The following is a 72,089-nucleotide window of genomic DNA, read 5'->3' on the forward strand; positions in this document are numbered from 1 at the left end:
TTTCTAAACTTGCCAAAATTGATCTCGTTTGTAACAAAATCCTTTCAAAGAAAGAGCTACATATTGCAAGTCAATTGGGATAAAGCAACATGATTATTGATGTCATTAGATATGTCTTCTACCTTACCCATGACCCACAAATTCTACGAAATGTCATCCTCCTTCTTACCTTAGCCTTTGCTTGTATGTCAGGCCACTAAGTAGCATGGCTATGTACTTGGGGGGGGGAAGGAATTCAATTCCTCTAAAATGGAATGCCTACTCCAATTTGATGTTGCATTCACTACTTATAGCAAGCTGTTCCCAATGATTGATTTAGGCCTAGCTGATGATGAGGTGATATAAGTTGCTTCCAAATGGTATCCCATTTTGCAAAGAGGGTGAACACCGCTTCCACAAAATCCTTTTGGTTCATAATGAATATGGTAAGACCCTCCCTCATAAGCAATTGTAGTCATGTCAATTGATTCTCTCTTATGCTTTTGTGACCAAAATCAACAATCGGTCAGTACTACTTGATCAACTTGAGTGATATTGCAATTCCTCAAATCCCTTATTATAGAAGTGGTTTTCTCATGGACTTAACATTGGTTATAATGGCAATCATCTTATGACAACAGTTGAGCAGTGACGTACAGTCAGTACACTTCAATCTGACCTAACTTACTATGAGAAATGCTCTATCATCCTAGCTCAAAATCTGGACATTGATTGAGAGAATTTTGATTGAAGAGGAATTAAATATAGCCAATCACTTTACAGGATTTTCTTGCTAAATGATTTGACTACTTACCTTTGTGAATTGCTTACCAAACCAACTGACTTGGATGCTTCTATTGAATTGGAGTACAACCTGTATTTCTACAGTTAGTGGATTCCTAAAATTGCAAAATATTAATGCTTCTCTGTTAAATAATCCTAGTTAACTCGTATATTCTTTATTACTCAATATGTTGCACTAACAAGAGTTGAAATCCCTTGAACCAAAGCCACTCTAACTTTTGGAACAATGCTACATCTTATGTGAGGGTTAGATCCAAGGTACACGCACTAACTTTTGTGGTATAGATGAGCAATAACATTCTCATTAATTTTTTCTATATTTTGCCTTTGATATTGTAAAGGTTTCACCAAGTAAATGCAGAAAATGTCATGTGACAAAGCAATGCAATGAAAACTCAAGGATACATGCCAATGAATAATATCATAACACATCACCAAGGCACATAATGGATGCCACCTCATGTAGAGCTTGACATCTCAACACTCCCCCTCAAGCTCAACATGAGCTCATGAACTCCAAGCATAGTCCCAAAGCATTAAATCTTTTCAACTCCTAAGGTCTTAGTAAAAATGTTAGTAGCTTGATCCTCAGTGTGCTGATATAAACCAAGTCAATATCATGTGCGAGAACCTACTCCTAAATGAAATGGTAATGGACCTCTATGTGTTTGGTCCATGCATGATACAATAGGTTCCTAGTCCAATTGAATGCTACTAAGATTATCAATGTATACAATAACCTTCTTTTTCACCTACGTCCCTAAATCACCAAGTAGCTTACATAACCAAGCTATGTCACATATTGCAAGTGTAGCACCTATATACTCTATCTCTATACTAGACAAGGTAACTAGCATTTGTTTCTTGCTACTCCAAGTAATAGCACTAGTCCAAAGGAAAACATAAAACCACTAGTAGATCTCTTGTCTGAAATACAACTAGCCCAATCTACCTGTGTAACTATGTAAGTCTGATGGTACACCTATACCATAGAGTAAGGCATACTCCAATGTGGACTTGACGTAGCACAATGCGTGTTGCACTACATCCAAATGTGGCTTTCGTAGAAGCTACAAAAAGTGACTCTCCAAACCAACTGTGTAGTTTAGGTCTGGCCTCGTAATCATCAAATAGATAAGGCTACCCACAATCTTCCAATACATAGTGGCATCCTCAATCAAGTCATCCTCATGTGCACCAAGCTAAGCATCAACATCCAATAGGCTTGCAATCAGCCATACCATACTTCTTCAATATATCCAATGCATAGTGTCTTTGTGACAACCATATATTCTCTGGAGTCTTGATTATCTATATGTAGAGAAAATAGCATAGCTCTCCCAAATCCTTCATCTTAAATTCAGTATAGACCCTTCACATTGTCAATCTCTGCCTCATTATCACCCACAATGATCAAATCATCCACATATACATAGTAATGACCATGATACCTACATCACTCGCATACGTAGATGAGTGATCAACCTGTGATGCTCTGCGAAATCCAATGCTAACAAGGTATTCTGCAATCCTATCATACCATGCCCTAGGTGTTTGTTTCAGCCTATACAAGACCTTACAAAGCCTGCACACATAAACTGGATGATTTTCATTCACATAACCGAGTGATTTCTCCACATAAACTTCCTCTTGCAACTCCCTCTACTAGAAGGCATTCTTAACATCCATTTAATGCATGATCCAACCTTTTGATATAGCCACTACTATGACAACCCTTACAATGGTCATTTTAGCCATTAGAATAAAAGTCTCCTCATAATAAATACCATGAGTTTGCACATACCCTTTGGCAACCAGTTATGCCTTATAGTGCTCAATAGATCCATCTTAACCTTGTAAACCCATTTGTAGCCAATAGCTTTCTTGCCTTTAGGTAAAGGTACCAACCCCCATGTGTCAATATCCATAAGTTCAATAATTTCTTTATCCATAGCACAATCCCAATACTCATTACCCATTGCATCCCCAAAGTAATTGGGTTCCACATCCTGTACAACCTTAACCATGTATGCATAGTCATAAGCTACATAGCCATTATATGTCAATCACTGCATTGGCTTTCTTACTCTAGTTGACCTACGTGGACGTGGATCACTACCATGTGATTTAGCATTCTCTTGTGCCTTTCTCACACTAGGCGTTTTAATAGACGAAATCCCAAATTCCTCATCTGAGCTCTGTTCAGATCCATTTGAATCAGCATCAACATAAGAGAAACTTGATGATACATCTATCATAATAGGTGAGTCTCCAACTTTCTCTTTACCTTTTCTTGACATTTGTGATGCACTTGATGGAGTAACATGTGACCTCAATTTTCCACTCTAAGGTGTATCAACAAAATGATGACTAGGAGACTCTTGTGGTCCACTCAATGTCTATGAATGATGGCCTATTTTCTACACATCCACACTCTTATGCTCATCAATCCAAACTACATTCTGCATATTACTATATCTTCTACTCATTTTATCAAAAATAACATTCTAGCAACTCTCAACTCATGTGTAACAAGGTCATAACATCTATATCCCTTTTGCACAAGAGAATATCCAACAAATGTACATTTTTTTCTTTGGGATCCAATTTACTATGCAACACTCATCAGGGACATGCACATAATCAATACATCTAAATACTTTTGAATGGGACAGATTTGGCTTTCTACTCGTAAAATTCTCTTTGGCTATCATACCATGTACAGCAATTGTTGTGGGTATCCTATTCATAATGCATACATCAGTAGCAAACGACTGCTTCATCCCATTGGTAATGAGGAAAGGTTTTTTTTACATCAATACACAAGCCACCTCTACACTATTTTTTTCGCTCCAGCAACTCCATTTTAATGCAAAGTATATCTATATCTATACTACCTCTATATATCATTTTTTTAGAAAAAAATAAAAAAATTTGTTGAATAGATATTCTTCCCCTCCATCCGACCTTAGGTATTTAATATGCAACCTTGTCTCCTTCTCAACCAAAGCCTTAAAGCTTTTAAAGTGAGTAAACACCTCAGTTTTCTCATGCATAAGGTAACCCATACTTTACAAGTATGATCATCAATTAAAGGAAACATAATACTTGCAACCACTCAAAGTTGTAGCATTTGTAGGATCCCACATATCAGAATGTATCAATTCAAGTGGCTTCTTGTCTACATGCTTTTCATGTGGAAATGCATGCTTTGCTTGCTTTTCAAAGTGGCATGCTTCACATATTTTATGCATCCCATCAACTTTAAAATTAGGCAATCCATCCACATTTTATTTTGGTTGCATGTCTTTTAGCCACTACACATTCACATGACCAATTCTCTTATACCAAATTTCACTACCAACCACAACACCTGAACCTTGTACAAACATGGCAGCATCCATTTCAAGCAGACTTACATCAAGAGTAAAGAATCTGTCAGCATGTTTCTCTTTTGCAATCAACGTGCAATCATTTTTTAGATCTTCTATATATAACAACCATCAAATGGGAATTGAACTTGCAATCCATGTTCTATACCATCTAGCCAACAGAAACTAATTTTTTTATAATATTTGGTACATGATGCAGCACATTAGCCAACTACTTAGTTTTGCCATCTTGTATGCTTACAGGAATATTTCTAGCATGAGTAATGTGATGAGTTGTATCATCCCCTGTCTTCACATAGCCTGGAGACTCTAGACTATGCAACTCTCTAAACCACTCTCCATGAGAAGTCATGTGGTTAGAAAAACTTGAGTCTACATACCATACATCATTCTTTGACAAACCATTAGCAGTCATAGTATTCATAAAGTGTTGTATAACAAACAATTGTTCACTTCTATCATCATTGTTGCTACTATTAGATGCATAATTGCCTTATTGCTTTTATTCATTTCTAAGTTCAATCTTCCTTTTGAAGTAGTTTTTAGGGATATAGCCTTTTTTACCATAATGCTAGCAATTCTTGCTATCACCAAAATTATGTTGCCTATTAGAATCTACAACTTGGTATCTTTGACTCCCCTTTCCTAAACTATCCTATACATGACTTTACTCTATGTCTACTCCCAATCTTTCTTAGCATTTACCTATTCTAGAATAACATTTTGTGTAGGAACTTCATGTGCTACTCCCATGTCTCCTTTAATGTAATTCCAAACACCTTTGCCTTTTACAAAATTTGTCGTCTTGAACTTTCATGCATAATAACTGTTGTTATCAAGCTTCTGGCTAGCAATCTAGTTGAAGTTGTCAGACATTATGTCCAAACAAAAATCCTTGCAAAAAACTACAATGCACAAGCAGGCTAATACCAGATGCCCCACAACTAAACACACATCCTTTTGCACTAAGTACACAATAATATTTACCATTTTTCAATCTATATGCGGATACCTTTTGTTTCTGCAACCCAAAAAACACCTAAAACCTTACAGATTCGAAATCTGTAACTTGTGCACATATAAACACCTAACATAGATGAAACTACAATATACCCAAAACTGGATGTTGGGATTACTTGTAGGTCTAGAACGGAGATCGAGATGGCCTCAAATGCCAAAAATCACAAAAGCAAGTCCAAAGCTTATCCATAGTATGTACATTGTTCTTTTAGCTCACTAAGTTTCGCTGCAGTCAGAGACTGTAACCCTGCGAGTCTCAAGAGCCTCCTATGACTATGACCTAAGGAAAATTGAGCAATATGGAAGAGCTTCTTGCCCATTTCTTGCTTGCTTACTTTTGTACTCCAACGCCTTCACTGCAGCCTTCAATCGAGCTCCACACAATCGTGGGATGACTTTGATACCATGAAAACTGGCAAGGGGGAAGAGAGATGAAGAGACTAAGAGCATACACACAAAAGCAATGGAGACTTGAGCACACAGAGAGATAGAGCTAAAATGTTCATCTTCTTCTTTCTTCTTCTTCTTCTTCCACACAAAAGAACTAAGTCTACAACATGATAAAAGACTAATATGAAAGTACCACAATGTATGTACATGTGGTCACTAAGTATGAACCTACTAAGGAAAGAAGAGGTGGCACAATGAATATGACATAACCAAGGATGGACTACGAGGGTGTAGTCCAACTATAGAATCACATGTGTATCCTCATGGTGGTCACCTAACACACCAGTGAAGAATAATATCCTACCACATCACCAATGCACCTAATGGATGCCAATTTATGTAGAGCTCGACATCTCTAGGAGACAAATGGTTAGTTAGAGTGGAGTGTTGAGAGACAAGGTGAGAGGTTGTCGCCAAAGGGAGTTCTAACTTGTAAAACAATAAAAGTCCATCCAATGTCTCGTATGTTATGCATTTAGCCCAACAAATAGTATCAAAGAATTGTATGATATAGAATATATCTAATTGTTGCAAGACAAAACATCATAGGTGACCTCACACCCAACACACATAACATTAGGCCCGCACATGATAGTAACACCACCTCACACCCACAACATCCAACCCTCACAAAAAAATGTGACACAATCATCCACTATATGGCCATCAAGAGAATGGTAGCCAATCCACTCAAAAGGCATAAATTAATATGATAAAAAGAAAATATATATAAAGTAGAAAATTAAAAGCATTGAATTTTTGAAAAATAAGGCCTCAAGTCTAATATTTTAACAAAACTAAACTAGACATTTGAAAATAAAAGCTAATACTTAATACCACAACATCTAAGAATGGATGATAACTTGTAACATGATGATGTTCAATCATCAGCTACAAAGGAAAATTGTAATCTTTATACATGTAAAAGATTCATGTAAGTAGTATTTGCATTTGGATCAACTTGTCCATCCACAAGCCTTCTTTCGACTTCTAATGGAGTATGTGCAACCTTGCACAGATTATTCTGAGAATGTAATTGCTTTCATACATGGATGTATGATCGCAAGAAGTCACATGAGATTCAAATACTATAAGAAGGAATTGTTACCACATGGTTCACACAATAATTTGATAACATTGAGTTAAATTGGTCTAACATTAAATGTTGATTCTATATTTTGTATAATAAATGTAACTAAACCTACATTATAATAATTAAGTCATTTTACAAATTTAGAAAATGAAATCATACCTCCATTTAAAAGGAATCAATCATACAAAGTCAAATGCTATGATATTGAACTTTATTTGGCCACACTTATAGCATGATAATGCACATTGCATCTAAGGCCAGGGTCCTAGAACCTTGCACGAATAAATTTAAATTATAAAATCTATAGAAAATTAATATTTTAAATAAAGATATACTTGATTTTAATGCCACATAAAACAATAAGAGAAGCCAACACATATGGACATAGATATACAAAATACTCAACCATTTGAAAAATAACCCCAAAGAGATGCTCAAGGATATGTGAGATGCTTTAGTTGTTATGTTTGAACATGTAGCTAAGTATTGTAGGAAATTTTTCAAAAAAAGGCTAATTGGATTACAAAATATACAAGCATAATATAGTTGCCAATCTTGGAGCAATACCAAAAAAAGGAACACAAAAAAGTGTTTAGTAGAGAAGTCCACCTATCACTTTAAACCTCATGAACATTCAAAAAAAAAAAGAGGTGTCTTATTTGTTTATGAAAATTAGGAAGTAAAGAGCATAAATCAACCATGATTAATAGGTCCATGAATTACTTTTTCCTCTATTAATCAAAGGCTAGTTCAAATATTAAAATTAGAATTTTTAAAAACACCACAAACATCAATCTTAGCTGAGGATAATAAGCATTTTTTATATGTTAATCTATCTATTTATTACTTACGTGTGTATATATGCTCAGATACATACATTTATTTATATATTTATTTATACATACATACAAACGTACGTGTGTGTGTGTGTGTGTGTGTGTGTGTGTGTGTGTGTGTGTGTGTGTGTGTGTGTGTGTGTGTGTGTGTGTGTGTGTGTGTGTGTGTGTGTGTGTGTGTGTGTGTGTGTGTGTGTGTGTGTGTGTGTGTGTGTGTGTGTGTGTGTGTGTGTGTGTGTGTGTGTGTGTGTGTGTGTGTGTGTGTGTGTGTGTGTGTGAACTAAAGTAGCTACAATAAAATTTGATGTACAAGGCACTAGCTATTTTGATCAATGTTATGTACTCCCTCATCAACTCTTTCCACTAGCTATTTTCATGATTGGTATATACTTCTAACTTTGGATTTTGATTAGGTAGATAAACACAAAGTAAAAATTCAATTCAATTATAAAAAGCTTCAACTTCCTAGCAAAAAGTGCATAGAAATGCACAAACAACGAACATTAAGGGTCTTAGTTGTTCCTAGTTCATGCAAAATCTTCTTGCAAAACAAGGTAAAAGATATAATTTGGTCTACTTAAGCAATACCACAAACTTCATCTACCTCTCCTTCCATGAGTTTTGTCCCAATGGATATCATATAAACACATCAAATCATGCACCAATTAGGATGGCACAATGGAGATTATGTCCTCCTGCTGCCAATGAGATAATAGAACAAACTATTCAAGAGATGCTAAAAAGGGGGTTAATATAGTCGTCTCAAAGCCCTTAAGCTAGAGAACCGCACTTAGTTCAAAAAGATTCATGTGAGCATCATCTTTGTGTTTACTATTGTCCATTAAATAAAACAACTCAAAGCAACATTTATCACATTCCTACAATAAATGCATTGATAGATAAATTAAGACAACCAAAACATTTAATGTCCCTAGCTTTAACTTCAAGATCTTAGCAAATTTTGATCAGTAAATAAGTCAACAAAAAACATATTTCCACACATCAAAATGATTATATGAACTTACTATAATGGCATTTAAACTTTCTGATATTCCAAGTTTGTTCCAACATTTTACCAATAAATTTTTAACTCAATTGATTGCTAGAAAAGTTTTAATCATTTACTTAGATGACATATACAAAACTTGGGAAGTAGCATTTACAAGTGATAAAAAAGGTATCATGAATTTCATAAAAAACTATACTAAAACAACAACTTATAAAATGTAAATGGGGACAAACACACTTTGAATCTCTAGGTTTCATAATATCTACTAAAGGAAATCAAATTGGACCAAAGAAACTAGCAACAATAAAACAATCTCCAAAACCTAAAAATCTCAAACAATTACAATGTTTTTAGATATGTCAAATTTTTCAAATTGTCTTTTACCCAAACTATCTGAGATAATAGCTCCAGTTCAAAAATTGCTAAAGAAAAAGACAAAAACATGAATGGACTATCAGATGCCAAAAAACTTTGATAGATTTAGTCTCAAAATTAGATATATTATGCTATTGTATTTCTCAAAAAAAAAACATTTTTACAAACACTTATAATTGAAGCATAAATGTCTTATTGTTACAATAAGAAGAACATAACGAATGGAGATTAATTTTGCTTCTAGGAGTCCAAATCTTTTTGAAACAAAATGTAATTACTCAATAGCAAAAAAGGGCTCCTAGCCATAGTTAAGTGTTTAGAAAAACTTCACCCTTATGTACATGGGTCACATCTGACCAGATATATGCATCATTAGCCTTTAATAGGATTAATCAAGAAATATTATCCACCTTACCAATCGCTTAGATGGATACTTGTGATTGGTAATTAGCCTTTAATAGGATTAATCAAGAAATATTATCCACCTTACCAATTGCTTAGATGGGTACTTATGATTGGTAAGGTGGATAATATCCAGAGCTTGCAGATGATCGAGGAATGCCTCGATGCGAAAACAAACTTTGGGAAACATCCACGGGAATTGACCCAGGGAGACGTCCGTGAAGTTTATCATTCCATGATCGGATCTTTACGAGTAAATAAAGACGTTTTCCATGAAGGCCACAATACATTATCACAACATGATATAGAAGTAAGTGGGTAAGAGATTATCAATAGTAAGCATGGCTCAACTACACAATCAAATGACTCAAGGGTCCAAGCCATAAAACCTAGCCTTCTAACTCTCCTAAGAGGTCATCTTAATTGTCAACCTTCCTTCAGAGAACCAACGTTGGAATGAAAAACCAAATGGTCATACAAATCATTTTGGATCCTAGGTTTAGGCAAAATACCCCACACATTATGCATTTGTGGACATACTTGTTTAGTTATAATTTTTATCAAGAGTGCAAGAGAAGCTTGGCTATGCTTGATGTAGCTTAATCCTCTCTAGTCTTACATGGAAAGAGATATAGATGGCATTGAGTTTCTCTTCTCCATCTCCACTACCCCTATACAAGCGTCCACCATTGTCAAGCTTTGGCACATACTTATTTTGTTTCTTCCAATGATGGTACTTACTATGCCAATTATTAGCATCCTCCTCAATATGGCATTATAATTCACAAGCAACCAAAGATCTCTGGTTGAGCAAGCCTTGTTGCTTCTTAACATCTTATTATGGGATTCATTACATTAGATGAGCAAACAAGGACTCACATGGATTGTTGACGCAACCAAGGTGAGCCTCACAAAGACTTGATTGGTATGAGTGATGAACATTATTCATGATCCCTATGGGCTATTGATTTGATTATGGTTGGATAAGATCATATGTCCCATTCATCAAGATTCAATTGTAATTATTCGCTTATTATACATTATAAGATAAGGCTCATCTAGAGCTTGACAATATTGGGCTAGCTCATCATGACATTTTTAAGTCAACATTACAAATATACCTTATAAATTCCCTTGACTCAAAGCATCATTAAAACAAAACCTTTGTCATTTTCTGTGTCACCTTAGAGGGCCATATGGAATTCGGGTGCACCATCCTTCTTCCTATTCAAAAAGTGAAGAATTTTTTCAACTTTTGGACCATGCTCACACCTACATAATGGGATGGTCCATGTACAACAATTAAGTTGATTCTCAATCATTTATGTAGAATGTCCTATATTGGCTAAATGAGTCATGGATCTTCTTGGGAATCCCTTTCTTTTTTCATTGTCTTGTCTTCTCTTAGATCCACGTGACACATTTTACTTTTCAAGTTGCTTGCACCCATTATATTATTATCATTGGAGGAAGAGAAACAACTCTTCATTATTGAGTGTAACTAAACTTCACTTTATTTATGGCTTTTCTTTTTTATCCTAATCATCACAATCCACACTTTAGAGTTACATTTGATCATGCTCCTTTTAGACTCGAGGTTGTACATCATGAAGGTCCAAAAGGTTACACATTTGACCCTATGAATGATCCGTTATTGTAGTTGCATTCGTGCATATCATTGGTATTGTATTTTAATGTCTCTTTTTACTGAACGGTTAATTGGTGTAGGTAGCATAGTCAATGACAACATTAAATTCCAATTCTATAGTGTCAACTTTAGAATTAACCTTCATAAAGTCAAACATTACTTGCACCTTTATTTGGTCAACTTGTGGCTAGTAATAGAAAACTTAGTTTCCAAATTAGAGCAAGTCAAAAGTAGATGTGGATCCCAAAAACTCCAATTCAAACATGCCTCAAGGGTATCCATTCATGAAATATCACTAGACTCAAAGATCCTTGCCAGGTGATCGATAAAAACACGTTCTCTAGTTGTAGCCAAAAAAGGCTATTTAGATTGAGCCCTCTATTTTAATACCTAAAAAGCTATTTAGATTGAGCCCTCTATTTTAATACCCAAAACTAATTATTACTAGCCATTGAAGACCCTTGCACAATCACCAAAATACATTATCAAAATGTGAAGCAGCCTTTAAGAAAGTCGTACTGAAGATAATGGTACATGAGACATAAAAGCACAAGCTCCCACCATTTAGAGAAAGCTCTTAAGCTTTTTTGTAAACCCATCAATGTCAAAAAGTATTAAGGAATCAAGCAAACTTGTGCCAACATGTTAACAAACCTCTACGCCAATCATTTGCTTTGAGAAGTAACCTTAAGCAACATACGACAAAGACCAATCTTCCAAGCACTAATAGCCTTATTCCCACATCCTATACCCTTAGTAAAAAATATGTTACAGTACATTCATAAACTTATCAACATATTTATAAAATAATTCAATTAGTGTTGAGACCATACCCTTTTTATGAGCAAGGAAGTATTACACCAAACCAACCTTCTCAATGACAATGTCCAATAGTTAATCGCGAACTAAAATGCATCTTGCAATAAACATCTACAACTCTCCCTCCCTAGTCAATAACTTTAACAAGTTATTGAGGATATCCCTAAGTATATTTGATAGGCTCATTAAACATACATTTCCATATTGTCTTGCTTACTGTTCGTATAATGTTTATTCCATGACACATTTATTGGACTAATTTTTACAATCAAGTGATAAAAATACCCCCTCCTTGAAAGTTTAGGGCTAATCCACTTATTTTGATAGTTGAGGAAAAGTTAAGTGAAAGCTATGATAAGGATAGTTCATCGAGAAATAACAACATTTAGCAAGATCTAAGAGAGGCATTCCCGACAAGCAATAGCATCAATGGCAACATCAATACAAGGAAGATCTATCATATCTTGTAGACTTGATAGATCAAGTAACAATTGATTTATAATTATATGGATCATAACTTCATAGATTTTGACTATTCTTAACTTTCTATTGACATGATAAAACCAAATACTTTTAACAATTAAAAATTGAGGATAAATTATTGTGACACCACTTATTCTTTCTATAGTTCATTGCTTGCCAAATCTAATTTGCCAAAAGAGGAAACACTTCTAAAATACTACTACTGATTCCTTTAAAGCTACAATGGCAATGCAACCTTATTAACCCTTGCAAGGAGTATGAGATGACGTGATAAAATGTGATTCATATTTCTTTCAAATAAGCATGATTGCAAATAGCATGTTGAGAGAGTGCGAGACAATATATATATTAAACACCCAATGCTTTACTCAAATATGTACCCATTTCATTAAAGAGGGGCATCTACTACTATTACTATTAGAAGCTCTATGTGTCTGTGTGTGGTGGTGACGATCTGGTCCCACAGGTCCGCACACGAAACCCGCACAAGTAACATGGCCCACGGGCACCCAACACCGCGTTGCGTCCTAGAACACACAGCAAAAGCCAACTAGCAAGACATGTCAAGTTGACACACCGTTGTGTCACAGCATGACCCCATCACGTCGCGTCACATCGCGGGCCGTTACGCCCTTGATATCCCTCCCACGTCGCGTCTCGCTCACAACACGCATAACGCGTTTTCCAACTCGCACAAGGGTAACTTGGCACTTGGAGTCGCCAGATCGCGCCACGAAAGAGTTCCGGGCTCACAAGGATCCACAATCAACCATCTTAGAACACGGCACCACAGGGGCGACACGGTTCACAACCCACCTTACCTCATAAGAAGTCATGGCGACTCAAACTCAAAACAGGGGGCCCAGCTGCCTTGCTCAAAATGAGAACCCTACACACCGGGAGGCTAAAACAATGGTTGCTCCATGAGGCACTGCCTACATGGAGGAGGTGGGGAGACATGGGGCGACGGGGCGCAAGGCCATGTGTTGGACATGCAACACCCCCTACAAAATGCACTTCACACTCCATCTCACCCATGCAAACCTGCCTCTGGCTTGCTTGCCCACCCCCCTACATACTCAAACCCGCCCGTGCAATCTCGACATGAAGCACCCATTACTTTTTAAAAGCTAATATGAGCTCCCTTAAATGCTACAAAAGCAATGGAAACCTTGTTGCAACCCTAGTAATTTGTGTGAGAAAAAATTACTCCTTTACACGAAAAGGTCATGTCTAGACTCCCTTAAATGCTACAAAACCAACAAGACCTTGTTACAACTCTAGCAAGTTGTGCGAGACAAACATCAAAGAATGATTGATGTTTAATTCAAAGACATGATATTAAATGGTATGTCCCAATAGGGTTTATTTCAAGATAGCATTCTTCATAATCAACAACCAATGGTTCGTTCAATAATTAATTTTTTTCATCATCCTACAAAAAGAACTTCAAGCAAAGATACTTATAAAAGCTACATGTTACTACAATAACTTCTTCTACTCTTTGTATTAGCATGTATTCATGATGAGACCAATCAATCTTTGTACTAGCCTACACATCTAGATGCTCAATTATAGAATTCAAGCCTTCCTTGTATGTTGGATAGAGAAGATCAACCCCCAGCTCTTCCTTCAGACGTCTGTTCATGACCCTTTTCTCAAGAAAATGCAGAGGCTCCGTCATGTCGCCTGAAGTCACGGCATCGACTCGTTCCATTAATGCAGTCGCCTTTGAAGGCCATTTCTGTAGAATCAACGCCTTTGCATACGAAAATACCTCGCTTCGCGGTGCCGGTTCATCATCAACCACGTTGTATATCCTTCTGAAAGGACAGGCCAGTGAAGCATCGCATCAATCAGAATGACAGCCAGCCCCAGATGCGAATAGGATGTCTCATACCCGACCACTTAGTCTATAGTCGTCCTTACCCAGCACGAGGTGACTCGATGCTTGCCAGTACCGCACGGCATATATCAGCAACATGGATGCGCGAGGTGAACAGACGCCTTTGCCGTGCACGTTGCTTTGGAGAGACTTCATCCGACCGCAGCAGGGTGTTGATAGCACTGTTGCAAAGGAAAGAATGCAGCTCTCACCCATTTAGTGTGGAATGTTGAATGCGAAACATTAACATAGGGCAACTTGTTCCCCCAAGTAAGAAGAACTAAGATGCAGAGTATCAGTAAGTAACACCTCCGCCCAGGTCCATAAATTCCGCCAAGCCGAAAAATTTGCACACACACATGGCAATCCAGCCCCAATTGCAGCCATGCTTTCTCTGCTTCTAGCCTTGCCACTGCTTGATTATTGGTAGGCTTTGGTAAAGAGCTATTCACAACAAGAAAAATGATGAGTGAAACATGGGACATGTCGGCAATATGATAGAAGCCTCCTTGCCACGCTTTGGTAATAATGAAATGAGCATTGGACCATTCAACATGTCTGCAATATAATGAAAGTGGAAAGCACACAAAAGACAGCTCTGGACAGACAGGGGAAGAAGCAGAGCTGTTCAGGGCGTTTACTGGAGAAAAACTCTTACACTCGCTTTTCGACCTCACAATAATTACAGTAGTATGGAAAAAACAAACTTCACAATGGCGTATAAAAGACGACTGTGAACTCACTTCTCATCCACCCACTCACCTTGATAATTACCATAAACACCTGCAAGGATACCATATTGCATACATTAACCAGGACACAAAGAGAGATGTAGAGCTTGGAAATCTCAAGATGAAAAGAAATTGAACTTTAATACCAGTTGAAGACAGATATCCTATCCAATTTAAATTCATGCAAGAAGCCATACGTATCAGCTCTTCCCTGTACATGGACAGGACCTGCACCTCATCACCAAAATCACCAATATTCTTTACTTTGAATGTAACAACCTTCTGCGGGACAAAATAAAATGATACAAACTGGATCTTTATCAAAATCGGCGACAGGAGGAATAGTCACGATCAGGTGAGATGCATTGCTCATCGCCCACATGCCTTCTGGTCTGGAAACAACAAACAGACCAACCATGAAATTCTGTAACTCACGGTTGCAACCATGTGTGTGCCGTTCTTTATGGCCAACACCATCTGAAAAACAGTGTCATCTAAGTATGATTACTCAAAACAGTGCAAAAACAAGCTCAACTAGTTTCTTTCACTTTCACATTCAAGCTCAAACATTGGCAGCAATCACAAAAGCTACTTGCTGTACTTGAAAACAACTTGAAACACAGCATAAATATGTTTGCAATGCCATTACTGAGATGATGAACTACTATTGCCACCATTTTCATCTGTCAGTTGATGTCATGCTGAGACTGTTACCTGCAATGAAAGTAGTAACTTTTAAGCTACTCAGAATCAACCTCAAACTTGAATGAAAGTAGTAACATGGAGGTCACATCTCCACATGAGACCTCCATGTCTGAACACACTTTAGTGTGTGTTACGAGTGTGTTAGCATGCGTGTTTAGGTGTGAACATCTTTTAGACCATCCAGCATTCAATAAAGGGTCAAAAGGGTTCGGGAGTGCGCCCAGGCCAATATATTGAGGGCCGAACTTTGCACTATCATCTCACTCAATCCAATATCCATAATTTGCTTTGTGCCCACCTTTTCTATGCAAGAGGCAACAGACACTAGATTGACTCGCAGATACACAGCACTAGGTGGTCTGGAGAGGATGTGCTCACAAGTGCAGTTCCACAAACCCTACACCAAGCTATGGCTCTTCGATACACTGGTCACATCCACACTACTCTATGGAGTACATATATGGGGGCGCAGTCTTGACCACCATAGCAGATCAGGGCGCACTTATGATAGATGGAGGTCGATGGAGAAACCCCTAGTGTCCATGATATCCAAGATGATCAGATGTAAGGCCTCAGTTCCACATGAGATCATTAGAGCTGAGCTAGCAGCTACACCGATTGTGGTAGAGCCCTCACCCAATCGGTCGCATACATCCATAGCCTATGGGACTTATCCAGACACAAATATGCACGGTGGCTCTCGAGTCCTCCAAGCAGCTTGCCAAAGAGGGTGATACTCATGTTGGTATGCACAGATGTCAGCCTGGTTTGAGTTACATGGCTTTAGCATGGACAAGTTATCCCCCTTCCAGTACTCCCTTGATGCACTATCTCTTGATTTGGGCAGGTTAGAGATTCGCAAGATCAACAGGATGGATCTTACCCAGTTGGATATCAGGCAGACATGGTTGATACCAAGGCAAGGGGTAGGGACAAAGATGGCTTTCTACCGCAAGCATTTCCTTCGTACTACAAATGGTGGATTTATTGTTCACCCAAGATACATGGAGACCCACCTTTCCCATGGGATCAAATGTACTATTGGCCAGTTGTGCACCTCCTCACATCAGCTAGAGATTGAGACTAGCAGATATAGATCCATTCCACCAGAGGAGCACATATGCTAGATGTGTCAGTTAGAGATAGAGACAGGAGTATTATATCTACCATTGCCCAACGTATTATGAGATCCGTGGCCGTTTCCACTGTTTTTTTAGAGACGGATTTTGGACCACTATCCAGAGTCATGGATTTTACAAATCAGCAGTACCTTGGCGTCTCTTTCTCCTTAAGATACGACGGCTTCGTGACATGCGCCTCAAGAGTACAACTGCTCCAAGACATCAAGGCCTGCCACAGTCCACACACAAACAAGGAGTATTGATTGGTCGGGCTGTTCAGCTTAGCCTATCCAAACATCCTAGGCCTTGACACAGACACCAGCGACACCTTCATACGCGGATACAAGGGATTATTGCTTGGGTTGCCAGGCCCTCCATCCAAATTGAAAGGTATAGGCTTAGCTTCAAGCTAAAATTTGTCCCATAATGGTTGCTTCCATGTAGCATAAGCATTACTTCCAATAGAGAGCTCCAATGATTCAAGAGAATCCAATGCTTGAAGAAATATCCATAATGCTTGTAGGAGAAGATGCTTTGAACCTTGAAGAATCCAAATTCTTGATAGAATCAAGAATTGATGAAGATACCATATACTCAAGCATTCAAGAGAGTGAAAATGCTCTCGATCTTGATGAAATGCCCCAATGTAGACCGATTATTGATGAAGTGGCTTCAATCAAACCTTCTTGGAGTTGTAGAGCACAAAAGCCCCATGGCTTGAACCTTGTAAGGCCAAAATTTTTGAAGAATTGAGTGGCTGCCCCTGTTTGCCCCAATTCTAGAGAGCAAGAATGCTTCAAATCTCCTCAAAGAGCTCCAATGTCGGTTCTATTTCAAGCATAGAAGCTTGCTTTCATCTCTAGGAAGCCATGAATCTTGAAATCCCCATCAATACTTCAAGAAATTCTTGAAATCTTCATGCTGTCCATTTCCACTTGCACTTTATAACCATATAGAACTTCGAAAGGAGACATTCCAATACTCATATGATAAGTATTGTTATAGCAAAACTCCGCAAGGTGAAGCCAATGGTCCCAAACATTTTGTGTGTCATGGCAAAAGTGCTGCAAGTATACCTCTAACCATTTGTTAACTCTTTCTGTTTGCCTATCGGTTTGCAGATGGTATGCTGTACTAGGAGTCAATAGAGTCCCCATTGAAGAGAATAAACTCCTCCAAAAGCTGTCCATAAACTTAGTGTCTCGATCGAACACAATCTTCATTGGCATTCCATGAAGCTTGAAGATAGATTTCATAAATTGTTCAGACACTTGCTTTGCTGTAAATTGAGCTTGGTAGGGATGAAATGCACTGATTTAGTCAGCCGGTCTACCACCATATAAATGTTATTCCACCCATGCTTTGTTATAGGTAATCCCACAATAAAATCAATGGTAATATCAGTCCACTTACCATGAGGAATAGGAAGTGGCTGAAGTAAGCCGCCAGGTAGAAGAGAAGAGTCCTTGTTTTGTTGGCATGGAAGACATTGCATTACAAAATCCTTAACATCCCTCCAAATACCCTTCCAATAGAAGCTCTTATGGATATTATCAAAGGTTTTGAACAGCCCATAGTGTCCCGCTAAAGGCGAAGAGTTCATCTCATACAAAATACAGTCTTTGAAAGAAGATTGTGGTGTCAAGTAGACTCTACCATAATACCATAGAAGACCGTTATGCCATTTGAAATTGGAATACTCTTCTCCTTTGCCTTGCTGAAATTCCTTCATTATCTTTGATGCTTCCTCATCAAGCAAATACTCTTCTTGAATATCATTGATCCAATCCTTATGCACAATTGAAATTGTAGAGATGGAATATGCCCACATTCTTGATAAAGCATCCGCTATATTGTTGTCTTTTCCAACCATATAGAATATTTCAAAATCATAGCTTTGAAAAGTAGCTAGCCACCTCCGTTGTTTAGGAAACAAATTTTGTTGGGAAAGGAAATAATTCAGCACACGGTGGTCACTTTTAACCTTGAAATGACTGCCATACATATAATGATGCCACTTTTTAATAGCATGCAAAATTGCCAACATCTCTTGTTCATAGACATGTAGTTGACGCTCCTTATCATCAAGCTTGCGACTTTCATATGCTATAACTCCATGGTCTTGATAGAGAACAGTCCCAACTCCTCTTCCACTAGCATCCGCGCATATAGTGAATTCCTTAGAGAAATCCAGGCAAACAAGAATAGGTGTTGAAATTAAGAGAGATTTCAGCTTGTTGAAACTCTTGTCGGCTATGGAGTCCCAAAAGAAAGACTCTTTCTTCAGCCTATCGGTTAAAGGAGCCGCCACATAAGCATAACTTTTTATGAATCTTCTATAAAATGATGATAATCCAAGGAATCCCCGCAAAGATGTAGAAGAAGTCGGTGTAGACTATTCTTTGATACACTTCACTTCATTAGAATCCACTCTTATCCCTTTTTCTCCCACAATGTGACCTAGATATTCCACTTCTTCTTCCATGAAAGAACACTTTCACATTTTGGGAAAGAGTGTGTGTCTTCTTAATATGTCAAAGACCTCTCGTACATGCATCAAATGCTCCTCCTTGGACTTGTTATAAATGAGAATGTCATCAAAAAATACAAGGACTGTTTAGTGTAAAAGAGGCTGCAATATTTTGTTCATGAGAGCTTGAAAAGTGACGGGGGCATTTGAGAGCCCAAATGGCATGACCAAGAAGTGGTATAACCCTCTTTCGGTCCTAATGGCTATTTTATACTCATCTCCTTCCTTCATTCGAATTTGGTGATAGCCTGAACAAAGATCAATCTTGGTGAAGACCTTTGCATCCTTAAGTTCATCCAAGAGATCGTCAATACGTGGAATCGGGTATCTATTATTCACCGTGGACTTGTTCAACTCTCTATAATCAATACACATGCGGAAAGATCCATCCTTCTTCTTTACCAAGAGCACAGGAGAGGCAAACAGAGATTGACTTGGCTGAATTAGACCCATTTGCAGCAACTCTTTGACTTATCGTTCCACCTCTTCCCTTTCAAACTTTGACAAGCGATAGGGAGATTTGTTGATGGGCTTGATATTACGCAACAAGTCGATAAGATGGTCAATCTCTCGCTTTGGAGGCAAAGATGATGGTGGCTGAAATAAATCTTTATACTTCTCCAATAGCTCTTCCAACCTTGGATCCTTTTTCTTTGAAGAAGAAGATGGCTGATTTGGTGGCTGATCTTCATCTACTTTCGCAAGCAAAAGAGTGAAGATACATGATCGTACATTGATTTCTTTTCTTAACTTCTTCATGGATATGAGTTCCAACTGTTTTTTACCAATGCCCTTCAATTCTATATGCTATCCATTCCATTTGAACTCCATTTGTATGTTCTCCAAGTCCAATGAAAATTTTTCAATGGACTTTAACCAATCGCAGCCAATGACAATATCAATAGGTTCCATTTCCAAAGTAATCAAGTTCACTTGTATGGTACATGAAAGAGATCGAGGAATAGGACTTTGTAAGCACACTTCATTGCTTGACTCATAAGCTCCATTCACAACTTGGATCTTCAATGGCATTTGCAATTGTTGAGATAACAATTTCAGCCCATGTAAAGATTTGGTATTTATGAAGCTATGGGTGCTACCCGTGTCTATCAAGAGATGAACCACTTTGCCATTGATCAGCCCTTCAAGTCGAAGGGTATTTTCTCCCTTACAACCGGTCCATGCATCATGAGAAATGGGACATAAAGAACCACCCAGATCAAAAGGAGAGTTGTCCACAATGTCATAAAACTCATCATTGGTTCCATCATCCTCATCATGTATGTCTTCAACCATAGGATTTGCATCCACTTGAAACACATTTGCCTCTTGATTCTCTTGTCCTTCATCTCCATCCAGTTCATCAATGATGACAAAATTGAGCTTGCTATTTTTAAATTTACATTTCAGCCTATGGTCTTGTGTCCACTTCTCTCCACACTTAAAAGCATAAACCTTTGGCCCGCATATCCTGAATTTGATCATTAGAAAGGACCTTGCTGTAAGTGCTGTTTTGAGATCCCTTTTGTGTATTTTCAGCCCTTGTAAAATTTTATTGTGCTTCAGCCATATTTCTGAAATTTTGCCCTTGTTTTTATGCCTAATTTCCACCTTGTTTTGAGGTATAAACAGTAGGAAAGATTGATACTTTGCTGTTATAACTGTGGGACTGTTATATCCCCTGTTTCCTTGCCTAAAAGTATCCTTTGGCTGGCTGAAATAAGCTCCAAACTTAGAGGACTGATTTGATAAAGAATACCCTGCACCTTCAGGCTGAAAACCCATTGAATCTTTCCTATATTTCTATCCATACCTTTCAGCATATTGAATAGCATCATAAATGCTCTTGGGCTGCATTGCACCTACTTCCGAAGAAAGGGTCGGATCTAAACCAAAGATACGTCTGTTTAATTTTGCCATATCATCAATTCCATCAATGTACATAGAGAGGTTGAGGAACATATTGGAGTAGTCACGTACGGGCATGCCTCTTTGTTGAAGATCATATCTTCATTGCAACTTTTTCTTTTCCATTGGAAAAACAAACACCTCAAACATTGCCTTTTTAAAATCTTCCCATGAAGCAAAAGTATGACCAACTCTTTGCATGTATCTCCACCATGTATGAGCGTACCCTTCAAGATGGAACGCCGCAAAGTAGATCTTAGCTTCATCATGGCGAGGAAAAAGAGTGAAGTACATCTCTAGTTTGTTTACCCATTCTTCTAACTCCGTTGGAGATGCATTATTCCCCTTGAAGTTGGAAATGGTGATTTTCTCTTTGTACTCCCTCTCATTATATATTGGCTGAAAATTGTTAGAATGCTGTCCAAAAGATGGTTGTCTCCAAGATTCTCTATGCATTGAATCCCTTCCAAAGGAATTTGACCTAGAAGCATTACCGCCTTGATTTTGTTGATTAAATCCAAATGAATGATGCTGTCCACTAGTGGGCTGACCATAGATTGTGTTCTCTTTGTTAGTAATGTCTTGAAATGACCTTCTTTCTTCAAATCTTCCATGGAACTCTTCATTCTCCATTTCTCTTAAGTCTTCATCCCCTACATAGGTTGCCTCATGTCTTGGATTAAAATGTGGACGGGCATAATACTTTGATGGCTGACCATAGGTATTCTTCAATGTAGAAGGCTCTCCTCTCTCAAAAGTGGACATGATTGGTTGATCAATCCCTTTCCCTTTCACATTAGATGATTGGGCTGAAGTATTTTCACCATGAGTAGTGGGTCTATTTGGAGAAGAGGGTGTATTTTGAACCTTGATGGCTGATAATACCTCATCAAACCCATTTTTCATAGTCTTTGCTACTATATTTTCAAACCCATATTGCATGAACTTGACCAATTGTTGAATACTCTCATTCATTGCATTGGTTGTCTTTTCTATATTCCCCATTGACTTAGAAAGTTGTTCAAATCCATCATGCATTCCAATACTCATCATATGTAACTCACTTGAAAGTGTAGGATCCCCAAAAGGTTCATGGAATGCTTGGTTCTCTTCATTTCCAAGTTGCACACTATGGGCATTACCAACACTTGCACCATCATCATGTTGGTCTTGATTTCGGGTTTCATTAGTGTTATTTTGTTCATTGGCATACTCTCTAATGTATTCTTGAATTGTCTCCATCACTTGGTCTTTCCTTAGCATTTATGTGGCGGTAGACGGGTTGACTAAATCAGCTCATTTCATCCCTACCAAAGCTCAATTTACAGCAAAGAAAGTGGCTGAACAATTTATGGAATTTATATTCAAGCTTCATGGAATACCAATGAAGATTGTGTCCGATCGAGACACTAAGTTTATAGGCAGCTTTTGGAGGAGTTTATTCTCTTCAATGGAGACTCTATTGACTCCTAGTATAGCATACCATCCGCAAACCGATGGGCAAACAGAAAGTGTTAACAAATGGTTAAGAGGTATACTCGCGGCACTTTTGCCATAACACACAAAATACTTGGGACCATTAGCTTCACCTTGCAGAGTTTTGCTATAACAATACTCATCATATGAGTATTGGAATGTCTCCTTTTGAATATCTATATGGTTACAAAGTGCAAGTACCCTCCGTCTTATTCCATGAAGATGTGAATCCACAAGCTCATGAGGAGTTAGAAAAGATAGAGGCCCTTATAAAGCAATGCAAGGACAGCATTCGAAAAGCTCAAGAGACCATGAAAGCCTATGCGGATGAGAAAAGAAGACGTGGAGTCTGGGAAAGATGATTGGGTATTCTTGAAGGTTCCCAAGTCACGATATGCTTCTCTCAAAGGAGGGCACAATAAACTTGCTCATAGATTTTATGGTCCTTACCGCATTGTCAAACAAGTTGGGTATCTTGCTTATCAGCTCGATTTACCTTCAAGCACAAGAATTCATAATGTTTTTCATGTGTCTAAGCTTAAAACTTATGTTGGTCCTCAAATCCAAGTTTTTGAAGAACTCCCTCCCTTGGATGATAATGGTTTGATCATCTATGAGCCTAAAAAGATTATTGGTAAAAGGGAGAAGGTTCTAAGGAACCGAATTCTTGTGGAATACCTTATCAAATGGAAAGGTTTGCCTATCGAAGAATCTTCCTGGCAACAAGCATCATACTTGGAGCAATTTCCATGGCTTTTATCAAGAGGACAGTTCTTGAATACAACAGTAAACAGCTTGCTGTAATAATTTCCTGTCGGAAAGTTAATTGCCTTATCTTCATCAAAATTTGCTTTTGAAGGCATGGCTGGACACTACATGTTGTCCTCTACATTTCTATATATAGCACATGGAAATCGAACATTTCTAGCTCAAGATATGGCCAATTTTGTATACAGCTTGTTTTAGACAACTTACAACAGTGTGTTCCATTTACATGGTCATTTCTTCATCAACTTCTTGATTCTTCATCAACATAAGAGCTCTCCTTCAGCATGATTCCATATGCTTCAAGTTATCCTTGTAATCATCCTTATAATTTGTTCCTAATTCAGCTTTGAAAACAAAGCTCTTCTAGGCCGAGATGGCTTGTACTAAAGCATAAAATACCTTAGTCTAGGATATGCTAGGGTTTGGTATAAAAGGTGAAGAAGTAACATGTGAAGGATCTTTTTGCCATTTCAAGAATACAAGATTGAGGGATCCTTCCTCCCACCTATCATAGGGGTGTGTACCTATGTCCACCATAGCAAGAGGTGAGTATCTTATTGCAACATTCATCTTTGATTCTCAGCCATTCATGGCAATACATTTTCATGCCTAGCCACCTTGGCTATGGTTTCTTTGGTATATTTGGTGTATTCTTGTATTTTCCAATTAATTTGTTTGCTGTGAGAATTGCCTCTTTTACAATATCACCTATTGCTGCCATAACATCTGCATCATTACATAAGGCTGCAACAAGTATCTCTCCAATGTCAAAGAGCTGTTCAATGACCACACTAGATGCAACATTTGCCTTTGCTACTTCTTTTGAGGGAGAGCTATCATCGTCTTTCTTGTCATCCTTCCTTTTCTTTCCTTGTTGTTTCTTTCTTTCTTGCTCTTTCTTATAGTAGCGACAATCAAGCTTCTAAAGCCCTTTACCTCCACATTGATAGCAAGTGACATCCTGTTGTTTGCCCTTACTTTTACTCCTACTTTTGCCTTTATTTCTTGCATTACCCCTCTTTTCTGACCTGCCTCTAAGATGATAAGTTGAGCCATTGTTTTCTCCACTGGACTTTCTTCTAATCTCCTCATTGAGAATAGAGCCTCTAACACCATCGAAGATTAAAGCAAGGTTGTTACTCAATGAAACAACCAAAGATTCCCAACTATCAAGCAAAGTCATCAACAAGAAAATGGCCTTCAATTTATCATTGAAGGGTTGCAAACCACAATCTTGCAACCAGCTCAAAATCCCTCTAAAAGCACTTTAATGCTCCAATGCTATCTTAGACTCATCCAACTCCATGTTTACAAGCTTGTGCATGAGATGCACTTGATTTACTGGAGTTGTATTTCCATAAGTGTCCATCAACTTTTTCCATATGGCATAAGTTGTATCAAGATGCTCAATGTCCGTAAGTACATCATTAGATACAGCCATTTTAATGTATGCAATGGCCGCCTTGTTGAGTCTAGCCCAATCCTCATCTATCATAGCTACAGGCTTGACTTCCAAAAGAGCATCATCACAATCCTTGAGAAACAAAATGCCCTGCATCCTATCGTTCCACAAGTCGAAACCAATGCCATCAAATCTTTTGATTTCAAGAAGGGATTTAGTGTCATTGCTGCTTGAAGCATTTGCAGCCATTTTTCAGAAATGTGCCCAAAGAACAATACCGCAATTTATAACAGCAAACAATGAACTCAATATTCAGTTAATATCAGCCCAAATTTTCAATCAATGAGAGCAAAGTTTAGTCCAAGTCCATGTACAGCAGTAGAACTAATGACTTTCAACAGTATAACTGAATTTCAGCATATACTCAAAGCATACATCACTCCCAGGTAACTCCCAGTTCAGCAATATCACCAAAAGTACATCTGCAATAATCCTAGATCTACAAATGATCGCTACAACTGCTGCAAAATGATTGTTCAGCAACACATCAACTCAATGGGAGCTGCCCAACACATGTACTGCATACATATGTGACCAAGTACTTATGATACACAAAAGAAACCAAGATTCTCTGCAATTTCTTCAATATTTCACAAGTGGGAGATGAATCTCACTGCTTACAGCACCAAGATTGCATCAACAATGTTTCCAATGTAGATTTCGGACAACTTTTTTGCCAAATTTCTCAAATTTCAGCAAAAGCCTCAAAATCTTACTAACAAATCTGCACCGATTGCATTAATGCATGAACCCGAGACCATAAAACGGACAAGATTAGCAAAATTCGCCAAAATTTCTTGCAAAAGCCCCAAAAATTCTTAGGTCAATTGTGCACCAATGTCAACAAATTTGACTCTATTAAGCAAAATTTCATTGATATGAGAAAAGCCCCAAAATTTTTGGAGCCAATGTGTGCAATTTCTGCAATTTTCTGGTCAGATTGCCCTGTTATGTATGACCAGCGTCAAATTTGGAAAAACCCCCAAATTTCTGGGCATAAGGATGCACTAGTCTAAAGACCGTGCTTGCACACGCAAACCACGGCTTAAAATAGGCCACTTCACAACCCAAAAAAAAAAAGAATTACTCGTTGGTCATCGCCCGTCTGCCCACGTTGACCTGACACGTGCCGTCGAACACCTATGCCTAGCCCTGTCGACCCACATCACATGTCTGTGCCGGCCACCTGTTGGTCCCCTTTGATGTTGGCCCATCAAATCTGGTTGCCTGCTCGCGCGCCTGATGCACGCAACCTGTGCTAGTCACTTTTTACCTCAACTCGACCTACTGCACACTATCTTGATTTGCCTCGCATGTCAAATGCTGTCGTCAAATGCTATCTATCGAGACTGGATCCTATCCCGCAACGCGAGACTGGAATGAGCAGTGATAGAGCTGAGAGCTGAGAGAATCAAGTAAGAGTGTATCAATGTGTTGCACGATACACAAAGAATAAAAATGTATTTATATGTTAGGGTACAAGTAAAGGGTGTGTTCACACCCGTAAGTTTATACACATGAGATAAATGGGAGTTTACACCCAAAGGGCCTTTACACCCAACAGAAGTCAAAGAATAGCAATACAGCTTCAGAGTAAATACGACAGTAGAGACAGACGGGACTTCTCGAGATGCCCGGCAGTGCAGGACTTCGAGACGAATGCCCAGAATTTTCCAGTGGCCAAATTCGAGGCCGGAAGCGGGAGATAGGCCGGACGGGAGGCCAAGGGCCAAAATGGCCAAGTGGAAATGGACTTGGGAGGGGCCAAAGGGTGTGCCTTTTGGGGCTCCCAATTTTTTATTTTTGTTTTGGGGGGGGGGGGGGGGGGGGGGGGGGGGGGGGGTTTCGGTGGCTGCAACAGGAAAAAAACGCCATGAATGGCAATGAATTCTTGATGGGGGGTTGGAGAGCTTCAATGCACCAACTGATTGCATACTTGATCTCCCTCCTGTCTACGCTCCCTATCGCCGGTAAACGCAAAACTCAAAACTCAAACACAAACATAAGAAGAGAGAGAGAGAATACAACTCTGAAGTGAATGAATGCTGTAAATGAATATAAGAGTGTACAATGTGGTCAAGGGCAGAGCAATGTCGGAGAGTGATGTCCACCGGAGACAAATCCCAAGTGCTAAAACCACCAGTCGGAGCTGTAGGAGTGCTGAATAGTGAATGGAGTAGGCTGGTCACCAAAACGCAGCATTTTGGAGGCTGGAAATTGGTAAACGCAGCAGCGTACCACTGATCGGAAGCTAGAAACTGTGCACAGGTGCTGTAAACAGTAGGGCGACAACTGGAGAAGGTGTGTCGGAGAGTGTTAGGGCCTGCAATGCTGAAAGCGCGGGCTGACTGACCCTGGCGATGATGGGCGGCAAGCTGGAACAGCAGTCTAGGACAATTTGGAGCAGTCACCAACAGCTAGGAGCTGTCGCCTACAACAATGGACAGGCTGAAGATAATGTGGCTGCAGTCGATGATGGCTGGACAGTAGATTGAGATAGGCTCCAGGCTGGAAACTCGGCACCAACAGCACTAGAGGATGTGTGGGCTGGTGTAACCTGCAAACAAGGATAAGGGCTGAATGGGGGCAGCCTATCTATTTATAGATGTAGAAGGGTGCCCCAAAAATTAGGGTTTTAGGAGGCCACTAAAGCTCTATTGAATCACTCCCCTTTTTAGGGTTTTTCATTAATTAAGTGTGTTTTGGGGCTATTTAAGAGGCTAATCAACAAGTAATGCATGTTTTAGCTCAACACGCATGTCACATTGGCAAGCTGTGAAGCGTGTTTTTCGTTACTTGCAAGGTACTAAGACTCTTGGACTGCTTTATGCCAAGGGGAGACCACTGCAACTACATGCTTACAGTGATTCAGATTGGGCTGGTGATTTTGATTCACGTCACTCTATGAGTTCTTGGCTCATCTTACATCTCTTGACTTAGCAAGAAACAATCCAGTGTTGTCACATCCTCTTGTGAAGCTGAATACAAGGCAGCTTTCACTACCACACTTGAATGTGTATGGCTAAGATGCTTATTGGTTGATCTTGATGTATTTGTCATGAAGCCTACTCCTTTGCTTACTGACAATCAAAGAGCCATTGCAGTGGCAAGGAACCCAGTGTTTCACGCACACACGAAACACAAAGAGATCCACTATCACTTTGTCAGAGAGGAACTACATGCAAGAGACATCAGCCTTGTCTATTGTCCGACCACCAATAATGTGGCATACATCTTCACTAAAGCTCTTCCTTGTGACAAATTTGAAGCATTTCGCAATGCTTTAAATTTGATCTCCTTTGGTGGATAATCATTGTATGTTGATCACTTTTCACTCCAGGGGTGTTTGTCGGGTTTGACTCATGCCTATGCTGACAGAGGAGTGTCAGTGATCCATGGTAGAACACTGGGACACTTTTTACTCTCCTTATGAGAGGTTTTTTTCCCTAGTTATATTATCTTTTATTTTATGTGCTTATTGTATAGGGCCTTGGGGGGTGCTGCAGAGATGTGGATGCTGTGAGCCCACGATCGGTTCTAGATACCGGTGCTACTCCTCGCTCTCGTACATGTTCTAGAGAGGGTGGCTCTAGTGGGTGTTGTGGAGGTGCGTTAGGGTGGAACGGCCCTTCCGTGTTTCTATGATGTGGACTCTTCTTCCTTGGGATAGCATGATCTTGCACTTGTGCAATCGACAGTTGTGGGCCATCTAGTACTTTGTTTGATGGCTGGTGGAGCATCCAAGAATTTGATCCAAGTCATATTTGTTGGCAAAATCGCATCTCCACACACTAGTAACTAGTGTGCCGCAACCCATGACACAAGCTTTTTGGCCTAAGAAGGAAACCAAAGTTGATAAATACCACTTAAGGAAGCAAGTGGAGGATGTAGCTACCTAGATAGAAGACTTCAAGGCTCGAGTTACTTTCAAGGTGGCTCCTCTCCTCACTATTGATGTGATTTTAGGGCAGCCCTGGCTCTCTGTCTACATGGGCTTGGTGGATCATCACTCATAGTCCATCCTTATTCAGAAATGGGACTTTGCAGGTGGTGAAGACTTTACATGGCATGCTATGATAGTGTATGTGCAAGAGCTTAAGGAGTCTTTTTCTTCTTTGCAGCAAGATGGACAAGATAGGCTTAACATTGTTGCAAGATTTTTATTCTCTTTTCTCGAATGAGTTACCTCGAGACTTGCCTCCATTGTGATCGGATGATTTCAAGATTGACCAATTGCAGGAACGTGATTTCCCTTGAAAGCACCCTACCAAATGAGCAAGAAGCAGCCCAAGGAGCTTTTGGCACAAATTGGGGACCTTTAGGGGAAGGGGGATTGATTTGGATCAGCTCCAGTCTTGTTGGTCAAAAAGAGGGACAAAAGCTTGCACCTATGTGGAGACTACAAAGGCACTCAATAAGCTCACCATCAGCTAAATGGTAAGCTTATTGAGTTATTGGGTAGAGGAGTTATTGGATGAGCTTGCAAGCTCAATGATTTTCAGCAAGCTTAGATTTTAAGTCCAATTATCACCAAATTCAGATTGCTCCAAAAGAGATTCCAAAGACAGCATTTCGAACTCCATTTTGGTTGTTCAAGTTTGTAATGCTTCCCTTGGGCCATCAATTGCACCTGTTTACTTTTGTAGGCTCATGACTAGAGTGTTGCAGCCTCTTCTTGGGAAGTGTGTCATTGTAAATCACCAGGTTACAGCTTGTAAATGGGAGAGTATAGAACAGTAATTGAAATAGTTTCTTTCATTTCTACACTTCATGAGAGGCAGACATATATATTGAATTTGAATAATCCAAAACCTATTGAATGACGTCTTGAATGAATTTTTGACCTAGCTTTGCTCCAATAGAAACTGGTGAAAGATTTGCCTACAAAAAGGATGCAAACTTATGGTATTTTTATGTGTGCATAGACATGCATATGCTTACACATCCTCCTAGAATTCAAGAACTCCAAAAACCTAAGGATCAGTCAAGCAACAACCATGTGAGTCATAAAAAGAATTCACATAATGGCAAACCAAAATATGATCATAATTATAGTCACTCGTTGGAGAAAATCAGTTGACAATCTTGAGTTGAAATAAGCTTAAGTAGCCAAGATCTTAAGGTTAAATGTTAAATGCTAACTAACGAGCATACTTTCACTCTAAACATTAGAGTCCAGACTTTAGATCACATCTCTTGTACTCCAGCTTCCGCTAAGTGTTCAATGGATGCAAAATTGAAACCTATCAGAATGACAAGATTTACCCAAGCTCCTCGCCATCATTGTCAGAATTGAAATGAAATGCACGCAATCCATTCTTTTGCAAAGCCTGTCCTTTTTCGTCACTTGAGCAGGTTCCTGAGACATCCCTTTGAAACAATCACAGAGAACAATAAGAACACGTAAATTGCAACCTGAATGTCCAATCGTGCTAAACTAGAAGAACGTGAAATCAAGAAGAAAGAAATTTTCTGCCAAGCCCCTGAAAACATATCTTCGCTCAATGGAACCTCATATTAGGATGGATATGAAATGGAAACCAGAGAGAACAATGTTGCACGATAGAGAGCCTTGATTGGATTGACATTACGTGCACAACCTGTGGCTAAAACTTCATATGAGGATGGATGTGAAATGAACCCAGAGAGAACAATGTTACACAATAGAGAACCCTGATTGGATTGATTTTATGTGTGCAACCTGTGGCAAAGACTGAATGGCCTTGGGTCAAGATCAACAAAATAATGGCTGAAGGTGATTCTTCAAGCATAGTGTGCTGTAAGAAGGCTTCTTAATGGAGTAGAATTGATCCATTTTACCATCCTTGCTTTTGTAGGCATTGAGCTAAGGCCAGACCCACATGGCCGATGCCGAAAACGAACATGTTCCTGTTCTGAGTATGACGAACCGCAGCCAGGTCTTGCCCCTGTCCTCCCGCATTCCTGAGAGTCGAATGTACTTTTCTAGGCCAGTGGATAGCGGTCCAGGATGAACAGCACGTCGATACAGAGGAAAGGGCAGCCATTCTCCCTCACTTCCGTCGGCCCGCCGTCTCAATTTACTGGAACCTGACTGATCTTACACTCTCCCTGCCTAGTAGGTGTCCTTAGCATGACTGTAATAAGCAAATCACCTTGTGAGCTTTGCGTTGTTTGTGAGCAAAAGAAAGGGTGTGCACTTCTCACAACATGAAGTCTCATTTCGTGCACAAAAATGTGTAAATATTGAAGATAGGTGGCACCTTTTGAACACCATTATATTGCACTTTGTGTGACACATCACACATGGCAAGATGCCTTCTTCCACACACAATCTCTCACCTCAATAATGCCCCTAATGTGGCATGAGCTCTAAATATTGCAATGGTGTGTCCTTGCTTTGCTCACAATTTATCTACAAAGCTTGCATCACATAACACCTACCTTATATGATTCATACTCCTCTCTCCCTCCCTCTTGATTGTTATACATATGTACATACACACATGCATGTATACACACATATGTATATAAATTTCTTGATGACTTCTTCTACACGATTATCACCTTTGGAGGTGCACAAATCAAATTTTACCAAAGAAATTGATGAGAGTGCATGCCACTTTACATATGCCACAAATTATAAATGCATATTGAGAGAGAGAGAGAGAGAGAGAGAGAGAGAGAGAGTGTGTGTGTGTGTGTGTGTGTGTGTGTGTGTGTAGTTTGAATTGTCATATACTATGTTTGCATGCATTCCTTCTCAATATTACACCCATAAGAATGGCTAGTAAGTGTCCTTAGCATGACTGTAATAAGCAAATTACATTGTCTACTACACATGGACCATGATAAAGGTAGTTTTGTTACATTTACATGAAATGCATCCTACACTTTATCAATTTCAAATCCACTTACTCTTATGCAACATATACTACTTCAATTGTTACATGGGCTTTCTTACTCTGGTTGACCCACGTAGATTTGGATCACTACTAGGTGCCTTACCATCCTCTTGTGCCTCCCTCACTCTAGGTGTCTTAATAAATGGAATGCTAAACTCTTTATTCAAGATTCGCTCATAACCATCTAAATACACATCAACATGAAAGAAACCTAATGAAATGTCGACCTTAATAGGTGAGTCCCCAACCTTCTCCTTGCCTTTTCTTGACACTTGTGATGTACTTGGTAAGGTGACATGTGATCGTAATTTACCACTCCAAGGTCTATCAATAGACCCATGACTAAGAGACCCTCGTGGCCCACTCAATACATATGACTATTGACTTGTTTTCTACGCAACCATACTCTCATGTACATTAGCCCCAATCATCTTCTTCATATTGTTATACCAACTGCTTATTTCATCAAATACAATTGACTTGTTTTCTACGCAACCATACTCTCATGTACATTAGCCCCAATCATATTCTTCATATTGTTATACCAACTGCTTATTCGTGCTAGCTATCAACTCACTGTAATAGGGTTATAGCATTTGCCTTCCTTTTGCTCGGGAGAATATCCCACAAATACACATTTTTCTACTTTGGGATCCAATTTATTGCGCAATTCATCAAGAATATGCATATAAGCAATATTTCCAAATACTTTCATATAGGACAGATTTGGCTTTTTCCCTATATACTTCTCCTCACGTGTCATAGCATGTACAACAACTGTAGGTGTCTTGTTGATAATGTATACAATAGTAGCAAATGCTTCAGCCCAATAGTAATGAGATAAGTCTATTTCAAATATCAATGCTTGAGCTACCTCTACAATACATGTGCTTTTCCACTTAGCAACTTTATTTTGTTGTGATTTGTATCTACATGTAAACTACCTTTGAATATCATTTTTTTGCAAAAAATCTGAGAACTCATTGGAGAACTACTCTTCCCCTCCATCCTACCTTAGGTATTTAGTATGCAATCACATCTTGTTCTCAATCAAAGCTTTAAATCTCTTAAAGTAAGTGAAGGTCTCACTTTTCTCATGCATAAAATAAACCCATACTTTTCAAGTATGATCATCAATAAAGGAGACATAATACTTGCAACCCCTTATAGCTGCAATCTTTGTAGGACTCCATACAGCATAATATATCAAGTGGCTTCTTGCAAACATGCTTTTCATGTGGAAATTCATGTCTTGTCTTGTCTACTTTCCAAATTAACATGCTACACATACTTCATGCATCCCATCAACTCTGAACTTTGGTAAGCCATCCACAATCTTTTTTTACTATACATTTTTCAAACACTACACATTTACAAGAAACAAGTTTCAATGTGAGCCACAACTTTTGAGCCTCTTGTGCAAAGATAGCAACATCTATTTTGGGTAGATCTATATTAAGAGTAAATAATCTACCAACATGCTTACCTTTCGTAATCAACTTGCAACCATTTCCAAGGTCCTCTATGTAACAACCATCAAATGTGAACCAAATTTGCAATCCCTATTCCACCATTTGACCATTAGACACCAGGTTCTTAGTTATGTTTGGTATGTTTGTTTTACCATCTTGCACACTTAAGGGAAAATTTTCAATGCAAGTATTTAGATGGGCTATATCATTCGTTGTCTCCACATAGCTTGGAGACTTTGGACTGCACATCCCTCTTAACCAATCTCCATGAGAAGTCAAATGTGATCAGAGGCACTTGAGTCTACATACCATATATCATTCTTAGATAAACCATCAATAGCCACAGTATCCATAAAATGCACCATGACTATTAACCAATTATTTACGAGTTCGAAGTGGAAAAAGCAAAGAAATAGCTAAGAAGCAAGAAAAGGCAAAGAATAGAGATCCAAAGACGAGCATGAAGAAAATTCAAAAAAAGTCAACAATTAGAAAAACGCAAGCAGTAGAAAACAACAAAGGATTGCATGGCACAAAAAATGAGAAAATGTGCTGACATTGACATATCACAGGGCTTGAACAAAAAGAAGAAGATGCAAAATTAAAATTTTCTAAGCACCGACGGGCTCACTCCTATACAAATTGTAGATCAAGGTACATATAATGGCGCACGACTGGAATGAGTCAAGTTTTTCAAGGAATTAGATATAGATGGTCTAATGGGTCACATGACCCTAAAGGCAATGGGTGGCAGGCAGCACTGATAAGAGTTAGGCCCTGCCTAAGGTTTAAAATTCAAATTTCATATATAAGGCTGCAAAAACCTTAATGTAAGCATTCCACCCGAATAATGATCAAAAGCTTATCTCTTCTACTTCTATGGTATTAGCCATCACTGAAGCTTTCTTTGTTGATTGTGAGCTAGGCTATGGCAACTAGGCTTGTGAGCTCTCTCTCTTGCATCTTGTCTAAAACTTCTCCCTCTCTTCTTCTCTCCTTTGTCAGTTTTCCCAGTTTGAGAGGTAGAGGGATAAAGAATCTACGGCAGAAGCTAGAGAGCTTGAGGGGGCTTGGGGGAGAGAGTGTGTGTGTGTGTGTGGACTCACTTCATCTTGGAGGAACAAACAAAGAAGATCAACTTCTTGCTTGTGAGGGACAAAGGAGTGAGAAGTGAGGAGCTTGGAAGCATGATTGATGGGATGAGCTCATTAACAAATGCTTGACTACAATAGTTGGTGATTTCTCTAGATCAGATTATTCACTTGATCTATTATGCTTACTTGATAGGTTGCGGATGTAGTCTAAGACTAGCTAAGTGAGTGGGGGTAGATGGTAGGAGAGCTCGTGGGGTGAGAGACCATCCAATGTCTTGGTCAAAGAGGGCCCATGATTAATATGCATGTTTCCATTTAGATTTGGCACATAGGCGAAGTGGTCCTACATTTTGGTTCTATTGCCTGAACATGACAGAATCTCTATTGTTGAGTCTCTGAGACCACACACCTCGTGTGGATATATGCCAACTTCAAGTGAGATGGGTTCTCTTGCCATAAAGAGCTTGATGTGGAAACCTCGCATGCCTTAGTTTAGAAAGGGTGAGTTGAAAGGGAACCAATCCGTGGTTGTTTTTGTTTTTTAGAGTAGAATTGAATTTCAAAATATTGATGAGATTTAGGAAACTTGTTTTTTTTTGACATAAAAATATTGAAAATACAAAAATAAGACATCATTGCTTGATGAATATGATTTGAACTCACATTCTAGGCACTGACAAGCAATCATTAAATCTTACGTATCTAAGGGGGTTTGAGTTCAGTAAAACTCTAGTTTTTTGCTAATTATCCCTTATTTTCATCATGCTTTTTATGAAGAATCGTGATTATACCGTGGGTGAAGCATTAGATGATAACTAGCTAGTTGTAGTTGTTGGTAAGCAGCCCGAAAAGCACAAGCGTGGGTGCATGGGTAAACATTGAGAACTAAACATTTAGCATAAGAAAATGAGGACAATTTTTGTTTTGAAGGATCAAGATTGCATTTGAAGTCATGATTTCATGATAGTGTTATGATATGAGAACAATGGCTATCATACATGTGGGATTGGAGAGGAAAGTCGCTACAATGGTGATGATGATGATATAAATTATGAATGCCACCTTGACCCATCAAGATGATGATCTATCCTCCCTTGCCCCATCACCCCACTCAGCCATACATGTCACTCACTCTCACCCTTCTTTATACACCTCCCTAGTGGTGGTCTTCTTCTCACTGTTTCTCTCCTTGCCACCCTAAGGATGTGTTAATCAACCATCCTATTAAGTATCCAATATTTTTAAGCATGTTCTTGTAACCATGTTATTTATCCTTCAAGCATGACATTGACATTGACAACCTAGATACAAGCCATTTCCCCTCATTCTCTAATCGATTATTGAGGCCCTTGGTCTAATACCCTAGGCAACATTCAACTCATAAAGATTCTCCTGTAATGGCCTAGACTAATTTTAAGGCTCTAGTTTCCTAGGTGATTATTATTCTAATTTAAAACATTTGGTAGAAGGACTTTGATACATATGCTTAGTTTGTATCAAACTTTTGTGTTCTTTTTTAGAATTGGCTAGTAAATTTATTATTACATTGATTTATCAGGCGGTGCACTCTATGGATGGGAATTATATACTTTTAAGATTAATACTTGTTTAAGGAGAGTTTTTATTACATGGGGGTCTCTTATTAATACCATCTAAAGAGAGAGAGTGTGTGTGTACCCTCTTATACCATGTAAACATTCTAAGGAGGATGCTTGTGTGTGTCCTCTTTTTAGAGTCATCTCTTTCATGGATTTCATTTCTAAAATGATAAAAGAGATGTTGGTCTCTTTGATCTCTCTCTTTATTAGGGCCATGAGCGTGCAGACATGAATCAATAGATCGTGGGCAACATGCTCTACATCTATCGATTGCTTTGTCTAAGGTGACTCCTTGTGATGGGACCACCAATTGGTCTAGGGTATGCTCTGAGGTATCATGTGGAGCTGTAGCTCTAAAAAATTCAATAAGGGTGTATTATCATGTATTCGCAAGATATCTCCATGATGATTGTGAGAGGGGGTTTTTACATATAGGAGGGCATCATCTAAAGCGTACATTCACATATTAAATATGAAAAGGGTGTGCTCTATTCCTGCACAATTCATTAGATAATAGGCCTTAAACGCACATGATAAGAAGGGTTTACATATAGTACTGAATCCCTTGGGGGGGGGGGGGGTGTTAAAAATAAATGAGTTGAAGATGATAGCTAATCTTATAAATGAAAAGGCTTATATGAGACCAATAAAGAAGAAGAAGATGGCAATAAACAACTCGATATTATGGGAGGAGAGGACAAGATTAATGAGAAAGGAAAGGGGGGGCAATGGATGGGAGATTTAGGCTTCTCTCCATGTGCTCAAGGCAACACCATAGCCTGCTCTTGCTAATCGTCGAAATGATGAAGGTGGATATAGAGAGTGTTTGTATAGTTGTTTTTTAAAGTGGGGGTGTGAGGGGAGGGAGGGATTACATGTCTCAATTCAACAAGAGCGCTTGCTTTTTTCTATTAATGGGCAATTCATTTTTGCCTACAGTGTATCTCTTCATGCACCTCATAAAAGCTTGGATCTAAAAATTTCCCTCTCTTTATGAGTTATCCCTCAAAGGTTATGGATTTGCACGGATCAATTCACACTTGGGACTAGAGCTTTGGTCTAGAATGCTCCTGGCATGGTATCGATAAGCCATAAAATTCTAGTGATTTATGTTTTGTGATTAACTCAACTATGCTAATGCTTTTCTTTGAATTTGTTATTAGGAATCCCTTTTTAAACTATCAAATATCCCCATGTTTGAGGAGTTGGGTTTAATATTTATCACTTACACTAATCTTTGGCTATGGAAGGTTATGTGCATTCTAATAAATCATTTTCCTTTAATGCAAACTTGAACTTGATGACCTTGATGCTTGACATAAACAAATCAAAATTCACACCTTAATCTTATTAGAAGAGTAGCTTATGTTAAATCATGCATGTATGGATAAGTGAGCAAACTAGGTGGGAAATATGGACAAGGTGGATACCAATGCAAGTAGTACCATGAGAAGGGGCAACTTGCAGCAAAGCACAAGCACCTAGGCAATGGGCAATGTGCTTGCAAAGAAGCAAGAAGGGCATTAGGACACCAAGCAATAGTCATAGGCAAGGTAGGGCCAATCTGGTAGGGCATGGCTAATTGGCCATTTGGCTTGCCTACCTACCACATTGCAAGCCGACCAGGCCAATCCAAGCTAGCTGGCTTACTGCATCATCTTACTCTTTTCTTGGTCTATTTTGGAATGCACACTATATCTTTTAGTTTTGTATATGTAATTTTGTGGCTATCATACGTGCACAACATCTTGTGCTTTTAAAAATTTTCCTTGTTTATTCATCATTTAGTGTCATGTATTCTCAACATTATATTCTCTCTTGCTCTATGTGTGTGTGTGTGTGTGTGTGTGTGTGTGTGTGTGTGTGTGTGTGTGTGTGTGTGTGTGTGTGTGTGTGTGTGTGTGTGTGTGTGTGTGTGTGTGTGTGTGTGTGTGTGTGTGTGTGTGTGTGTGTGTGTGTGTGTGTGTGTGTGTGTGTGTGTGTGTGTGTGTGTGTGTGTGTGTGTGTGTGTGTGTGTGTGTGTGTGTGTGTGTGTGTGTGTGTGTGTGTGTGTGTGTGTGTGTGTGTGTGTGTGTGTGTGTGTGTGTGTGTGTGTGTGTGTGTGTGTGTGTGTGTGTGTGTTCGTTCTATTAATTTGAGTACATGATTCCACATTGCATCACTCTGGCATGGTATTAAAGTGGGCTCGAGAAGCATGGATAGATTTGAAGAGGAGGTTTTGATGTGACATAAAGGCTGCATTTTCATCATATAAGTGTAAGTTAGAGAGCCACGCATGGCTTTTTCTAGGAAATTATATAGCTCTATATGGGTATACCCATTTTGAAATACAAGAGAGGATGATGTATGTCATCCAACAACCTACAAGATCCACAATTGGATGATGTATGAAATACAAGAGAGGATGATGTATGTCATCCAACAACCTACAAGATCCATAATTGGATAACATTGATCCCCTCTTACAAAGATCCTCACAAGATCAACAATTAAAAATGAGATAATGTTAACTTTCACAACAAATGATGGTATTCGAGCTTTAAATTATGGGGTGAAAAAGGTTGTAAACATTTGTTTATTCTAAAAATATCTTCATCTAGTGCATTTTATTCATTAGTATTTTTCACCTTGTTCTAAGGTAATGATTGTGCTAGTCACTTTGATTATTTTTATCTGAAGTGAAATTTAGTGCTAACCTTGAGAACTTTGTGCAAATGCAATCCCATAAGCAAATGTGAAAATGGCAACCATTTGATGACATTCATGGTGGATCTAGAGCCATATTACTAGTAGGGTGGAAAGAAATCAAGTGAACGCATTTTTCAACCAAATGAAGAAAGAAACTGAATAGAGAAAGCTAGTGAGACATGGACTTACAACACAATGCTCCAAGATTTTTGTCTATTGATTGCATGAACTATGAGCCAAGTATATGCTTATATAGCATTCTAGCGCGGACACACTCTTCCCTCTTTGCTTATGGGATACAAATTTTTATATGTGCTTGTAACACAACATCTATCATCATACATTTTAACGCCCCCCCTTGGTGCTAGCTTACCCTCTAGATAATTGCACCTAAGGATGTAGGTTGCCAGTTGGGGGTAAAGGCACATGTGCCTAACTGCACATGTATTTGCGTTGACAGCACCTGCACACTTGTACACTACAGGTGGTGGACTCCCATAACCATCACTTCATTCTTTATTCTTTCAGTGACATTTGAATAAGGGAAGGCCGGTCACACATTGGGATTGTTGAAGTTCCCATGTACAGTGTCTCCCTCTCTTGTTGTCCTACTCCATTTGCCATAACTCTTGCTTTGCTCTTGATTTTGCTTGTGTATTTCCACTTGGGCTCTACCTTTCAATTGGTACTAGAGCCAACCATTTGAGGAGCTTCTTCATCCTTTGCTTCAACCCACAGATTTAAAGTTTCAACTCAAGGTTTCATGGCAATCAATGTTTCTTCCTCTCAAGGTATGCACTAAGTCTTTCATTTTTCCAACTCCTTCTAGCTTGCGCTTGTTGAGGAACTTCACAAGGATTAGCTAAGCCTTATTGAGTGCTTATTGAGTTGAGTAGTAGCCATTTTATCCATTTTGACTACATATAGAGCATGCTATAGAAGTCGTGGATAGGTATGACAGCTTGACAACATTGTCGTATTTTTGTCTTAACTTTTGCGTACAATATCAAATTTAGATGCTCTATGGCTAGAAACAAAGAGTGTAACGAGATCTATAGATCTAGACACTTAGAGAGTTGATTCTATGTAGTTTTCTATTCTGTATTTCACATAGAACATAATAGTTCTAGTTTGGACAACAAACAATAAATTCCATAATGCATGTTTGATGCTTTGGAAATGCTACTTTGGTGCCTAGATGGTATGGTATGCTTTTCAGAATGATTTGAGCTTGAAATAGATTAGATTTCACCATCATTTCAGTGCTATAGTAATAAGGCAGCAAGCATTTATATCAATGAAGAGCTTATGCCTAATGCTCATTGATGCTTTACGGGATACTCAGTGGATGTACCGCTACTTTGGTTGTTATGCATACTTCCCAATATGCTATGGTATGCTTTTGAGGTGAGATTTGGGCTCTGTTATATTAATCTTGGATGTGGTTATATACCTTGGTTACTTCAGTGGTTTACACAGTTGTTGCGAGCTCGAAGAATCTATTGGGTTTTATGCTCTTGCCTTATGTTTCATGTGTCTTGGATACTTGGATGCCGTGTACTTGATGTTTTGAGCTTGTATTGTTTATTTGGCATGGGATTTTGTTCCGATGGGGGTTACCTATGCTACTTTGGATATTATATAGAGCTTTGGATTTATATAGTTGTATGTATGGTTATTGACACTACAGTTGTGACAGCTTTCAATGTTGGTTGTTCTTGGTTTTTCTTTCTTGGTTTCTCATCATCGGTTGTTGGCATACTACTATAGTCTATTACATTTTAGTTTTATGCATTCTATCTGAGGACAATCATTAGATTTGATTGTTACTTGATTACAGTTTGTGGATAGCTCGCCACTTGTGGTAGTTTGCTTAGTCCTTGATTTGTCCTTGATTTGGTAGTGATTTTTTAGATTGATTTGCTATCATTTACAAAATCCTATTTGCCTTAGATTGTGCTTTCATTACTTGCATTATAGTACAAATATGCCTATTGATGGACTAAAATTGCAGAATGTAGAGGGTGCTCTTTTTTGAATGAAGAGGTCAATAGAAAGAATGTATATACTTCCCACATCTCTCATGCTTTGACAATTTTAGAGGCAATATTGGTAGGAGCAATAATGACTCAGTCACATGGCTAGTCTCGTAGTAAGTCTCGTAGTCGTAAGTCCGTATTGACTTGTCACTATTTTGGGAAGTAGGGTCATATTCGGCCATAGCGCCATGAAATGTGTGATGATGACAAGTGCAAAGAAAAAGGAAAGGGTAAAGTGTAGAAAAAGAATGATGATTGTAGCATTATCCCTAGCAAGTCCAATATCAAGATTGAATAGATTAATGTCATGAAGACTAATTCTAATGATGATTACATCTTGGCATCTTATTCTCTTGATGGTTCACAGTTGACTAATGCCTCCTCTACCTTTGCTCAGTGTTGGCTACTTGATTCAAGGGCTTCATTTCATGTCACCCCTCATCGAGAGTGTTTCTATTCCTATCCCAGTATGACAGGATCTGTTAGATTGGGTAATGACTCGGCATTGGATATTGTTGGTATTGGAGATGTCCAATCGCATATTCCTTCAAGCAATGTGTTTACTTCACATGTTGTATGCCATGTTGACTAAAAGCCTACTTTCAACTGGACAGTTGTATGATGCATGCTATGATATCTCTTATGATGATTCCTCATGGAAGATTACACATGGGAGTCTTGTCCTAGCATGAGGTGCCAAGCCCAGCACTCTGGGTCCATCGTACATGTTTTGGCAATGGTTGTAGTACCACATGTATTGTTATGGCATCGTTGCCTTGGGCACATGTCATTAAAGGGAATGGAAATGCTTACCCATTTGCAGTATCTTTTGTCCCTTGACTATAAGTGTTTTGGTTCTTGTGATTATTGTCTTTTTGACTAGTAGACTCATAACTCACATGAGAAGTTTGGCATTATGCATATGGGTGAGCCTCTAGCTCTTGTTCACACTGATAATTGTGGATCTATGCCATGCAAATAATTAGGTGGTATGAAGTATTTTGTTACTTTCATTGATGATGACTACCCTACATTTGATTAATAGATCCCCATGAAATATTCTTAACTACTAGGTTGCAAATGAGATATGGTCTAGAAAACCTCTATCATATGCTCATTTGGGTATCTTTGGTTGTGAGGCCTTCTGCCATGTTTCTAAGGACAAATGTAATGAGCTAGATATCCTAAGTCCATGAAATGCATATTTCTCGATTATGGGGATGTAGATGAGATGGGGTATTGCGGGGTCCACAAGCTCAAAAGGTTATCTGCACCCATGATGTTGTTTTCCATGAGAAGAATATGCACATAATTAGCTTGAGCATGCCATTGAGATATGCAGGGTAATCTTTTAGGAGGATCCTCCTATTATTGTTTAACCAGTTAGACAGCCTATAGCACTTGATGCTCCAGTGGCCCAGGACCATGATGTTAGGTAAGTGGTACATGCTTCACAATCTATTTTGCAACAATCTATTAGAGATAGACATCAGCATGATCAATTTACGCCCTCTATTGATTATGTTATAATAATAGATAACAATGAGTCTCTTACATATGATGAGGCCATGTACAGAGGTGATAGACACTCTTGGGAGAGAACCATGCAATCAGAGTATGCCTCACTGTAGAAAAATCATACGTGGGATTTGATTTCTTTGCCTAGTGGAAAACATACTTTATCTTATAAGTGGGCATACAAGGTGAAGAGTACCCATAGATGCCCAAAGCCAAGCCTATAAGGCTAGATTGGTTGTTAAGGGTTTTAAGTAGGAGCATGGTGTCGATTTTAATGAAAGTCTTCTCTCTTGTAATCAAGATGACTACCTTACGCTTGGTTTTGGCTTTGGTTCTGTAGCTCAATTTAGACCTCCATTAGATCTACCACTAAAAGTCTCTTAGTAGAATGCTTTTCCTTCCTTAGGAAGATGATGGGCGTAGGATGAGATGACATCTATTCCTCATCCGATTGTACTTTCTGTACATTTATACTTTGTCACTTTTCCTTGTTCTCTTCTCACTAGGGGCATATTCGCCTTTAAGTGGAAGGTTGTTGGGGATAAAGGCACTTGTGCGTAGCCACTTGTGTATTCATTGCATTGATAATACTTGTACACATGTACACTACAAGTGCTGGGTGCCCATCATTGGCACTTCATTCTTTATTTTTTCAGTGACATTTGAATAAGGGAAGGCTGATCACACATTGTGAGTGTTGCAGTTCCAATATATGGTGTCACACACACACACACACACACACACACACACTCTCTCTCTCTCTCTCTCTCTCTCTCTCTCTCTCTCTCTCTCTCTCTCTCTCTCTCTCTCTCTCTCTCTCTCTCTCTCTCTCTCTCTCTCTCTCTGGTGCACAAATCAGATGCTGGATGCATATGTAGCGAGCGTCGGAAGGTCCCCAAGAACAAAGAACTCTACTTAAGCTCAAAAAACAAGAAGATAGACTTGCATGACATGAGGCAAAAAGACAAATTAGGTACAATCTCCCCCCTGTGCCTTGTGTGAGCACTTCACAAGGTATGTATTTATAAATTTATTCATCTCAAAGCTAAAAAATAGCCCAAATTTTACAATAAGCATGCTTTAGCTTTTTTGTTTACTTTTGTCCAAATAAAGAATAAAGCGGTTGGGCGGTCCAAAAGTCGGTTTGTGCCCAAATACAATGTCCAATAATAAAATATTTAAATTGTACGTCCATGTACATAAAAAATAATAAATATTTATCAAGCGCTTCAATAAATAAGTGTGCCTAAATAAATATTAGTGCCATGCCTTTAATAATAAGACGCACGCCCATCAAAAATGATAATTTCTTTTAGATAATTTGAATACATGCTATCGCCCATTGCTTCCCAACGCCACCGCCGCACCTGTTCTACACATCAACTGAAGTATTCACAATTGTTAGAAAATAATAATATTAAAACAACAAAAGTGAATATCTAGTAGTCTTCAGCTACAAAATAAATAAATAGGTTGGAACTCTCTCGTAACCTTAATTTAATATGAGTGCACTCTAAACTCATAAATGTCCATTATTTTGCGGAATCACCTACTGTGGAGTCACCCATGTACACATTAAATTAACATGATGCCTGAAAAGGATTGGCGTCCCCGTCAACTTCTCGCATAAGGAGTCCACCTTGTGTACGAGTCCCCGCAAATAAATATAGTTTTACGGAATCCACTGCAAAACCTCACGGAATCTACCGTGGAATATGCCTCCTGGCATCATACCCCCCGGGTGGGATAGCAATTAACCTCAATTGCTATTAGCTCAATGTGAGCAGTGAGGGGTAAGCACTTAGGTCTTGGGCGTGCATCCATTGGGCTTCTTTAATAGGATGATTTTAAAACTTAAACCAAATATCTAAAGTATCTACGATCAGTTCTAGTGGTCATAAAGTTAGTGTTTAGAATAGTTTCGGGTTCAAGGATTTTAGTTTCTTCTTCTAACAAAGGAGGGTTTTCATAGATAGGGTGAATAGGTAATTGGCCTCTAAAAGGTCGTAACAAACTGATATGAAAAGTATTGTGGATTTTCCAGTGTTGGGGTAGTTCTGATTTAAATGCATTGTCATTGATTTTGTGAATAATTTTGAAAGGTCCATAAAATCTAGGGGCTAATTTAACAACAGGGTGTTTCTCAACACTTTGTAATCTTCTCTTTTCAATGTGTAACCAAACATAATCATCAACTGTGAAATTCATAGCTTTTCTTTTCTCGTTAGCTTGTTTAGTATATGATTGCTGGGCTTTCACAATCATGTCTTTGACTTTAGCAAAAATAGTAGCATGTGTATTGGCAATATCATCAGCAACTTTAACTTTGTTTGACAATGATGTAACATGTCTAGGCAATCTATTTCCATAAATGATTTCAAAATGTGCTTTCTATGTGCTGTATGTGGTGTATTATTCTATGCAAACTGAAGTAAATGCAAGTGTGTATCCCATGTTTGTGGTTTTAAAATTGTGTATGCACGCAAAATATCTAAAATTGTACTGTTAGTAGCTTATGTTTGTCCATTTGTTTCAAGATGAGATGTAGATAAAAAATCAATCTTTGTACCTAAATTAGCAAACAAAGTAGTCCAAAAATTATTGTAGAATTTAGAATAACGGTCAAAAATAATAACTTTTGGCAAACCATGGTTAGTGAAAAGAGTTTTCAAAAACGATTGAGCAGCTTGAGATGTAGTTAATGTTTTCTTGCATGGAATGAAATATGCTTGTTTGCTAAATCGATATATAATAGTCAAAATCATATCATGATTAGATTGGGTGTTAGGAAAACCAGTTATAAAATCCATTGAAATATGTTCCCATGGTTGTTCATGAATTGGTAAAGGCATTAATAAACCATACTGTTTACCATGGTGTTGCTTAACTCTTTGACAAATTAAACACTTAGATATGAAGTTAGAAACATTAAATTCCATCTGTGGCTAGTAAAAATCTTCAACCAATGTATGCAAAGTAGAAATAATACCTCTATGACCTTGATATGGGGGACAATGAATTTTGTGCAACAGAAATGATCAAAATGGAACAACTACACACAACCTTTTCTCATAAAACATAAATCCATCAGTATAAGACAATGAATCTATTGGAATCCAATTACTTGCAACTAATTTATTCAAATCAGTGTGAAAACTGAGGTCTTAGTTATAGGTATCTTTCATAGGGATAAGGGAATCAAAAGATATAACAGAGATATTATGGATACTTGGTATTCCACTTAAGGCATTGACAACAATATTCTCTTTTCCAGGCTGATATTGGATAAGTGGATGAAAACTTTGAATAAAATCAGCCCATTTAATATGATGGTAAAAAATTTGTGGCTAACTAAGGAGATGTTTGATACTTTGTTGGTAAGTTTTGATCATGAATTTAGATCCCATTACATAGTGTTTCCATTAACGTAAAGCTTGTACTATTGCTAGCAATTCCTTATCATAGGTAGAATACTTGAGTTCAAACGGTTTAAGTTTGCAGCTAGAGTAGGCTATGGGATGTGAATCTTGCATAAGGACAGCTCCTATTCCAGATCCACTAGCATTAGTGAGACTACTAGGAAGAATGGTCTATTAAAGTAAGGTAATTGCAAAACAAGGGCATGTGTTAAGGCATGTTTCAGTAAATCAAAAGACTTTTGCTGATTATCAGACCAATAATACACAATCTCTTTCTTTAATAATTTTGTCAAAGGCAATGCAAGCAATGAAAAATTTCTCACAAATTTTCTGTAAAAGCTAACAAGATCGAGTCAAAGAAATCGCATCCTCAAGAGTCGTTGGCTTGAACATGTTCACCTCTGCATAAAAGTGATGAAGCAAACCAGACATAAACTTGCACTTGTGGATTGCCTCAGGTACATCTTCGAGCATTCAAAGTTGCAATAAAGGCATTCCAAAAACACTCGGTATATTGTGAAATAGGCTCACCATCTCTTTGTTGCAGAAGATCCCACTGTTTGATTGCTTTTTCGTGGAATTGAGGTGGAAGAAAATTTTGCGAAAATTTCTTTTGAAAAGCCTCCCAAGTAATAGGACAATCAATCTTCGGGTTGTGGTCCATCTTGTTCAACAGTAGATCGTTGAAGAGTGACCAGTTGAGCTCGCAAAGTTTGACATGCTCTTCGTTCCTCTTGAAGTTGCGTCATAATTAGGTCCCGTTTTTGCTCTACCGTTGGTTCCGATAAGTCACCTTCGGCCATAAAATCTTCCATATTTTGATCGGTCATCCTGCAAAATTTCAAACAACCTCACACACTCAAAATCTTGTTAGCAAGATGAGCATAGCTCAAAGCTGGGTTTACAAGGCTTGCTTCTTTAAAAAAAAAAAAGGCTTTTTGCGGGTATAGAAGTTGATGAAATCCTTCTTTCAAGCGGAAAATATACGGTGTGTATTAGTTTGCTTGCTGAAAACTATCTTTGTTAGAATGCAGGTACGAACAGGGGTTTGTTGAAGTTACAAGGCCGGTTTGAGGTTGGTTCAGTGTGAACGGCTGCTATGGAGAAGATTTAGAGAGTAACTAAAAAAAAAAGCTTTAGAAAAGCTTAGAATCTTTAAGCTTTGAAAAAGCTTAATAACTTAAACTAGTCGTTTTAGGACGATGGCGTATCCTGGTCGTAGCTGACGCCATCAAGTTCGTGCTACTGCTGCAATTGCTGAAGTTTAGGAGATTAAGCTTTTTTATAAAGCTTATTAAGCTTTATAATCTTCAATTCACAAATGAAAGTTTCTGCTTTCTTAGAAAAAAACATTTTGATAAAGAAACTTCCCGGGTGGTCCTTCATCGATAGAGAGTGGTCCTTCGCGATCAAATAGCACAGCAGGGGGTTCTTCACTGCCAGGAATACGCTGGTATTGATGGTTCATCGGGAAACTGACTGTAGAGTCCGTTCGTTCCAGGAGCTTCACCTTCGCGCGAAATGGTAAGCGATTGGAAGCCCTTGATTGCAGCTTCGCTTTAATACCACTGGTGCACAAATTGAATGCTGGATGTGTACGTAGTGAGTGTCGGAAGGTCTCCAAGAATAAAGAACTCTACTTAAGCTCAAAAAACAAGAAGATAGACTTGCACGATATGAGAGGCAAAAAGACAAATTGGGTACAATCTCCCCCCATACCTTGTGTGTGCGCTTCATAAGGCATGTATTTATAAATTTATTCATCTCAAAGCTAAAAAATAGCCCAAATTTTACAATAAGTGTTCTTTAGCTTTTGTGTTTGCTTTTGTCCAAATAAAGAATAAAGCGGTTGGGTGGCCCAAAAGTCGAGCTATGCCCAAATACAATGTCTAATAATGAAATATTTAAACCATGCACCCATGCGCATAAAAAATAATAAATATTTATCAAGCACTTTTTATAAATAAGCACGCCTAAATAAATATTAGCACCACGCTTTTAATAATAAGACGTGAGCCCATAAAAAATGATAATTTCTTCTAGATAATTTGAATACAGTTCTTGGGCTAATTGGAGATATATCTCTATTGATCTTCAATTCGTGTCAACCTTGAGCTCCATTTGAAGACTTCTTGATCACTCATACACTCATAGTTTGGTACAAACCTATTGTATACATTGTGGACATCATAGACGTAGCTCCATAATGCTTATGTAATGCTTTGGGGATGCTATTTTGATGCTCAGATGTTATAGGGATGCTTTGAGATGCTATTTGGATTGAATAGAGCTCATTTAGCTTAGTTTTAGTTGGGTTCGTTACTTTAACAATAGTTTGGATAGCAAGCATACAACAATGAAGCTTTATGCTTTGAATGGTTACAAGTGCTTTGGATATTCTACATCTTCTATTGATACTTGACATTAATGTATGTGCTTGGATATGCTTATGATGCAGTTTTTCATATTTGAGCTCCATTCGAGGTATTTGGGCTTTGGACATTTGCTTCAGTGATCCTTCACTTGCTAGTTGGAGACATATTGGATGTATATTCTCCTGAATGTACTTATCATGTACCTTGGTTGCCCAGATGTTATGAGCATTATGTCTTGAGATTTTCTTGGTTCTTGGACATTCCAAATTCACTTTTAATGAGACCCTTTACCTATCATTGTCAGTGGTGGATGCTTGACATGCATTTTTGTATTTATCCATATATCTGTTTAACAGGTCTTGCATTTTATATATCCCAATTGCTTGCTAGATACTCCTAGCAGTGGGAGTTTACTCCATTGATCATTTATCTATTGATGTATAGTCATTTATTGTAGTTTGATGGACAACAACATTGAATACTATTTATGAGCCATTTCTTTGAGCATAGACACCTCGTTTGTGAGCACTCTCCTACTTGTAATTTATGGAAAACTATATACTTTTTTGTTTAGCATCTATAGCCCTCCCTTTTGGCTTAGCTTTGGGTCTATTTTGCTATGATCATAGTAGTCCATACTCTTGTACTTTGATGTCATTTGTAGCCATAATGGTAGGTACTTCCAATGCATCGGTCCATAAAACACTATATTAGGGAATTAAAAAAATTTCATATAGTTTTGGAATTCCCAATATAGTTAATATTTGGCCACATGATCAAATCTTGTCTCTTTACTTGTGGAGTCTACCCTTATTACTATATAGATTGTCCTTCCAAGTCCCACTTTGAAGCATGGATTAAGTTTTAGCCACATGGCCAAATCTTTACCCCTTATTTGAAAGTGGGACTTGGGAGATTCCCAAATTCTCTAATTTGGTGTTATAATGCTATTTTCAACATAAAACAGCTTGATGGTAACAACTTTCAATATTGGAACTTGCAAATATGGCAAGTATCGGTGCAGAAGAAGTATATTAGGCAATTGAAAGCCAAGGATATAAAACCAAAAATTTGAGATAGAGATGATTGCGATGAACTAGATGAGTTATATGTGTCTATGATCATACTCTCTTTGTCTAAGCAAGTGTATTTCAATGTTATCTCTACTACTCTTCATATGATTTATGGAAGATATGTGATCTTTATGATAAGTAGAGTCTTGCATCTTAGTTATATTGGTTGACAAACCATGTGGACCTTTATATCAAGGAGGGCATCCTTATGTTTACTCATTTGAACGAGTTCCACTCTATTCTAAACCAACTTATCTCACAAGGCATGAAGTTTGAGGATAACATAAAGTCTTTGTTCTTGCTTGTTACACTACCAGAGTCATGGGATATATTTCATACTATTATGAGTACTAATCCTCTTGAAGATGGTTTTAAATGTAATGATGTAGAGAGTGCTTTACTTATAAAAGAAGAAAACATGAAGAATATTGATGCAACCAGCACTTCTCACACACTTACAATTAAAGGCAAAAGTGGTGAAAATGGTAATAATAACCATGGTAGAGACTCACAGCCAATAGGGGCAAGTCTTGTGGGCAATCCTCTAGTAAGTTCCATAGTTGTAAGAACTCTTTTATTTTCCATTATTGTGGGCAACAAGGTCATATTAGGTCATGTGGTCATAAAATGTGCAATGATAGGCACAATGAGAAAGGCAAGGAAAAGTACATGAAAATGCAAAGTCCAGTAAGATTGTGCTTAAGTCTAGAGCGAAGATAGAGGAGATAAATGCCTTAGAGTATAGTTTTGATGATTAGATTATTGGTGCTTCATCTCTTGATACTACTTAGTTGATTGATGTACCATCTTCTTACTCTCAATGTCAGCTTCTTGATTTGGGGGCTTCATTCCATATTACCCTGCTTACAATTGGTTTCATAGCTATTGCACTATTACAAGTTTTGCTACTCTCAGTATTGGCTTCTTGATTTAGGGAATTTATTCCATGTTACCCCACATTGCCATTAGTTTCAAATCTACTATAGTATTATAGATTCTGTTGGAATGGGAGATGACATTGCACAAGATATAATTGGCATAGGTGGTGTTCGACTACAGTTTGACATTGATGCTCCTTTTGTGCTTCATAATATACGTTATATTCTACCTTTGATTAAACTTGTCTTATTTTAGCTTGATAGTTGGATGATGATAGATATAATGTATATTTTTGTGTTTCTTCATGGATGATCACTCGTGGCAATCTTGTTTTTGCTAGAGGTGCCAAGATTGGTAACCTCTAGCCATTGCTTGTTTTTGGATTTGTTGACCATATTTTGGCTATGAACAATCTTCCATATGTATCTTTATGGCATCATCACCTTTGGCACATGTCTTTGAAAGAAATTAAAGTATTGACTTGTTTGTAATAGCTCATGCTCTTGGATAACTATTGTTTAAATTTATGTGATCATTATTTGTATGACAAGTAGACCTGTAACTTGCATAAGAAGTTTTGGTTCTATGCATGTAGATGAGCTTTTGGCTCTTATGCATTTAGATGTTTGTGGCCCCATGCCCTATTAGTCCATGGTGGCGTGAATTACTTTGTTATATTTATAAATGATTATTTGTATAAGAATACAAGTAGATGTATAAGTTAAAGAGTACCCATGGTCACATTAAGCCAATATATAAGGCTAGATTAATTATCACTAAGGGTTTTAAGTAGGAAAAGGGAGTTGATTTTCATTATATATTTTTCCTTGTGATGAAGATGTCTAATCTATGCTTGGTTTCTTAGTTGCATTTGGATATTTATCAGATGGATGTTAAGATGGATTTTTTATATGGGGACATGCATGAGGATATTTATATCTGGAGCCTAAGGGATTTGTGAAAGGTGGGTAACACCTAGTGCGCAAATTAAAGAGGATTATTTATGGGCTTAAGCAAGGACCTTGGGAATGGCATCATAAGTTTGATGTTTTTATGCATTCACAAGGATATTCTTGTAGTGATATGGATCTGTATCTATACATGAAGAAGGCCCATAATGGTATCTTGGTGCTTTATGTTGATGATATGCTTATAGTTGGGAGTGCTCATGTTGAGCTCAATGCCTTAAAGACTCAACTCAAGAAGATATTTAAGATGAATGACATAGGGTGTGGCTCACACATACTTGGTATGTGCATTAAGCCCAATTGCTTTAAGGGACATATCTACTTATTCTAGAAGGACTACATTCATAGAGTAATTGAGTGATTCCCTAAGTAGGATTGTCCCCACTTAGATGATGAGAGGGTTTGTAATGTGCCCGCCCCAACTTTCCTTGGTGGTACGTTCTTAGTAGCCCATCAAGAGATCTCCTAGGAAGCCCCGTCTGAGCTTTTGATGAAAACCCTCTGAGTTTGCTAACTAGGCTCGCTTGAGTCTACCTTGCAATGGAAGTTCCGACCATTCCCATGAGGATTGACCAAAGTCTTTCTAGTGAAATCAATTTCTAACAGTTGAATTGTATTAGCGGTTTGAGATTCCATCCCCTATGGGAATTGCTGAGATTGAAATGGACTTACGCTGTGCTGGGTTCAAAGAGAATGTGAGAAGTATGACACTTTAATCCCTTCTTCCTAAGATTCTAAGTGATGCGATTTAGGCTCTTTGATAGATAATGATCCATCAAAAATACGATTTTTATTCTTTCTTTAGAAAGCTCTCGGCTTATCGAGACCACTTAGTCTCCATAGGTCTGGATCCCTCCCATCCTCCTGCTTCCCTTGGGAGAGTAGTTTTAGTTACCTAATTATCTACCACTTTAGGTTCAACATGTAAAAATAGCTTTTTTGAATTATCTCCCGATACAAATTCGTTACACGCCTTTAATTCGTGACACAAAAATAGAGTAAAGCAATCCCTTCACAATAGGTTCCCTTAAGAAAACTAACTTTTTACAATGTTTTCTGTTACGACTATGACGATGTCAACCCGAAGGTATTATTCTTTCCAAGTTCAGTTCCTCAAATAGTATTGGAACTTCTAGGACACTGTCTGGAAACCAAAGGGTAGTTGGCAGTTTGTAAGTGCCTAAGGAGTTTATGACTAGAGCCCCCTGGTATCCTCACCTCCTCATGCCCCTATGACAAGGCCTTTCGTTTCATGATTGGTCTATACTCACTAATGTGAAACAAAAAAGAGAAAACAATTTGGAGTAGGTTTTATTCATGATGGACTTGGGGAGGTCTAGCGCCATCAAGAACACTTCCTTAGTCCGGTGTTCTCTGCTCACCGGAATACAGTCTCAATCGACGATCTGTACTCGATCATCCATCTCTTAGCCTAATGATTTTAGGAAAGATTAGTACCTAACTTGCAATCACAAACATCTTAATTTGAGTGCATTAAACATAAAATTTTAACAAATTTATTTCCAAGACAATTCCTTTCTTTCCAAAATAATAATATCAAGGCAAAACTTAGCATAAGTGGCAAAATTAGCGTAAGTGGCAATACCTTCCAATAGTCTTTCTAGATTTTCCCTTCCTTTGGATCTAGTTGGACTAAATCTAAACAAGAATTTTATTCTTGAGAATAACCCCTTTGGATTTTCGTGGGTCCTTGCCTACAATAAAAGAAAATCTTGGTTAGTTTAATTACAAATAGTATTCTTTGGCAATTTCATCTCAAGGTCTCTTATATACCAAAGATTAGCGTCCGTGATTACCCATTAGAGGTTTCATTCGATCAACACAAATAAAATATATTTAATATTTTTAGGACAAAGTACCTTGTACTCGCTTTGGTTCATCTTGGATAGACCCAAGTTACCCCTTGGAATTCGTGGTTAAGAATTCTTTTAAAAGGTTATATGCAGGAATCGAAAAAAATCTTATTTTATAAATGTAGTTTTTATTGCCCGTTCATGGGATGATAGGCTGCTAGCTGGCTTAATGATAAATAATAGTACCCGAGGATCCATGATGGGTGCTTGGTTGATGGTATTCGCAGCTTCGTTTGTAATCCAAGTACTCGTCATTCCATTTGTAGTGATTGTGTCCGCAATGTTATTGGCAGCTCCTGCCTCCGTGACCTTCGTAACTTTCTTCTGGGTTTCTTCTTAGGGGCCATGGTTTTTAATTGCAAGATTGAAAAGGGGATTTTTGGCGAAGGAGCTTAGGGGTAATTAGATTGGTAGAAATTTGATTGATGGGGGAAAGCAATCACCAAGAATTTAGAAAAGAGTCTTGATCCCACAGAGAAGTGGGATTCCATTTGTAGTGATTGTGTCCGCAACGTTATTGGCAGCTCTTGCCTCCATGACCTTCGTAACTTTCTTCTAGGTTTCTTTGTTGGGGCCATGGTTTTTAATTGCAAGATTGAAAAGGGGATTTTTAGCGAAGGAGATTAGGGGTAATTAGATTGGTAGAATTTTGATTGATGGGGGAAAGCGATCACCAACACAGAGAAGTGGGATTTAAGGGATGAAGTATTTGATTCCAAGAGTTCGCGGAATATCCTTTCTTGTCTTCATGATGAGGATTCCTGTCCTCATGCTACTCTTGGCCCACTTCCTCTCGTTCTATACTCCTATGAAGGGCTTCTCCTCTTTTACTTGGACTGCCCTCAACGGCTCCCCATGCCTCGTATTTATAGATAAATTGAAGAAGAAGGGTTGTGGCCAAGAAGAAGAGCCCTTTATGGAGGGTATCTTGGTAAATCAACAATCTAGAAGCTTTCAAGATGCTATTTGATGCTGACGATTTGATCTTTGAGGCCTAGAGAGACTACCAGAGATGCCATGACTGATTTGCCTAGCTCTTTGATGATCTTGCTTCAATCCAAGCCTCTCGTCGCGAGCTAAGAAGAGGGGGGAGATTGTTGGAGTTAATTGCTGAATTCAAGCTTTTTGATCCAGAATCAGGAATGCCAAAATTGGGGGTTCATGGCGCCATTTTTCTTCAATAAAAAAAGGAGGGACAACTTGTTCACAACATCTTCTTCTCCTTCTTTATTTTCAAGCATTTTAAGCTTTAAAGCTTAAAGCTTTGTGATTTATTTTACTTGCCAAGTTTAAAATGTGTGTGGTCAAATTCGACTTATGGCTTAGAACTCTTGTTTACGTGGTAACTTGCGTGATGGATGGCCACAATCCTTGTTAATCCGAAAAAATGTCGAGTTATGATCCTTGGGTCATTTTTCTTGAGATCTTCTCTTTTTGATGATTTAGACTTCTTCAAGTTCATTTTGCGAGAAGTTAGGAAGATTGAAAAATAAGGTTGGGATATTGTGATATCACATCCTCTCCCCCTTAGAGGGATCGTGATGTCCTCATCTCGAGTGAAGCTAGGGATATTGGTTACATAATGATTTCTGGTCAATCCATGTAGCATCCTCTTCAGGGTAGTCTTTCCACTTCGATGAGATACTCTCTAAGGGTTCTTCTTCTTAGAGTCTTCTCTCGCATGTCAAGTATCTTCTCTGGTTGAAGTTCAAGGACTCCCTGACTTGGCATTACAATTTGTTGGTTGTTAAGTACATGGTCTAGGTTAGGAACATATGCTTTCAATAGATTGACATGAAATACATTATGTAATTTCAAGTTATTAGGGAGTTACAACTTGTAGGCATTTGGTCCTAGACACTTTAGCTCCTTATATGGCCCACAATACCTAGGACTTAGCTTCTTGAATTCCCCCAAAGATAGAGAAATTTTCTTTGCATGAACTTGTAGGAAAACCATGTCACCTTCTTTGAAAATGCATTCTTGCCTTCGTTGATCGACATATGCCTTTTTCGATCCTTAGTGACTTGAATATCTTGCCTTATAGCTTTCACTTATTGTCGTTGATCCATTTCTTTCAACATTTGCCTAGATGCTTCTACTCGTAGAGTAGGATTGGAAAATTTTAATGGTGTAAGACAATCTTGCCCATATAGTGGCCCGAAAAGGAGTCATTTGAATACTTTGATGGTATGACACATTGTAGGAAAATTTAACTAAGGGTAGGTATTGGATCCACTGTTTGGGTTCCCTATTACAATAAGCTCTCAGTATATCCTCAATAACTTGGTTGACCCGCTCTGTTCGACCATCGGTTTAGGGATGAAAAGCAACACTGAAGTAGAGTTGGGTTCCTAGAGCTTCAAACAGACTCTTTCAAAAGTCTGAGGTGAAGAGAGAATCACATTCGTTGATGATTCTTTGGGGGTAATCCATGTAACCTAAAAATTTTCTTAATGAAAAGCTTGGCGATATCGAAAGCATTGTAATTGGTTTTTACAGGAATTAGGTGTGTAACTTTTGTTAACATATAAATGACTACCATTATGGAGTTATATCTTCCTTGTACCGGGCTAATCCAACTATGAAGTCCATGTTGATATACTTCAATTTCATTTGAGGGATGTCAAGTGGTTGGAGCTTTCCTGGCAACTTGACACACCCGTCGGCCTTAATTCGTTGGCAGTTTAGGCATTCGGTGACATACTTGAGTACATCACCCTTGAGTGCTTCCTCTAACTATATTAAGAGTCTTAGCATAATTAGGATGACTCAAAAATGGAGAATCATGAGCTTCCCAGAGTATTTTCCTTTTGAGTTCTTTTTGGTCAAATCAATTTCTAACAGTTGAATTGTGTCAGGGTTCGAGATTCCATCCCCTTTGGGAATTGCTGATTGAAATAGACTTACATTGTGCTGGGTTCAAAGAGAATGGGAGAAGTCTGACACTTTAATCCCTTCTGCGCAGGGTTCTAAGTGATGTGAGTTAGGCTATTTGATCTCTGATGATCCATCAAAAATGTGGTTTTTATTCCTTCTTTGAAAAACTCTCAGCTTACCAAGACCACCCAGCCATAGGTCTAGATCCTCGGGGGTCCATCCTCCCGCTTCCCTTGGGAGAGTAGTTTTAGTTACCTAATTATCTACCACTTTAGGTTCAACATGTAAAAATAGCTTTTTTGAATTATTTTTTGATACAAATTATTACACACCTTTAATTCATGACACAAAAATAGAGTAAAGTAATCCCTTCTCAATACGTTCCTTTAAGAAAAATAACTTTTTACAATAATTTCTGTTCCAACTAGAATGATGTAAACAAGTATTATTCTTTCCAAGTTCAATTTCTCAACAACTAATATTGGAACTTCCAGGACATTATTTGGAAACCAAAGGATAGTTGGTAATTTGTAAGAGCCTAAGGAGTTTATGACGAGAGCCCCCTGGTATCCTCACCTCCTCTTGCCAACTAGAGTTCCCTATGATAAGACCTTTTGCATCATGATTGGTCTATACTCTTTGCTAATGCGAAACAAAAAAGAGAAAATCCCTTGGAGTAGGTTTTATTCACGTTTGCTTTGGGGAGGTCTAGCGCCATCAAGAACACTGCCTCAATCCCATGTTCTGTGCTCATTGAAATACTGCCTTCTTGATGAGCTAATGAAAGAATAGAAAAATGTTTACAAGGGTTGAATATACAATGACAAGAAGGTGCTACATTGGATTTCCATATGTATTTTAGAGACCTTGATTCCATACATAAAGAAATCAAGTACTTGTGAGAATGCGAGAGTATTTGATCGGTGTTGGGCGAGAATGGGGTAACATTGGAGAGACAAGGACTTGCTGAGTTGCCATCTGTAAAAAGGAATCTAGATAATGTGTGAGATCAAAATGAGGGTGTCTAAGTCTATCAATTGATTCATAAGGATGCATAGGTAGGATGTAACATCACTAAGCAACAAGGGTCCATTAAAATGGCGAGCAATGTGAAGCTCCTCTTTGATTAGTGGATCTTAAGGATGTTATTTCATAGTATGTGGGGTCATTACTTAGCAACTTGACTACATGACACTATTTAGCCAAGGTGAAATGCAACTACCTTTAGTTGCCATTTAGAGGTGCTACTTTGGTACAAACTCTATATAAAATGATTGGAGAAGGTACGCTACCATTTGAGTGCTTTTACCTTGGAGGGATCTTTAATCCTTCTAGAGTTGCATGGACATAAAGAATGTGATGCTTTTGCGGCTAGTATTTGGGCAGTTTATAGGAGAGTTATTGCTAGAAAATAATGCTTTTATGATATAGATCCTCATACTCTTCCCATATAGGGCGCCATTGGGATGCAAGTGTAATCATGTCATCATGAGATAGACCTAAATATACAATGGCAAGAAGCTTTGCAAAGGTGCCAAAGGTGGATTCTAGTTCTAATAAGAATTTTGTGGGAGTTCACTTGGTTTGTTGCACATGATTATCTTTAAATGGCCAAGGGGAAGTGGGTTGTGATTAACAGATCTTGAAGCGAGACATGCTAAGTTCATGTATAGTTTGTATAGTAGTTGAGGGTGGTAATGTAGTGTGAGGGTTTTGGTTAGATGATAGGTCATCATCTAGGCTCTGGGTTTCTAGTGATATAGGTTCCTTAGAGAGGATCAAGAAGGGCATAGTGATGTGCTTAAGTTGATAAACCATAATGATGGATTTAGCATATTTTGGGTGTCAACTATGGTGGATGATCTATCTAGTTTTTACTATAATGAGATTTGTAGCTTGGAAGAAAAGATGGGCTTGGTTAGATTGTCTTGTGATCTATCGTTAAATAAAGTAGTGGCACAAGGCTACTCTTGTGATGCTTGGTTTTGAGTGTTTGTGCAAAGGCAACATAGGGTGAGGCAATGGCTCTTGATGATGATGTGAGTATATTGCCATGGTTTTCTTAGGGAACATGGTGTATTTGCAGCCTTGATAGTATCCTTGGGTACATAGAAAGGCCTTTACTACCCATTGGGTATTATAGTGGCCCACAATATTTATTATTTGTTCATCTAGAACTAATAGTGGACTTGGAAGATTTCGATCTTCCATGAGACTAGGACCTAGGCCTTCAACAGATTTGAGGTGGTAGAGTGTCGGTGCTCATAGGTCATTGATTCTGAGCATGCACAGTTAGAAGTTGGAAGAGGAGAGTTGTGTTGGTTGTGGGAGCAGTATGTTGGGGCTCCAATGTGGAATTACTAATTGGGGTAGGCCATAGAGTTAGATTCCTAGGCCTAAAAGTTCAGATGATCTTTTCACCAAAAACTTTAAGTGTGTGTTTGTCAACATAGTTGATGTGGTAGTTTGTGAGGAAGTGTAACGTGCCCACCTATTGGTTGTCTAAGCACATTTTAGCGGTTCATCGAGAAAAGAATCTAAGCGTCACCCATCACTCCTAGGAAATGTTCCGGGGTTTGTTGCCTAGGGTCTCTTGAGTCCGCTTCGCAACGGAGCATTCATGGCCAACCCACTAGGATCGACCTGAAATCTGGGTTCTTAGGGCCAAGGTTTCCTAACGGCATTCTAGCATCCGGTTTTGGACATCCTATTTTACACAAAGATACCCAATCCCAAGCAGATCCATATCGCACTTGGTTCAAAGAGAATGGGAAATGAGAGGGATGTGCGCTCAACCTCTCTGCCCCTAGGGCATAGTTCCATTCCGGTCCCCTAAAACGGCATGAATCAGGTTCTAACTTAACAACATCTAAAGTCGAATGGCGATAAATCCTTATGAGAAGCGTCCCAGTTCTTTGGGACCACCTTGCCATAGGACGGACCCGTTAGGGATTCCATCCGCTTCCTTCCCTTGATAGCTTTAGTTTTTTAATTAGGTCCTAACACATTTATATGCGACATTTAAAATTAGCTTCATTAATTAAGCCTTTTAGAAAACATGGTTCATTCGCGTAATTTACAACATAGACACGAAAACAAAACAAGCAGTCCTTTTGACAAACAAGTTCCTTAACTTATCTTCAAGTTAATCTTTGTCTCCTGCCCATACATGAGAATTATGTGTCCCTTCTGTCCAACAGAAGTACCTGGTCCAAATCACATGGCACCAAAATTTCCATCCTTTATCTAGAATAGGATCTTCCAATGCCCTAGACATTGGGCTCATGGGGATTTCCAACTCCATTTTGGACAAGCAAGGGGTGTTCAGAGCTCCACCTGACCCACAAGCGGTCTAGGAGTGAGATGCCATTTCCGTGGTTGGCCTTTTCACTTCTCGACCATCGGCCTGTGAATCAAGCAGTGCCTCTCGGGGTAATCCGTGGTGCAATCGTGGAGATGATCCACGCGTGCAAATATCCTTTCTTAATTAATCCAATTAATAATCAAGCATAATCAAGGCAATCAGCCCTAAATCATCTTCTAGGAAAACATTCCTTTATTCCCCATGTTGAGATATCGAGCTCCACTCATGATATGCCAGGGTGACCGTTGTGCATTTATGTCACCGACTTATTAGCTGTAGATGCGGTTGGTACACCGCCCATGAATAATAGCTAGATGACAACTATCCTTATCTACTCTAGTTCGTGGCTCAGTTAGTATGCCACCTTAGTTAGTTGAGTTTGGTTTGAGACCCATATATAGGGTTCTTCTATTTCTATGTACTAGAGTTCTTTTGGCTTACACAACTAAGAAGAGGAAAACTGTTTTCAGCCTCCACCTGTGTGTGTATTCCCCCATTGTGCAAGTAAGAAAGCTACAAGTGAGACTCCTTCCTTCTCTCTCACAATTGTGACACCCCATGGCTACTTGTCATCAATTGACCCTTGCCATGCTTTGTGATCAGACATAAGCACTTAGAATATTTTTCCAAATCACAACACAACAATCAATTGATTGTAAAAAGCATTTAAGGTGTTGTTCAATCAATCCAACAAACTAATTGTATTTTTCACAAACAATACAAGAATGGACACGATAATAATTCCATCGCATATTTGCTCTCTCCCTTGGGGTCAAAGAGCGATTCTATGCAAAATTTACTTAATACTTGCACACACAATTCTTAATATTATTATTTTTACGGTTATACTATTCATAACCCCTAATTGATTGCCCTATTAATGAATAAGCCATATGCAACTAGTGCAATTGACTTTCCTTAATACATGCACTTTGCAAATTCCATCTTTCAAATATGTGAGAAGAGGCTTATCCCTTCCCATGACCTATTCTCGTACATCATAGCATGGGCCTAATGAATCTCTTGCGAGAATCAAAGCAAGCATCTATCAATTTAGAAATACATTACTTATGACTGGAACCGCACTTGGATTGACAGTGATGCCTTCGCCCAAAGCTTCGTTGCTAGTTGTAGGATTGCCATCCGCATGCAATATTCTTTGCTTGGAGGCCATCTTCCGCAAGTAGACTTAAGAGATTAAGAAGGTGTAATAGATTCGAGATGGGAGAGTGTAAGAGAAGATGATTAAGTCGAGGATCAAGATAGAGGAAATTGTGCAGCCTCTTGGGGTAACTCTTCTCTCTCTCTCTCTCTCTCTCTCTCTCTCTCTCTCTCTCTCTCTCTCTCTCTCTCTCTCTCAAGATCTCTCTCTCTCTCTCTCTCTCAAGATCTCTCTCACAATCTCTTGGATGGGTATCCTTTTCTCTACCTCTCTCTCCCAAGACTCTCGGGGTCTCCTTATGCTCTCTTGTGCCTCCCATTCCTCATATTTAAGGCCCCGTTTTTTGCTGTGCGACCACTATTCTACAGGTCGGTGAAAAGCTAATGTAGAAATTGCATCGTATGCCTGTGCACAGAGACATTGGGAGTTACAGAATCATCCTTTTGCCTGTTGATGCAAAATCGTTACTAGGAAGTGACTATGTGGTCAAATACCATTTTTGTCAGTTTTGCAGATTTGCCCTTGTGAGGCTGAAGCTGTGTTTTTTGCAGTGACATAATTCTTTGCAGTGTTCTATAATGGCGTCTGATTCTCTTTCACAGATTGTCACTGAAAATCTTGACAAGAACAACTTCAAAGCATGGAAGTTTAGAATGACAAATTTCCTTATGGAAAAAGGATATTGGGAATTCGTTGCAGGAAATGAAGAAGAACCAGTTCTTCCTGATGTTTCCAATCAACAGCAAATGCAGGCATTTAAAGGATGGCATGAGAGAGTCAGAAAAGCTATGTACTGGCTATCTATCAGCATTTCAGACTCTATGATTGTGCATATTTAGGATGCAAGTACGCCAAAGGAGGCATGGGATACTCTGTCAAAAATGTATAGCACAAATGCGCAAGCCAGGAAAATGCAGCTCAAGCAAGAGTTGCACAATGTGCAAAGAGAAAGTATGAGCATCAATGACTACCACATGAAGGTGAAGAAGATTGCAGATGTACTTGCTTCCATTGGGTCGCCGGTGGAAGATGATGATTTAGTTTATGTGACTTTGAATGGTCTAGGAAAGTATTATGCATAGTTCCGAACATCCATTTCCGTCTGTGAAAGATTTCCTGATTTTGAGGAGTTGATTGCGTTTCTAATTTCTGAGGAGCAGAGAAATGGTGGTGCATCTTCTTCAGGAGGAACTTCAAAAGAAGCAGTCTTCTACTCAAATGCTGGAAGAGGTAGAGGTAGAGGTAGAGGAGGTCGACCTGGAGGCCGTGGTAGAAATCAGAATATATAGCAAACTCAAGAAAACCAGTCCTATGGAGGAGAACGAGGTAACTCTAGAGGCAGGGGGAGCCAAAGAGGACGTGGTGGATGGCAAAGAGGCCAAAATGCAAAAAACAATGTTGAATGCTACTACTATGGTAAAATGGGTCATATAGCTAAAGATTGCTATAAAAAGCAGAATGACATCATGAATGGAAAATTGCAACAAGGGAATTATGCATCTTCTAGTAGACAGGGTGATGACAGAAATGAGCATTTGTTTATGGTACAACACATGACCAATTCTGTGACAAGTGCAGAAGAAAGCAACAATGTGTGGTATGTTGACTCAGGTGCATCAAACCACATGTCAGGTCATGCAGAATGGATGCAGGATGCAAGGAAAATGGAAAAACTAGGATTTGTGGAGACTGGTGATGATACTGCACATCCTATTGTGCAAATTGAAAAATTTCCTTTGTCTATGCAGGATGGAAAAAGAAATACATGTCAGATGTATTTCATGTCCCGAATATCACCAATAACCTGGTTTCTGTTGGTCAAATGGTTGAGCAGGGCTTGCAGGTCAGATTTAATTCTCATGGATGCTTTGTTGAGGATACGAAAAATAAAGGTCGCTTGATAGCAAAAGGAAAGAAAAAAGGCAGAATGTTTAGGTTGGAAGCAGACATGCCTAAATTGAGTGCAACAATGTTTGCACATGGGACCGGTGTAGTTGCAGATATTGATATCTGGCATAAACGCATTGGTCATGTTAATGTACAATGACTTAAATCAATGCAAGCCCAAAATATTGTTGCAGGATTGCCTAAATTCAAGGTTGCAGAAATGCATAAGGTATTTGAAGCTTGTCAATTTGGAATACAGGCAAGGAAACCATTTTCTAGACATGTTCAAGAGAGTAAGAAGCCATTGGAATTAATCCACTCTGATGTGTGGACTACTAAAGCTGCATCTATTGGAGGCTGTCATTATTTTGTCACTTTTATTGATGACTATAGCAGAAAAGTTTGGGTGTATTTTATGAAAAAGAAAAGTGAAGTGTTTGGGCATTTCAAAACTCTTAAAGCTATGATTTAAAAAGAAACATGCCTGCAAATAAAATGCCTAAGGTCAGATGGAGGGGGAGAGTACCTCTCAAATGAGTTTGCAAGGTTCCTGCAGGAGCATGGCATAAAGCAGCAATATTCATGCAATTATACCCCACAACAAAATGGAGTTGCAGAAAGGAAAAACAGGCATATTGGAGAGGTATCTCGTGCCATGCTCAACGAAAAAGACTTGCTAGATTTTTACTGGGCTGAAGCAGTTGCTACAACAGTCTACATAATGAACATGACTGCCACTGCAGCAATACATGGGATGAATCCAGAGGAGAGGTATATTGGTGTTGGTGTTTTACCCCCCTTTTGAAGCCAATGGAACCATCATATTTATGATCTGAGCATCATATCACTAATTCTTTCAAAAGTCCCTCCACCAAGAACTCTTGTTCTCAGCTACATCCCCTCTTCTCTAATTCATTATAAATATGAGGCATGGGGAGGCACAAGGGAGCATAAGGAGTATTATGTACTATGTGCCAATCTGTATATAGGCGTGTACCATGCACTTTGCATGTATGCATTGAGGTGATGATTTAGTGCATTTTGTAGTGCACTAGGATGCAATGAGTGTGGATGGGTGACAATGTAGGCATATACACTAGGTGAGGGAGATGTGAGGTGTGCGTGTGCTTATGTATACGTGTGCACTATGCACTCTACATTATGCATTGTGCACTATGTGCTAGTCCATGCATTAGTGCACTCTATAGTGCATTGGGATTGTGCGAGTGCAGGATGTCCTAAGGGTGGTGTATAGTAGACTAGTTGTACGGTGGATGAATTAATGAGGCTACTATGTGGGTTGATGCTAGTGCACTATGCCTGTGTGCACCATGCACTATGCATCTGTGCACTATGCACTGTGTATATATATACTAGGTGGTATTGAGGGTTAGGTCTAAGATGCTAAATGGCTTACAATGTAGAGTAGTGCATGATGCATGCACTAGGTGTAGTGGATAGATTCAAGTTTAAGTGCCTCATCAATATGTGCATTATTCACCTATGCATGTATATGCCATTCACAGTGCACAGTGCACTATGTGCTAGGTTGAGGCTAAATTCAAGGCAATGCATGGGGATGCGACGCAAGATGAATGCCATGAATGTGGCTAGGTAGGTGTATAAGAGGTGGAACAAAGGTGAATGCTCAAGTACATGTGTGTACTAGAGTGTATGCATTGTGTATGTGTGCATTGTGCATTGTGTGCATTATAATTTATGCACTGTGTATGTGTGCATTGTGTATGTGTGCAGTGTGCATTGTTCACTAGTGGGTGCACTAGTACATGGTATTGTGCACTAGGTGAATGGCTAGGGGTGGTATGATAGTGGGATGTCGAAAATTTATGGCATGTGTCCTAAGCTAAATGCAAGTACTAAACCTAGTGAGTTTCATGTGGTATATTTGATACAGTAAACTAGGTGTAGTGCACTAAGTTGAATGTAGTGTATATGCACTAAGATGTACTGGTACACCTTGATGTGTGAAAACGCTTAAGTGTGGGCATGCCACTACATGAGAAAAAACTAGACATGTAGTGTAAATCTCATTCACTTAACTTTTTAATGCTTACCCATAGCAGGAGTTGTGTTAATGAATGGGAGTCTCAAGAGGTACCTTGCATGTTTGCCATGTTTTTGTTACTTAGTTTTAAAATACGTTCCTATTGTGGAAGTGTACAGTCATGTTGGTAGGATTTGTGGTGTTCTTGCAGTATTTGAGATCTCAAGTGTAAATTTTAAGTGTTTAATAGCATGTTTTCCATTTAGTATGGGGAAGGAATCTTAAAAAAGAGAAAAAGCATGGGAGATATTGGAAAAAGTGAAAAAACATAGTGTGACGAGGAAGAGACTTGTAAAAAGTGATTAAAGCTTACATGATTTCAGATTTCTATGGAATGAAATCTACTACTCTGTTTCTTATGTTCTTTGACTACAATAGCGAGGTTTTGCTTTTAGCTTCTCTTTCCTTTTCTCCTACGTAGAAAGTAGGGTGAGTGTAGTATTTTGTTGAAAGTGTTGTTGTCAATGAAAGAGACAATAGGAAGGTTGTTTCACTTTGTTTTGTTGATGGTGTATTTCATGTGTCAGAGGTTTCTTCTCAGAGAAGGGAAACAAGAGTTTTGATAGTTGAAGGATTGGTATATTGTAAAGATCATGTATTGTTGTTGAAGCTAGATATAGACTTGAGTTAATGAAAAGTTTGAAGGATTTATAGTAACAAGAAGTAATGAAATTGCAGGTTTCTTTGGGAATGGAAAGACTTTCTCATATTGCTATGTTTCATGCTCGCATAATTTAAAGTTTTGCATGTCCTAAAGTTCTGCAAGTCTTGAAAACTTTGTAGTGTTCCATCAAAGAAGAGTATAATGAAATATATGCTTTTCCATGTTGATATATAGATCTAACATAAAAAATGATTCATTACTTGTAGTCTTACAATCCCCATAGTAATATTCACCACTTTGTAAGCAAGTTTGAGAGATTTGTGTAGTAATTATATGAAAAGAGTATTATGAAATGTATGCAATTTATGCTAAATATATAAATTTTGGAATAGAGAATGGTAGTTTATGACCTGTAGTCTTATATTTTCCATAGTGATACTTGCGATCCTACAAAGTTGTAGCCCTATAATGGTCTTGAAACTTTGTAGTATTCTATTAGAGAAGATAGAGGCCAAAACATTTTCTTATTGGCATTTCTTTCTTCTTTCTCACACAATGCAATGTATACAAAGTATAGATGAGATACAATATAAAAAAAAGTGGTCTACTAAGTCAAACACTACATAACTAACTATACTAATCAACTAGTGCTATAATTGTGCCAGTTGTTGTAGATAGGCATAACTAACAAAATATAATAAATGATAAGTTAGCGACTATGTGAGGATCATAATGACCATCGACATGCTAAGTGTAGATGTTAGTATCAATCTAACCAGACAATTCATCATCAATATCCGCATGTGTTAAGCTTGCCATATCAATGCTCCCTCTCAAGCTCAATTGCATCTTTGCAACTCAAGTTAGCTCTCTTCACCCAATGCCTTTGTGAAAATGTTAGCTATTTTATCTTGTGTGGTGATATATACCAAGTTGATCTCTCTTGCAAGTACCTTCTCTCTCACCAAAAGGGAAATGCATCTCAATATGTTTTGTCCTAGTGTGGAACACTAGGCTCCTAGCTAACTATATATTGTTAGTGTTGTCATAGTGAATGACAATTGGACTATTTCCATGCACATCTAAATCACCCAATAGCTTTTGTAGCCATACCACCTCACATTTTTCCATAATAGTATCTCTATACTTGGCTTCTATACTTAATAAAGCACTAGTTGATTGATTTTTACTACTCCAAGTAACTACTATACTACCAAGAAAAGACATGAATCTAATGGTAGATCTTACTAGTCCAATTTACATCTATGTACTCAACATTATACATCATTACTTGCCTCATTAAAAAGTCAAGATGAAGGATATGGGTGAGTTGAGATACTTTCTTGGTATTGAGATAATCAGATGTACGGATGGTGTATGCCTATCTCAAAGATAGTATGGCTTAGATATGTTATCCAAGTATGGTATGATAACATGCAAGCCTCTTCAATGCCATTCAAGAAAAATGTTAAGTTGAGTGCTAATGTTGGGGATGAGATAGAAAACCGTGCTATGTTTAGGAAGATAGTAGGAGTTTGATCTATATGATAATCACAAGGCCAAACTTGAGCTATGATACTAGACTTGTGAGTTTGTTTATGCAAGTACCTATGAAGCCTCATTTGGATGCAATTAGATGTATCTTGATTTTTGTTTCAAAAGGCCCTTAACATTAGCAATCCCACTGCCACCACTATCACCTATAATAATCAAGTTATCCACATTGATGACCATGACAAATAGGCCTGCATCACCCTTCCTCACATAAAGTGAGTGATCTACATCCAAAACATAAAAGCCAATGTTGACAAGGTACGCTCCAATCTTATTAGACCAAGCTCTAGGTGCTTGCTTTAGCCCATAGAGTGCCTTCTTTAACCTGCACATATATGTGGGATGCTCTAGATTCTTATAACCTACGGTGGCTATCTACAATCTCTTTGTACAATCTCAAGTATAATCTTGCTTACATATCTATCATGCAAAAACAATTGCCTTGCATGCTTCCCAAATGACATGTTCACAAACTTTTTGTAATCTTGTAACTCGGAATGAAGGCAACTCTGTAGCCAACCTTTTGGACTGCATTAATTTTAGCCTTTGCAAAAAATTGCATGTCTTATACGTGTGTGCCATATTTTAATGTCTACAACCATACATTTACCTTTAACATAGATAGCAACATTTATAGCACGAATTCTAATATCCAAGGTAAATACCAACCCTACTTTCTTGTGCAATCAATCTGCACTTATTGTTAAAGTTTCTAACAAAATAATCCTTCTATTAAATCTAACATATTGCCCTTGCTATACCATTTGACCAATAGACACCAAATTCTTTGTGATTGATGACACATGTACAACATCTAAAAAACACTTTTTTTGACCATCAATCATGTAAGGACAAATAAACTTTTCTAATATGTAAAATTGGATAACACAAAAATCATTACCCATCTCTACATAACCCAGACTTTGTAAATCCTGTATCTCTCTAAGCAATTCAACATGGTTGGCGGGTGCACTTAAATCAATATCCATACATAATCACATGCTCCATTTCTTGTAACGACATTCATCATATGTTGTTGTTAGTAGTATTATGTGAAAGCTAAAGTCAAACAAGGTCAGAGTATGAGGTGCCTCCTCCAACACATATGGAGGAGTCCTCTTAGTAGTAGTCGATTGAAATTCATATCCATGCACATCACCATCCCATCTTTCCATGGGAAACCTTGGACTTAGTTGAACACGGGAATCTCAGTTGTACTTCACAAGGAAAGCCTAGACAAGTCACCCCTAATAGCAATCTAATGGCCACTTAAGAAAGACCACTTTGTAATCAATCAAAGGCAAGAGTGAGGTTAACACTAGACTTGGTTCAAAGAGAGTGAGAGATTGGGAGAGTGTAACTCGATCCCCCTACCCATAAGGTAAAATCTCAGCTCCGGCTCCCTAAAATGATGTTAAACCTGGTAACTAATCCTACTGTCGGTATTGGGAGGGTCACGATTTAATTAGCTCTATCTAGTGTTGGAAAGTGACTTATCAGGGCCACTTAGCCATAGGCATCCAATAGTTCAGGATTGAAGCCTCTCACTTCCCTCGATGGAGCTTACTTAGTTTTCTAATTAGCAAAGCATACTACCATGCTGTTTGGATGTATAAAATTAGATTCCTTTTATTACTCCGTTAAATTGAATTCGTTAAACTCAATCTTTAGTACATAACAAACAATTTAGAAATCAAATACTTTATTTCACCATCACTCCGCAGAGTGGTACAAAAACTGTCTTTTCGTAGAAATACACCGTCCACAGCCTAGGATAGGACCTTCCGATCCCTCGGGATTGGGCTGTATGTGATCGCACACCATTCGTGGTCAATAGGGAATTTACTGGCTTAGAGCCCCTCTAAGATTTCTTGAGCCTCCGAAGCCATCCTACATAATAGGGGCACTTATTACTCAGCCCTTTTCCCTCTCAGGTGCTCGAGTGATCAAATATCAAAAACACATATCTCCCTCAAGAGCATAGGACCCCCATCCGCATGTGAGTTTTTCCACACTCCATAGAGTGTTTAGAGAGCATTGGGTTGGGGACCCCAATATCTCAAACCACCACAATTCACAACTGTGCAAGCCCAGAATCATAAGAGCCATAACTCATCATTCACAAATCCAAAAGTAGTCATAACCAAAAAACTTTTTTAACACAGTTGTCTCAATGTATGCGATGCATAGAATCTATCCCCTTCATTAATTTTCGTATTCCTTCCTAAAAAGCATTTGCTAATACTAACATGCTTTTACAAGTCTAAGTAAGTTCTAACTAATCCTGATCCTTTTCTTATGTACTAACCTGATTATCTTCGTTTGGCCATCCATCGTGGATTACGGTTATGGCCGCAACCTCGGTTTGTTGTGAAATAACCCGTACTTCGAGTTGAATGGATTCGGGGTTAACTTTCACTTGCGCTTCATCAACGTCTACTTCCTCACATTGGGGAGCTCTCTGATGATCTCTGTTGTTCGGCCATCCATTGTGATTACAGTTTATGGCTGCAACCTCGGTTTGTTGTTATTATGGAATAACCCGTCCTTCGGGTTGAATGGATTCGGGGTTAACTTCCGCTTTCACTTCAGTAGTGACTACTTCCTCACGTTGGGGAGCTCTCTAAGCATGACCTCGCTCAACATCTCGACATCTCTTGGGAGCCATGGAAGAAGCTTGATGGATTCAAGCAGCGCTTTTGCATAGGGGGGAGAGAGAGAGAGAGAGAGAGAGAGAGAGAGAGAGAGAGAGAGAGAGAGAGAGAGAGAGAGAGAGAGAGAGAGAGAGAGAGAGAGAGAGAGAGAGAGAGAGAGAGAGAGAGAGAGAGAGAGAGAGAGAGAGAGAGGCTCAATTGATTGCAATAGAGCTTTGACGTGTCCACAACAGAGAGACTTTTGCACCTGTTCTTTGTGTGTGTTTGTGTCTGTTTGTGTGTGTATGTGTTCCTGACGTGACGCTCTACCTCTATTTATATAGTAATGGGGGGAGGTAAAGAGAGAACACTTGCTTTTTAGCATTTTCGATGATGTCATCGATTTTAGATGATAAAGAGAGAACACTTTCTTTTAGCGTTTTTGATGATGTCATTGATGACATCAAGGAGGGGGCTCTGTTTTTGTAGTGCGAAGATAAAAATTGACAAATATACGGGTGAAGATGCACCATACATCGCGTTGTCACTCCAAGGCTTACGACTAAGGCGATGTCTAAGGCGGTGACCAAGGCATAGACCTTGGCATATTTGGCAACGGGCTACGAAGGCTTCATTTGCACCATTGGCTATGTGCGAGGAGCTCCCACTACCTTGTAGGAAAATCTTTTTGAAAGGTCACCCATCTCGATAGTTTCGTCATCCAAGTGCACTTAACTGCAAGTGACTATCCACTAGGCTAGTTCTTTTTGTTGTTCTATACTATAATGACAGTTTTAATAAGCTAGTCTTGGAAGGGTTTCCCAAGTCTTTCTTCCATGAATTGGCATATAATACCTCATTAATAATAACAATTATCTTCATAAGTAGAGCCAGTTTCATAAGTAGAGCTAGTTTTTAAAAATGTGCAACATAAATCAATTTTCTTTGTAATGTATATGCACATTGTTTATTAAAATAAACTGAGTAATGGGAGATTGCATTCTTTCCTCCTTAGAGAATTCGAGATGTCCTCATCTCGAGAGAAACTGGGGGTATTCTTTCATAAGGGTTGCCTCATCGACCCAAGTGGCATCTTCTTCAAGTTAATCCTTTCATTGTACTAGGTGTTCTCTTAGGATGATTCGGCTTCTTAGAGGTTTCTCCCTTGTATCTAGAATATTCTCAGGTTTCATTTCCAAAATTCCTTGGGTAGGTATGACTATTTGTTTGTCATCATTAAGTACACGATTGTTTGGTACATAAGGTTTCAGTACGCTTACATGAAATACATTGTGAATCTTCAGATGAGGTAGTGATTTAAGCTTGTAGGCTTGCCTTCCCATTACTTTGATTTCTTCATATGGTCCACAGTACCTTAGACTAAGATTTTTGTATTTCCCCAAGGATAATGAGCTCTTTTCAGGCTTTACCTTTAGAAACACCATGTCACCTTCCTTGAATGTATGGATCTTTTAAGATCTGCATAGGACTTTTGCTGATCTTGAGAAGCTTGAATGTCATGTCAGATCAATTGGATTTGTCCATCTCTTCAAGCATAGCCTTAGAAGCCTCTACCTTGAGAGTGGGATTTGAGAAGTTTAGAGGTGTACGACATTCTTGCCCATACAAGGCTTGAAATGGTGACATCTTGATTGCTTGTTGAAAGGCATTGTTATAAGTAAACTCCACCAAAGGTAAATGTTTAATCCACCATTTTGGTTCTTTGCCACAATAAGACCTTAGAATATCTTCAATGGTCTAGTTCACCCTCTCATTTTGGCCATCAGGTTGAGGATGATAAGCAGTATTGAAGCATAGCTGCATTCTAATTGCTTGGAATAGGCAAATCCAAAACTTAGAGGCGAACTTGGAGTCTTGGTCACTGATTATGCTCTTTGGCAATCCATGTAACCTAAATACTTCTTTGATAAAGACTCAAGTAATGTTAGATGACTTATAGGTTGTCTTGACTGGGATCAAGTGTGCAACTATCAACCACTACCATGATGGAGTCGTATCCACCAGTGCAGTAGTAGGCAATCCAACAACAAAGTCCATTCTTATTGACTCCCATTTCATTTGTGGAATGTCCAAGGGTTGTAACTCTCCAGGCATCTTGATCCTCTCTGCCTTGACTCTTTGACAAGTCAAGCACTGAGCTACATACTTTAATACATCCCTTTTCAATCCTAGCAAATAATAGCTCTTATGAACTGTGTTGAGTGTCTTGGTATACCTCAGATGTCCTACAATGGGGCTGTCATATGCTTCCCATAAGAACTTGGCCTTCACTTTTGGTCCTTTTGGGACACAAAGGCAATCACGGTAATATAGACAACCATTGCTAGCATGATAATCCTTAATCTTAGACCTTTCTTTGTTAGAGCTTTCTCCTTGAAGTACCTTAGCCATGAGTCTTTCATATTCCTTATCTTGAGAAATAGCTTGGCATACAAGCTCAAGTACAGGGTTATTAGCTATGGATATGGTTCTTAAGCTTCGAATGCTGTTAAGAAAGATTTTTTGGCTTAAGGCATCTACAACAACATTGTCCTTCCTTGGATGATATTTGATTTTAAAATCAAACTTTTGCAATATCTCTATCCATCTTCTTTGCCTCATGTTTAGGTAAGCTTGGGTGAAGATTCACTTAAGACTTTTATGATCTGTAACTAAAGTGAATTCCCTTCCCAATAGATAGTGTCTCCATAGTTTCAAGGCATGGATTACTGCGAGTAACTCAAGGTCATGAGTGGCATAGTTGGACTCGTAGGTTTCCAATTTTTTGGAAGTATAGGCCACTGGTCTTCCTTGTACTAGCACCCCATCGATTGCAAGTCCACTTGCATCAATGATCACTAAAATGGTTGACTGAAGTCAGGGAGTTTTAATATAGGTGCAATGGTTATAGCTTCTTTAAGCTTATCAAAGCTTTCTCGATGCTCAATGGTTCAAAGGATTAGTGTATTTTTCTTCAAAAGATTTGTCAAGGGTGCAACAATGAGGGAATAATCCTTGATGAAGATTCGGTACCATCCTATCACTCCCAAATATCCTCGGATTTCTTTTACTATCTTAGGTATTGGCCATTCTAGGACATCTTTGAGTTTGTAGGGTCTACAGAGATTCCATTAGTGGAAACAATGTATCCAAGATATTCAAT

At 38.5% G+C, this 72,089-nt stretch overlaps 1 protein-coding gene across 1 annotated transcript; it reads right to left on the minus strand.

Annotated features, from left to right (window-relative positions):
- Positions 1–13,633: 13,633 nt before the first annotated feature.
- On the minus strand, positions 13,634–31,106 carry LOC148017097 (NAD(P)-binding Rossmann-fold superfamily protein). Its single transcript, XM_087663530.1, has 8 exons — positions 30,717–31,106; positions 30,162–30,266; positions 15,237–15,318; positions 15,073–15,154; positions 14,939–14,978; positions 14,505–14,639; positions 14,240–14,377; positions 13,634–14,133 (listed from the first exon to the last, which is right to left on the minus strand). The coding sequence occupies exons 1-8, from the start codon at positions 30,920–30,922 to the stop codon at positions 13,863–13,865; spliced, it is 1,059 nt and encodes a 352-aa protein (XP_087519656.1). The 5' UTR covers positions 30,923–31,106; the 3' UTR covers positions 13,634–13,862.
- Positions 31,107–72,089: the final 40,983 nt, after the last annotated feature.

This window comes from Lygodium microphyllum, chromosome 22 (assembly GCF_053477565.2).
Source record: "Lygodium microphyllum isolate KBCC chromosome 22, Lygodium_microphyllum_v1.1.10, whole genome shotgun sequence".
Taxonomy (NCBI): domain Eukaryota; kingdom Viridiplantae; phylum Streptophyta; class Polypodiopsida; order Schizaeales; family Lygodiaceae; genus Lygodium; species Lygodium microphyllum.

What these genes read in the sequence shown, in the direction of transcription:
- LOC148017097 (XM_087663530.1), bottom strand. Translation starts at nt 30,922, where the DNA reads ATGGCTGCCCTTTCCTCTGTATCGACGTGCTGTTCATCCTGGACCGCT. An exon ending in TGCCTACAAAAGCAAGGATG is followed by an intron (nt 30,267 to 30,716) that starts GTAAAATGGATC and finishes ATTGTTTCAAAG; the next exon opens with GGATGTCTCAGGAACCTGCT. An exon ending in ATTTATGGACCTGGGCGGAG is followed by an intron (nt 14,378 to 14,504) that starts GTGTTACTTACT and finishes CCTTTGCAACAG; the next exon opens with TGCTATCAACACCCTGCTGC.